A 72,089-nucleotide genomic window follows, 5' to 3' on the forward strand; every position below is an offset into this window, starting at 1 on the left:
CATCAAAAGCTGTTGAAAAAACCAAAAAAAGCTATTGAAAAATAACTGTGTAGCAATAAAGAGGGCCAGGACACTTTCCAGATCACACATTAAAGAATACATGAATCAATTTCAACTTTTGCATAAATATGGGCCATCACAAAAAAAAAAAAAAAAAAAACCAGACATCGGTGTTTTAGGTAAATACGATTGATAAAGACTACACTTTAGTTCTGACTTTTGAGTGATTTCTGGAGTGAGGTTGAGATTCCTCTACAGTTAACTGATGAGTGCAATATGGAGAGCTCGATAGGAAACAACACGGGTGCTCATGAACCTACTGGACAAACATGTATTGACAAGCCACGATGTGTGCTAAGGATACAAACACATGCAAGACTACGTCTCTGGTCTCTGTGGCATACCATCTTCATGGTTGGAATTATGAGCCCAGTCACGAGGTTAGAAAAGCAGATGCCTAACAGGCTGGGAGGAAGCAAGCAAGGCCTCCATGGAGAAGTGGTCCTAAACTCAGACTAAAGGATTTGGGCTGGTATAGTGCTCAGAGGAGGATGGTGTGATAAAAGTTGACTTCAGACAATAACAACAAAAGGCAGACAAGTCAGAGCAAGAGTTTTAGCAAGATCCAATCAAGAAGGCCTTGGCCATTAACACCAGATACCGTCTGACTGTCGTTAAGTTATTTGTAGTTGGCTGAACACATTCTTCACGAACTCTTAGTAAACCATCTTTGTTTCACTGTATAAAGTGGGTACAACCATGAGTGAGCGACTCCCCTAAGTATTATGAGGTCATGACTTCATATCCTGTCCAGAGAAGGCACATAAGAAAAGTAATCCATTTAGCTACAACGTGTTGAAATGCTGCACAAAAGTTAGACATCTGAGAGATATTTGTCAGTCAACTGGAATTTTTATCCATGGTTCCATTGGAAAGAACCCTGAAATCCATATGTACTACATGCAGTATCTGTTGTTGGAATAAATGTTAGGTATCATACAACCAAAGTCTGCTGTTTTTCAAATATATGTAGAAGGTGCTATGACTAATAAGATAGGAGAGATTTTTAAAGCATCACTGAATTAGTCATACATCTATTATTGTGTATTTTCTCCATCCCCAGACACAAATGTACTACTTTCATAAAATTAACATTAAAAATAGGGGTTGTCATATTGTAAGAAATTACAAACTTTTGGTCTACATGATGAAAATGCCATATGGAAAAATGATCAGTTCTGTGTTATTGGTCTTAACTAGCTAATGATTCAGAACAACCAAGTCATTGATCCTCTTGACTACAGTGAATTCCTTCCTTAATGTGACCCCAGAGACTTCTATTTGATTCGGATCAACAAGCCATATATCCAAACTTGAAAATAAAATAATGGAATCAATAGAGTCAGTGTTATTAAGAAGCTCATGCGTTTTCATTTCAGCCTTGATTGAAAACTCCAACCACGTTTTTGGTTTGTTTATTTGCATTCCAAGCACTTGCTATGTGTCTGGCACTTTGATGGTGCCACGGAAGATACAGTAAGTTTTAAATCATGTTCCCTGACTTCAAGGAACTTGCAGTATAATTGGGAGAAAAGATTTATACCTAAATTCCAAGACAAGATAGGAAGAGTTGAGTACCACAAGAAATACGGGCATGCAGAATGGGAACGTTGTCCCAAATACTGGTATCACAGAAGTGTGCTGGAGAACACAGGTGAGTCTGGGAGACTGGGCTTCACAAGGCTCCTGGAACCCTAAGTGGTCTAGATTAGCTAAAACTTCTGGGGACTAAAGGACAAATGGAGACCCAAATTTTAAGACCCGTTGATGGAGGTCAGTGGGGTTTGGGGAGCCTGGATCTACTTTTACTTTTAATAAAATGACTGAGTGGAACTTGTTTTTTAAAAATCCACATAGCAACAAGTCTGGAGGTGGGCAGTCAAGGACTAGTACCACTACCACACCATGCTGTCAATTTCTTCCTTTTTATCCCAACACCCTTTTTTTAAAAATTGTGTAAAAAAAAAAAAAAACAACCCCACATAACATAAGCCATTTTAAGTGTGCAACCAATCTCTAGAACTTTTTCATCTTGCCAATACTATAATACGAAACTGGTATTATAGCTGATGGAGGGTGACTCCCTCCTTTCCTGGTAACCACACTTCTACTTTCTGCTTCCAGGAATTCGACTACTTTAGACACCTCATATAAGTGAGATCATGCAGTATTGGTTTTTTTGTGACTGGCTTATTTCACCTAGCATCGTGTCTTCAAGGCTCATCCATACGGTACCAGGTGTCAGGATTTTCTTCTTTAAGGTGGAAGAATATTTCATTGTCACATATGCCCATTTTCTTTGTTAATGGGGACATATGGGTAGCTTCCTCCCTTTAGCTATTGTGAATAATGCTGCTATTAGCATGGGTGTGCCATCATTCAGTTCTGAAGTGGGGAAAGTGATAACCACATAGATACACAGCCATTGAGATTGAGAATTTTTACTTTGCTCAAGCTTTCATTGCCTGTTAAATAATAACAAGTGAACAGAAGTCAATAAAATGTACAAATGGCTCTTGCCCGGATGCACTTGATTGGAAATACCCTGGAGAACAGCTTGCCAACCAATCTTCCTCCCACTTTCTTCCCACACCCAGTGGACAGAACTTTTCTGACCACGCCTACTAATCAATGCCTACTGATCTCCAGGTCCAGGCTGGCTGGAATCCATGACTTCACCACTCCCTTCTTCAAGGGTGAAACTCAGAGCTTATCTGTTTGTTTGTTTGCTTTGTTTTCTCCAACCCATACTGTCATTGTCCATTACTTAGTTTTGAAATACAAGAAGACATGATTTGTAACTGGGATCCCTGATTATAGACACTTGAGATATTTGGCAAATATAAATGTTGAATTAATAGGACCGTCCCTACTTCCTAGAAAAAGAAACTTCTACCACGAATTGCAAAGGGAAAAAAAAAACATGTTAAATCATCAGCCTATGCTTTTTGGGGGGGTTAATAAAAATAAACTCAGAATTAAGCTTGCAATATCCACAATTTCCTCCACTGCGTTCTTCAGGACTTTGCTCAAATAATACCTGCTCAGCGATGCATTCCTGACCAAACCCTTTAAAATTGTACCGCTCCGACCTCCTAGCACTTCTCTCTCCCCTCCCTGGTTTATTTTGCTTCATAGTCCTTATCACCTTCTAATCTCTCTATTCTATTTACTCATTTATTGTCTTCTGTCTCACCACTCTAGAACGTTCCACGAGGTGGAGAATGGTGTCTGCTCTGTTTTCTCAGTGAATCTCGGTTCTTTTCTGTATCCCCAGTGCCTGGCACATAGTACTAGGTAGATAGTTGTCAAATGAATGAATGAAGGGATACATGGATTATAATCTGAAGATAATCGGAGTAATCATCTTTGCTACAACAACCCCTTTTCTCACAGAACTACCCAGATCCACAGGCTTGTGCCCTGGTGGCCATGTTTGGAGGACACGAATAGTCTGCCATGGTATGGCCACCACTGTGTGGATCAGGAGAAGGCATGACCCTAACTGCACTTATCAGATGGCTTCTCCCAAAATTTACAAAGGGAACCGAAGGATGCTAATCTGAGGCTGTACATGTGGCCACAACTGAAGTGGCCCAAAGCTAGGCCGCAGGGTAGATCCATGAAGAGAGAAGAGGCAAGGAGCACCCACCCTCTGCAAGGGAGTGAGGCGGTTACGGAGAGCAAGGCAGAGATGAGAGACCACAGGACCCCGGAGGGAAAACAAAAGAATCAGCCTTGATTCTGGACAGTTTTCTCAATTCTAATCCTGGCCCCTTGTGTATTCTGTCCAGTACCCCTGTGGTCTTCTAGTAAATTCCCTTACTTGCTTAAGCCAGCTAGGGGTGGGTTTCTATGCCTTACCTCTAAAACAGCCTTCATGGGAGAGTGACATAAAACATCTCTCAGTGCAGTTGATAAATGTGTTTGCATTCATCAAAGTGATATTTCGGTGGGTCTGTGGTCAAATAAGTGCCCTCACCCCTTTTGCACTTTGTCGCTTCATTTGGAGTCACGTGGAGCAGGGTTCACTTTGCTGTGCGAATTCGGGGCTTTTTGTGCGGCTTTTTCATATGATAATGTCGAGTATATTTTCAGCCCAGCCCTCAATCAAATGGGTATCACCTTAAGGAGATAGAATTATTGCAGCTATTCTGCTGGGTCTTAACTGAGGACAAAGCAAACAGTGTGCTAAGAAATTGTATTCAGGGATGACACTCAGGACAACGCAAGGAAGAGGGTCAGCCAGCACAGAGGCACTGTACAACCCATCTGTGACACTTCACCCCCAGAGGAACCCTCCCCTGCCGACCCCCCACACATACTGAAGCTTCACGAGGACTGTTGTGTTTTGTTTTTTTCTTCTTGCGTGGACGGATTGTGGGTGTTTTAACAGGTTGTGGTATTATTAGTGCTGGCATATCCAAGAAATCCAAATAAAGTAAGAAAAAAGAGTATCAATTACCAGTGAATTATATTCAATAACAGCCAGTTAAATCCACTAAAAGCAAACTTAGGTAAAACAATCGCTTTGGGGTTTGCTTTATTTTGTTTGGCTATTTTTTTTTTTTTTAATTCAAGGTTAACCACTCAAATTCACACTGGAAATTAAGATCTTCCCGTGAAGATTCAGTATTTCAGTAACCTTGACCCCCCCCCTTTTTTTGTAGTTTAAAATGGCACAAATGTTTTACATGGTAAAAACAATTAACCACGGTAATGTATTCTCTCTTAATGCCACAATCAGCAAGTGAAACATAATTAGAGAACAGTTGGTTTACAGTCCAATTATTTATCCATCTCTGCTTGATAAGAGAGCAATGGGACTTGGTCCACCCTAAAACTGGACAAGCTGCATTACACATGTTCCGTCATAAAATAATTGTGTTTCAAACTACAGTAAATGTGTTTGAAAAGTGGGGCATAAGAGAAAATAATTTCAAGAAATACAAGAGACGTGTGCCAGTGTAAAGCCTTCTAATTCTCCTCCTTCTTCCTCTTTCTTCTCCCTCCTCCTCCTCCTCCTCTTCCTCCTCCTCCTCCTTCTTCTATTTTTAATTTCAAACATGACCAAAGGTTCACTCACACAATTGGGTTTGTGGGTAAATACAACCAAGCTGTTCTCATTGAAAAGATGCTTTTCCCACTCTTCAGCTAATAATATTTCCTTTTTGTTCCACCTCATTACTTTCAGCTTTTCTCCACTGGTCTAAGTAAGCTAAGTAATTTCTCTCCCTCTTCACTGCCTGCACCTTTACAAATATTTGCAAATGGTTATCATGCCCTACCCTGCTCCTTATCACAAAGTAAAAATCTTCAATGTCTTTGGTACTTAATAACTGGGCCAGTGTCTTAACTATTTTTCTCCCCTGCAATTTCAACTGTCTTACATGTAATGATAATTATCTCATACAGTCCTCTGCACCACGATGTTGAATTCGAAATTCAATTCATGTTGCTTTTTCTCAGCAAATGCTGTCTTGGATGAGACTGCTCTAAGAGGTTATCGGAGACAAAGAGCCACCACTGAGTCCTGAACAGGAGATCTGGGCCATGAGATCTCTCTCCCTACAGTCTTATCTCTGCCACTGTGTGGCTTTGTGGAAATCACTACTTCTGTAGATCTCACTTTGTTTTCCTATACAGTAAGCTTTTCCTATTCAAATAGCTTGTCTGTAAGATGTCTTCTAAATCCCTGATTGGAGGGCTAATCTACATTTCAGGGTCTCCTTTTTAAAACCTAAATCTGATCAAGTCACTCCATTAAGAGCATTCGGTTGCTTCCTATCGTACTTAGAATGAATTCAAACTTCTTTACAAAGCGTGCAAAGCATGGCATGGTCCAGCCTCTGCTACATCTCCAACCTCAGCTTCTACCACCCTGTCCATTGATCTTCAGTTGGGTTCCTCCAAATGAGATGCCGAAATAAGGATATGAGTCCAAGTAGCTTATTTGGAAGGGGAAGGATGAGGGAATGGGGATAGAAGGCATTCAAGGGAAGGAAGCCAATACAAGGTATGTTATCAAGCAACTTACCACAGTGGACTGAGGGTTAATCCCCCTGAGGGCTCCTGAGAGATGGGAGAGCACAGAATATGCCTCCTGGTAATCCTTCCCAAGGGGTGGGAGGCTGGGAACTTCATTTACCAGGTCCCATCTGCCAGAGGTTAAGAACAGTCCTGGGACATCAATCAGTTCCCTGGAATCTCTAGCCCGCCCGGTATATTGACCCAACATGCCCGCAAAAGCCAGGACGACTAGGGAAATGGGTAGTATGCTGCTCTGCTGTTTCCTCAAAGCCAGACTTGCGGGCCTTCTTCCAGTTCCTCAGACTTGTTGCCCTGTCTCCTCTTTCAGGGCCTCTATGTAGACCACCCCCTCTGACTCAGATACTTTGCAAGGTTCCCTCCTTCTCGGTGTGAGCAAAATTTTCTCAGGCACCCCTGAGATCAGTCACCCCTGATCACGCTAATGAAGTTCCCCTCCCACCCTTATTTTGTTAACACTCCATGTTTGTTTCCTTCATAGCATCCTTCATATTGTGTAACGATGTTATTATTTTAGCTTAGTTTACCACCACATACTCTGCTGGAATATACGTTGTCCTTGGGTAGGGACCATATCTACTTTATTCATCAACACAGAGTGAACATCTAGCCCAGTACCTGATAAATGGCTGGTACCCACTAAATTGTTCTCACGCAAGTAAGTTTCTGAAAGCCCATAGTTTGCAAAAACTATCCATTTATGCTCAACAACTGAAAATGTTTTGGTGAGCTAGAGAGAAATGTTTTAATGCCTCATTCTCTTGCACTCTGCAAAGCCCTGATTTTGAAGCAGACCATACCATAAAGTCCCACAGGCACTTTGGCTTTAGTAACTTATATATACACATGAATAGATAGGAACGGGGATTCTGCATACTAAAGCAGTCAGAAGACAAGGTTCCAGTCTCAGCCTCCTAGGCTCATATGCTCCAGGCAATAATTGTGACTTCCTGAGCCTCTGGGGTATTTGCTCTTTGTTTTGGAGTTTTTAATTTTTTTAATTAAAAAAATAATAATGAGGAAACTGGATTATCTCTTAAGTCTCCCCTTAAGCCTCAATATTCTCTCCGTCTGTTAATGAGAAACATAAACATGGCCCTTGCATATTATAGATGTTCAACAAATATTTGTTTTTTAAATGCTTGGAATATGGATAGCTGAACTACAGGTACACTGATGTGAAATTCTCCCAACTGAATCTGTTTCCTTATTTGCAAAAAGTGGCAGTTTTAGATAAGAGTTCAGGATGGCAAATACTTGCTGTATCACTATTACCTAATGCTGTGCTCCTAACAGACATCACTAATTGATTGCCACACTCTTTACCAATGATCCAAAACGTGGCCATGGAAACCCCAGAAACCGGACAGATATGACCTTAACCAAGAGATCAAGGTTAACATTGCCAGCATAAGTCATGTTAGAAGCAGGATAGCATGAGCTGACGGGATGAGAAGGCATTCCACCTCTGTGGTGTTCTTCCCCAAAACCCATAACCCCAGTCTAATCCCGGCAAAACCATTAAGACAAATCCAAATCGAGGGACACTACAAAATACCTGACCAGTACTCCTTCAAACTGTCAAGGTCAGAGTGTCAAGGTCAGATAAACAATGAAAGAGTGAGAAACTGTCACAGACCAGAGGAGACTAGGCAACGCGACAACTAAATGCAATGTGGGGATGGGATCCTGGATCAGAAAAAAAAAAAGGGCGAAAGTACAAAGCTTATTTTTTAAAAAGTCAGTGAGCCAGGTCCCCTCACTACCAATATGTTTACCCTCTTTCTGAGCTTCAATTTTCTCATCAGAGTATCTTTAATCTTTTCAGATATGTTAATGCAGATACAGAAGACTGGAATTAAAAACTGTGAAATAGCTGCAGTTCAAACACCTTGCTTGGGGCGTAGAGTAGGAGATAAATGATCCCACCAAAACCAGTGGTGCTTTTTTCCCACTTCCAGGCAAGTTGAATTGCTATGCAGATGTAGACTTTGCTAAGTTAATGCATTTTTACATCTTTCATTAATGTTTCAAAGCATCTTTTACTTATACCCAAATTTAATTGCCAAGTCTGAGATCTGGGCACAGTGAGAATTTGTTGAATGCTTTTTTTTTTTTAAGATTTTATTTATTTATTTGAGAGCGAGAGAGTGCATGTGTGAGCACAAGGTTGGGGGGAGGTGTAGGGGCAGAGGGAGAAGCAGACTTCTGCTGAGCAGGGAGCTGGAGGATATGGGGCTCGATCCCAGGACCCTGAGATCACGACCTGAGCAGGAGGCAGACGCTTAACCGACTGAACCACCCAGGCGCCCCTTATTTGAACGCTTTTATGCTAAGGAACCACTGCCCCTAATGCTAACAATCAACTAAATTGCTACAAATCTTCTCATAATACCCTCCAGATGACATCAGGACTCCGGCTGGTCTTTGTCCGATTCATACAGCTTTTCCCTTGAAGATACATACCAAGTGCAGGATTCATGCTTTCTATGTACTTATAGATCCCATAATTCATTGTCTAGGTGAAATGGGCTGCTTTTGAAAACTTGGAGACTACAGCCTTCACTTTTCAAATTGTGTAGCTAGCAGATTTCATTTACAGTATATTGCAACAAGTCCCTGGGAGTTTCCACCAAAAGCCATAAATCAGAATCAGTTAAGAAAAATGTTCAAGAGAATTTCCCATTTCTGCAGATAGACAAGGTTGAGAAATATCAGAGGTAGAGTTATATGGTGTGAAATGACACTTTCTAAAGGGCTCTTTTGAGCAATTTATTAAGAATTTGTCAAAGACATGCCAAGTGCTCATCAGTGAATTAGGCGTGTATTATAATGCTTATTGTAGCATTTAAAGATCATGATACTTATCACTTAGACTGTACTTAACAAGCTCAAAACATTTTCAGTTCTAATTAAATATTCTCCCACGTGTATCTATGTAGAGAAATAACCATTTGTAGGAGGGAGAAATACCCAGACTCACAAATAAAAAATCCATCAGAGAAGGCTTGGGAACCTGAGTACAGTATTAAATATGTAGGCAAATGTGTAACATCTTGAGTTTCAGCCAGAAGTCTAAGTTGGTTCCCCAAACAACCATTTGGAGTTCAGTATTCTCATCAAAATGAGTCTTCAGGCTTTTTTCTCTTTTTTTCCTGAAGTTTTAGCTGCCCTAGACAGAGCCTTCCGAGGTTTAGGCTAATTATATGGAGCCAAACAGGGAAACCAAGTGATTCCATTTTCTCAAATGTAGGGTTTGTCTTTACAGAAACCAAGCTCCAAGAATATGGGTTAAACATATTCCAGCTTCATGACCTCCTTTTCCTCATTTTTTCTCAAGATTTATAAAGGACATTACTGTTTCCCAATGGGATCTACATTTCAGTAGAGGGAACACCCAAAAAGAGAGTCTGTCTTCAAAAGTAATAATTTTGCTGTTTGAAAACATGTGGCAAGAATTTTTGCTTAGAGAAGTTTGATATTCAAAATTCAAATTTGGCTACTCAATGAAAAGCTTTAATTTTAGTGTTCAAACCATGAGCCCCAGCAGTAGGCAAGATGGCAGCATTTATCCAAAAGGAACAACGCCTATTCTTTGGTCCAGGGATGGGATTTCTAGGAATCTATCCCAAGGCCATTCCATATATGGAGTTATGTACAAATATGTTTATTGAACACACAAATGTGTTCATAATCGGACAAAGCTGGAACTCTCCAGAATGCCCCTTGATAGTGAAATGTATAGTTTATTCATCTACACCAATACAATCCTAGAGAAGTATAAGTTAGAAGTAGTGTCACATCAACTGGCCATATTCGTATCCTTCTCCTCCATGGAGATCCAGCTACCACAACTTTAACCAGAAGGGGAAAGAAACAAGAGTTAGAGTTTTTCAAAAGCTAAATTATTCTGGGTGCAACAGACTGTTTTCGTTACACATAGGAGCAACAGAGCCAGATGATCTGAGTTCAAATCCCAGCTCTGCCCTTTATGTGACCTTGGTCTAGTTCTAGATAACCATGATCTTTGGTTTCAATACCTATGAAATGTGGACAATATTAACAGTATCCTCTCCGTGGAGGTCTTCTGAGAAGTCAAAGAGACAGCGCAAGTATGGTAGCACAATGCCCATCACACAGGAAGGACTCACTAAATGACACCTACCGTGATAACCGTCAGCTAGAAGGGATCTTGGAGTCCTGCTACTCAAAGGGTAGTTTGCCTAGCAGCAACACCTGGGAGCTCACTGGAATGTGAATCTCGGGCCCCACTCCAGATACACCCAATCAGAATCTGCATTTTTAAGCGCCCCCCCCCGCCCCGCCCCGCCAGGTGATTCATATGCACCTTCTACAAGTCTGGAACAGGGCCTGAGATTCTGCATTTTTCCAACAAGCTGCTTGAGGAGCACCTTAAGTTTGAGAAGTACTGCCTTAAAGATCGCCTGGTCTGCCCCCTCATTTATAGATGAAGGAACTGAATTCTGTTAACTGACTTGTGCAAGTCACACACCAGTCAACAGTAAATCTGAGACTCAGACCTAACATTCCTCACCCTGAACCTTACACTCTGAATAAAGGTTTCCAATTGCAAACGATCAGACCACCCCAGTTCTCCGGGAGCACAGCGGATGGTTTGAAATGGGCTCACGATCCAATTCTGAGAATCTGTATGCATGTCAAGGAAAGTGAGACCCTAAATGGTTGTTATAATGAATTCAACGTTATAATTCACGCAGAGTCACTGTTGTACCTAGCAAATTCATAATTAGAGGTAATTTTGCACCTGCTGTCACGAGAAGATGGCATTTCCTTTAATTTAGCTTGATGCCTTGATTATACTGTGGGAGCGGCAGGAGACAAGGCAATCTCTCACTCGACTCCTGGAGAAAACACACAGTCTTTGGTTTGTGGTTATGATTAATAAAGCCATTTAGCATCCTTGGAATCATCAGCTGCTGTTTCTTGTCGTACTGATGCAGAATCTTCCATGAGGCAGGAGCGCTTGTCACCATCCAACCTGTTGCAGAAACCGCAAGAGGCTACCAGGTTCTTTTTAGGGTGAACCATTCCACGAATCCCAATCAAACCAACTTGGAAACAGAATCATTGAAGTGGCTGTGAATCACAGGCCACTGCATCAGTGTCCTAAGAAACATAATGTTATCTTCCTGTAACTGAATTTTTCTAGTTCAAGACCTTGTGTCAGGAGGTAGGGGAGTCCCCCCCTTTTTTTTGTGGGCTGCTTTAGATTTGGGGAACTTATCTAGAGCCAAGTTGTCAAGGATTGTAATGGTCAACTTGATTGGGCTAAGGGTTTCCCAGCTACCTGGTAAAAGATTATTTCTGGGTGTGTCCATGAGAAGTTTCTGTAAGAATTAGCATTTGACTTGATGAACTGAATAAAGCAGATAGCCCATCATCCCATTGTTGAGGGCCCAGATAGAACAAAAAGGCTGAGCAAGGACAAAGCTGTTCTCTCTGTCTGCTGAAGCTGAGACACTCGTCTCTCTCAAGCCCTTGGACATCAGGGCTCCTGACTCTAGGGCTTTCAGACTCAGATCAGGATTTACACCATCAGCCCTCACTGCCCCCCCCCCCCCCCCCCGCCATTCTCCTGTCTTTGGACTCAGACTGAATTACACCACCAGCTTTCTTGGTCTGCAGCTTGCAGATGACAGATTATAGGATTTCTCAGCCTCCATAACTGGGTGAGCCAATTTCTATAGTAAGCTTCCATGTATGTATATCTGTATCGATACCCTATTGTTTCTCTGGAAAACACTGGCTAATACAAGAGGAGAGCAGCATCCAGACGTGCTGACATCTACTGAGAGGTCCCCATCTGGTACTGATCATTAGTCCCCTGTGGTCGCTGCTATGTCCCATTGCAAGGTTTGCCCTGTCTCTCAGTGGCTCTCAGACCCCCAGGCTTTGTTCTGCTGCTCTGTGCCAGCTGGAAGAGGAGGGGCTAGGTGAAGCTCGCCCTCTAGAGCCACCACAAAGCCACCACATCTGCTCTCCTGTCATGCTGGGAAAGTATGGAGAACTATGGAGTCTTGCCAGCTCAAGATTCAAATCCAGCTTTAGCTAAGGCCAAGTCATGCCTTAACCACTACATTACTGAGCCCCTCATTTTTCCCTGCAGTGTTGATCACAGCAGGAGGAATACCAGGGTCCTGGCTATCTACAGGATACATGAAGCCCACTGGGCATTCTAGGGAGGAAGGAGGACGGTAGGGTTTGGGAGCCAGGAAAGGATACCAGTATGATCTGGCACAAGTCCCTTACTTAACCTGTCTGACTGCCCCTCTTCAGTCCTGACATTCTTCTCAGTGGTTGGGGACAGTCCACCGTGGGCAGGTACCATCCTTCATTGTTCTAATCCCTTGCTGATGAAAAATTAGGTCATTGGCACTTGTTTTCCATTTTACACAGAACTGTAGTGGACATTCTTTATCAGATATCTCTTCCGTCTGTGGTCTGATCACTAGGGTTGGAAACTGAGAGTGAGGTGTCACAACTAAAAAGCTGAAACCATCTGGAACTCAACGTCCTTCCACATTTGTACATCCCATTCCCCATTCCCTCTGGGCTATCTCTTTTGAACGAGTATCCCACAGTGGTTATGAGAGCACACTTCAGAGCTGGAAGACATCACAATTCTTCCACTTTCTTGACCTCTCATGGTCTCAGTGTCCTCACTTATAAAATAAAAATAATGCCTTCTTCACCACGTGGCACAAAGCCTACATGAGATATGGTAAGTAAAATACATACGAAATGTTTAGCACTGTGTTTCACTATTGGGAAACACTCAAAAAATGATTTGCTTACTATTATTTTGACTTGAATGGGGGGGAAAAGGAGATGAACAGGAAACAATTTAGGAAGAATTGATCGGGGGGTGCTGTGCACCTGCTCAAAAGTAGCCACTGAGTAAGACCCATAGCCCCTCAAGAAGAGTGGATGAAACTTCACCTCCCTAGACCAATCCTCAATTCATGCCTCACCTTCAGGAAAAGGGAGTCCATCTGGGGTGACTTGAGAAGACTCTGCAATGCCCCCCAAAAGGCAAATTACTGCTCATGTGTGTTAAATTCACGATAACTTGCTAGTGTAGACACATAAATTCGATGTGAATTCTCAATGAAATGAATGAACTGTACGCTATTTGAGTAAATGGGAGATTTTGCTCTACATGAAAACATTCGTGATGACTTGAAGCCAAACTACATTCTGAAGGAATATATATTGTTTTGGGTTTGGGGTTTGCTTTTTAAGTTCAAGCAGTAATGCAGGATGCAAAACTAGGGGAAACATAATTACAGGGTGGAATTATTTGGGGCAGGTTTTTATTAGTTTCTATTTTTTTTAAAGATTTTCTTATTTTCATTCCATTTGCCTCTCGTGGGATTCAAACTACAGTTGAGACTGGTATTAAAAGACGATCATTACCCCAAGCCTAGAGGATGGGCGATGCAGCGTGTTGCATATGAGCCACTTGATTTCAAGTGGTGTTAAGAGGGTTTTTAATTACTCAGCTTAGGACTCAGGTATCACCTTCCCTGACGAAACAGCAAGAGAGGAGCCGCTTCCTCAGTGGATTAGATAACTTTCCCCACCACCAGTCCCATGACCGGGAGCCACTGTGCCACACAGGAGAAGCTATTTTAACCAAGCTCATTAGAGGGGGCAGGAAGAGGTGCTATTTAGAGTTCCTCAAGGCCTATGGGGAGAAAGGGAAGGGGAAAGTAGACAACTCCCATCAGTAGCCAACATCCCAACATTTCCCCCACCAAAACTCTGCCTCCTTCAAGGACATTACTCAAACTCTGTAGAATACCTCAGAGCAGGGGCTTTGGAGTTGATTAAAAAGACCAGTGTGCCAATCCCAGCATGGGTACCTGCAAGTTTAGACAAGTTGCTCAGGGATTTTAGACTCACTTTCCTAACCTGTGAATATTAATAATTATTAACATTATTTTCCCCAGAGGACTTTTTGTGAGAATTAAAAAAATTTTAGGTACATAAAGGTCTTGGCACAGCGCTTGGTCTCCAGAAGACGTTCACAGGTAGCAACCATACTTAGCGTTATGACAATGGTCCTTCCCATACTCGAACTACCAAACCACCGTCATACAGCAATTTCATTCTTATCATATCCCAAATCATCCTTCAATGGAGCATGTCTTCCTCCTACTCAACTTCACCATTGGCATCTCTGAGAAAGACCCCACATTCACACAATCCCTGATCACTTCGCTTTTCAGCTCTGCCACCTCTTTGCCCACCTCAAGCCCCCGGGGCAGATGTCCCTTCTAACTCTCCCCTCCCTCAAGTACTTATTCCTGGAACACAAAAGGCAGCAGCAAGTCCAAAGGATGGAAAGTCAAGTGGGCGATACATCCCCGAAATCCTGAAAGAGACAAGTTCAAGGTAGGCCCAAGGGTTTGGGCTTGCTTTCATAGGATGGGAAGGGATCGTAGTGACCAGAGAGGAAGGGGTGGCTTTGTGGGCATGCTACCTCTATAGTCACACAGGACCCCACACTTAGAAGGATCCCACACTTGGTTTAATGGTCTATTGTAGCCATCTTGATGTTCTTAATTTTTTAAACAAGGGACCCCACATTTTTATTTTGCACTGGGTCTGACAAATCATATAGCTGGTTCTGCGAAGAAGATAGAAAGTGTAAAGTTGAAGGCTGAGCTGGCTCCCTATATTGGTTCTACTATATTCTAGAAAAATGACCTTGCATGAACTCACCTTTTATTCTATACATATTTTATTGATTGCCTCCTATCTCAGTGTTCTCATTTACAAAGTGGACGTGACGATGATATCTATGTCAGGGGGTGTTTTAAGAAACAAAAGTGTGCCTAAAGGCACTTAGCATTATGGTGCACATAGTAAGTGCCCAATAAATACCAATTATTATATGCACAAGAAAAAAAGTCTAGAGATTGGGGTAGGAAGGAAAAATAGAGCTTCCAGCAGACCCAGAAGGAAAGAGTCCCCTCCATTTTAAATCAGTGTATATACTCTAAGGTACCTGACAGATACAAAACAAAATAAAGAGGGATGTAATGGATACAAATAAAGGGAATGAATGAATCCTTTCTTCTTAAGGGTCACAGGTGTTTCGGGTGAGATCCAAAGGAATCACTTACCACATCATGATACTACAAGTTAGAAAGTGGTAGAACTGTGAGCAAGGTACCAAAACGATGACTGGATAAGGAGGGAGAGAAAGGTTAACCTTTGGAGTAAGTAAGAACTCTTGAGGTTTGAGGAGGAAAGAATGGGTTAGACTTTGAAAGTAGAAAAGGTACAGAGGGCAGCTCTGTGGAGGGAACAGTTTGCACAGAGCCCCAGAGATGGCAGGATGAAAATGGCACTTTGGAAATGGCAAGTGGGCTACATATAATGGGTATACACCTCCCACAAGATGTTGGCATACTAGAAAAATGGTGTTCTCTTCCTTTTCTTTTTTTAAGATTTATTTATTTATTTGAGAGAGAGAGAGAGAGAGCACTCAAGTGTGGGGGTGGGGGGAAGGAACAGAGGGAGACAGAAAGAAACTCAAGCAGACTCCACACTGAGCGCGGAGCCAGATGTTGGGCAGATCTCAAGACCCTGAGATCACAGCCCTAAAATCACGACCTGCGCTGAAACCAAAGGACATTTAACCGACTGTACCACCCAGACACCCCTTTCTTTATTTTCTTTGAATCAACTTAAATATGACTCCAAGACCCCAACCCAGCAGGCCAGTAGGAAAGTCAATTTCAGTCATTACTGGGGCTCTCTCTTCAGCCACCCCAGAGTGTTCCAAAGCCTGGGAAGTTTCCACAACACTTCTGGTCATGGTCCTTGATCTACACTGGTTTCTGCTGAAATACCCCACGCCATCAGGCTCACCGAGGTTTGGGGGTGAGGTCCACGAGATGCATGACCCAGAGAGTGGGGAGAAGCCCATAACACCAAGAAGAGAACAGTTCTTTTATTCACACTTCAAGTGGCCACTGATGTTCAGTCAATCCTGACTTCAACTTAATATATTGAGGGGACTCATGGTATTCCTGAAGCTGACTAGCTGCCCAGGAGACCATTCTGTCCCAGTTTCACTACGTATTAGCTATTGTACTTCGGGTAAGTTACTTCATATTGCTGAGCCTCAGCTTTCTCATCTGAAAAATGGGAATATGAATTATATGACCTTCTTAGGGTTGCTGTTAAGATTACATGAGCTAATACGTGCAAAGAATAAATTGTCTGGCATATGTAAGCAGAAGCGTCTATCATCATGACCATCTCCATCCTGCACCCAGGATAAATACAAACTGTATAATAAAATTCTCTTAAAAGAGACGATATCCTCTTAACTATGATAAAAATTTCTGAACTTAAATGACCTAGATTCAAATCTCAGTTCAGCCACCAGCTAGCTCTGTCATCTTGGGCAACCTACTCATTTATCCTCTCTGGGACTTGGTTTCCTTATCTGCAAATTGAGGTTCATATCAGTACCTACCTTGAAGTTCTGGTCACCAATTCCAATGTGGAGAGGGACCCCCACCACCAAGCAATTCTCTGCAATCCCAGCTGGGTGTCCTACAATTCAACTCTATTCTGACACTATCTATCTGGAGATGATATCAGATTCTGCAGTCCTACAACACCACACTCCACTGAAGACACTAGTCCCAAGGCCAGGTTGGCTTCTAACACATTAGCTATAAATCAGAGGTTCCCATGAGCCCCTCCTTGGGTTCCATTAATTTGCTAAAGCCACTAACAGAACTCAGGAAACTCATTTACTCACTGGATTACCGATTTATTTCAAAGGATATGAATCAATAGGCAGATGAAGAGATATATAGGGCAAGGTCCCAAACAAAGGGGCTTCTGTGATTGCTGAGTTTGGGGCCCAGCCCCCTGGCACCAGGAAGCATTTTTGTTTCTCCAACCTGGAAGTTCTCCGAACGTGTGTGTGCTTTGGGGATTTTTATGGAGGCTTCGTTGCATAGGCATGATTGATTAAATCATGGCCACCGGTGATGGAACTCAATGTTCAGCCCCTCTGCCCTCCCCAGAATGGGGGTGGAGGGAGGTGCTGAAAGTTCCAGCCCTCTGATCACATGATTGGCTCCACTGGCTACCAGCCCCCATCCTTAGGTGTGGTCTAAAAGTCACCTCATTAACATAACAAAAGATACCTTTGCCTCAGTCACTCAGGAAGTTCCAAGGGTTTTAAGAGCTCTGTACCAGAAACAGAACAAACACCAAATAGATATATCTTATTATAAATCACAATATTGCCCTACCTCGTAGGACTGTCAGGAGAACTCAATGAATTTTTTCATGTAAAGCACTCAGAACAGCATTCAGTAGGGGCTGGCTATTTTTGCTTTGTTTTATTGTTCCAAACGTGTGCATTCATTCAATTCTCAGAACCACTCCTGTGAGGAGAGTAGAACATGATTTACTGGTGAAGTTTAGAAAACTGTCTTCCTATCAGAATTCATCTTTCTTCTTTCAAACTTGTATCAAGTAGGAAGTCAAAGTCCCCCTCAATGGTCACCCACCCAGAGGAAGAAACTCTACACAGTTGGTGTGTATCCGTCTAGATGTTTAATAAATGTAAATACATATAAATGGAATCTTCTTTTTTTAAATTTAACAATAGATCATAGACATCCATTGCATCAATACTATTGAATTTACCTTGTCCTTTTCAATGGCTCATTATATTCAATGGCACCCACGTACCATACTCTGTTAAACCAGTTCTCTACCCATGGAAACGTAGCTAGTTTCCAATTATCTGGGATAATGCATTCATCATCATTTTAAATACATTTACACAAATGTATCTGATTATTTAGGCCAAATTTCTAAATATGGAATATCCAGATCAAGGAGTATGAATATTTAAAATTTGGATACCTATTGCCTGAATGCCCACTCCCCAAAATGATTTTTATTGTATTTTATCTATTTTATTTTCCCTTTCTTCTAGCTCTGATCACATTTTACCTTGGGTTATATCTCACTTCCATCTATATTAGTTTGCTAGGATGACAGTAACAAAGTACTACAGACTAGGTTGCTCAAATAACAGAAGTTTATTTTCTAAGACCAAGGTATCAGTAGGTTAGTCCCTTCTGATGCCCGTCTTTTTGGCTTGGAGATATAGCTGTTTTCTCTCTGTGTCTTCATCTAGTCTTTCTTCTGTCTATGTCCTCATTTCCTCTTCTTACAAGGACTCTAGTCATACTGGATTAGGACTCACCCTAATTACCTCATTTTAGCTTAATTATGGCTTCAAAGATACTTTCTCAAAAAAGAGTCATATTCTCAGATACTGGGGGTAGGGACATCAACATATAAATTGGGGGATGGGGCTTCCTCTTTGAATTTCTGGAATATCTAGTACAAAAGGAGGAGGGGGGAGGGGTGGGGGAGGGGAGGAGGAAGGAGGGGGGAAGAAAAGGAGGAGGGAGGGCGGAGAGGGGGAGGAGGGGGTAAGAAGAAGGAGGAGGAGGAGGAGGACTGAGGACTAGAAGGAAGGGGAAGGAGAGGAGGAGAAGGGGAAGTATTTCACCATTTCCTATTAATCAAATGTGTGTATTTGCTCAGCACCATAGTTGTTGCCCATGGTCCACAGTTCTGCCCACAGAACAAGGTAGGCACTAGTTCAGCCCTCTCAGGCGGAATGCCAACTTTGCCAGTCAATTGCTCTGTGACATCAAGCCAGCTGTCTAACCTCTCTGAGCCTGTTTTATCATCTATAGTAATAATAACACTCACTCACTCCAAAGAATTACTAAAGAGCGCAAATGAAAGATCCATGTGAATGTGCTTCGTAGAGAGCAAAGCATGGGGTAAAGACTAGTGGCAGCTGACACCCTGCCTCTTCTCGCCTCTGCTTCTACCACTACCATGTCCATGCATCCCCACCTGCCTTTGCCTCTGCAGAGTTTACTTTCCCCAAGAGGCCTGCTTCCTGTGCAAACAGTATCCAAAGGCAATTAGGGCTCACTCTCCCTCCCCAGGATTTGTGAAACTCTATGCGTTCCATGCTTCTAGGAACATTAACGATGACTTGGTGACAATGTCCCAAAGGGGACCAATTGGCTTTGGGATAGCGGGCGATGACTTCATTGGGAAGGCCATTAATCATAATTATGAAAGAATGAAATGGCTGTCAATTTGCCCATGCCTAATAACACCTAGTTAATAAGAGGGTCTTTTTCTTTCTCACAGTGGAAATGGATGGCAGAGGATACTGTTTCTGGTAGAACATTACACGTCTTGGATGGCTGAAATGCCGTGGCCAGTGGAAGTCACTCGACTTTTTGGCTGGATGCCTCAGCAGCACTCTCTGAGCCGTGCAATAACCTCTCTGAAATGCACTGCTGCTCCTGTCTTATTGCTTAATTAATCCACTTCTAATTGATATGGCTATGCATTACCGTGGCTGCTTCCCTGCTGTGAGAGCCCATAAAAACAGATTTGGCTTTTTTAACAGGACTCTCGAAACAATGTCAAGAACATGAACTTCTCAATGACATCATACTTGGTCAAGAAATGTAAGTCCCATGACTTTGGCCAAATAGGATCCTGACATCTGATAAAAATGTCCAGGTCCACTGAAAGCAGTATTATATTTCAAAGGATTTATATTACAGGGAGGTGGGAGACAGGGGAGGTGGAGGAGGACAAGAACTAATTGGAGAGTGGGGGGCTGATACTGCCTCTCCTGGTGGAAGCCCTGGGGGATTCTTTCCCCCTAATCCTATTGTAATAACACCAAAGCTTCTATCAGGTACTGGAGTGTTAGGCCATGTGAACCACTGTCCTGAAAGATAGGTCATCTGTATCAGTCAATTCTAGATGTTTGTGAGAAGTTCCAAAAATACACTGAGAGTTCAAATCCCAGCTCCATCCCTTCCTAGCTGGATGCCCTTGGACAAGTTACCTAATCTTCCTGGTACCCAATTCTCTCAGACATTAAAAAAAAAAAAAATCACACATGACAGCATGTTAGGCTAGGGCTGGGAACAAAGTCTTTTCAAATTACATATAATCAAAATTATCTTTAGAAAATCCTTTAAACCACAATCGTCTCCATAAATCTATCCACAGCAATCCTCAGGCACATTCAACTTTGAGAGCTCCAAAAGGAAAGCCTAGATGATGGGCTGGCAAATTATGGCCCTGGGAAAAACCCAGCCCATCATCTGTTCTTATAAAGTTTACTGGAGGGGCACCTGGGTGGCTCAGTAGGTTGGGCATCTGACTCTTGGTCTCGGCTCAAGTCACAATCTCAGGGTCATTGTATTAAGCCCCACATCAGGCTCGTGCTCAATGGGGAGTCTGCTTGAGATTCTCTCTCTCCCTCTGCCCCTCCCCAACTCACGTGTGCACACGCACGCTTCCTCTCTCTCAAAAATAAATATTTTAAAAAATATATAAAGTTTTATTGAAACACAGACACATTCATTCATTTACATATTGTCTGTGGCTGCTTTCCAACTGAACCAGCAGGGCTGACTGGTTGAGACGCAGGTTACATGGCCCAGAAAGCCTAAAATACTTACTATCTGGCCTTTCACAGAAGTTTGCTGAGTCCTGGTCCAGGTCCAGATGTGTGTCCAACCCACCCCCTCTGCCTTCAAGATAACTGACCAAATCCGTCTCAGTGCGTGGAGAGAGGTGGAGAACTCTAATGCACACCACTCACCCGTAGGGTAGTCTCCCTGCGGCTGTGACAGTCAACCTCCACCATTCTCAATTTGGGTTAATGCCCTTGTTCACTGACTTAAAAGGAGTCTTGGTGTAGGAATTAGTTCTAGACATCAGAGTTAGTTCTAGACAACCACACTTGGGATTTGATTTCTCTGAACACAGCGCCCCCCTTTCCCAAACAAAGTAAAAGTGCAGGTGAGGGATGTCAGCACAGAAGCAAGGCCTTTGGGGAAAGTTGGGGGGCAGTCTGCATTCCCCTGGGAGCTGGCGGGGTGAGAGACTGAAGAATTCTCGGTGAAAGGGTGAATTGGGACTTCTCATCTACTGGCTTCACAGGAGACTTTGACAGGCTGGCTCTGTCCTCAGTAGAACGCGGGCAGTTCCCAATTTCATGCCCACTGCTTTGCCTGTCTTCTGGACCGAGAGCCTTCCTCAGAGCCCAAGCGGATTCTAGTGCCTTCGCTCCCGCGCGCCGCTGCGAGACACTTCACAGGCGATATTAATCATGCTGATTAGGCATGACCTCCCCTTTTGTAAACTCATGTTGATGGCCTCAAACCAATCAGTACCTGTCGCAATGTTTATGGTCCCTAAATGAGGGTGGAAGACAGTGTGAGGAGAGAGTGCTTTGTGTGGGAATTAGGAGTCCCTTCAGGCCAGGCCTGCTGGTGGCAGCTAATGCTTCTGACAGAAAGTAGTTTCCAGAAATTTCCTCATTGCCGTGGCATCTTCTTTTTGGCTCCCCCCCCCCCAGCTTTTTTGATGTATGATTGACAGATAAAAACTATATATATTTAAGTTGAACAACATGATTTTTTTTTAAGTCCGCTCCATGCCCAGTAGCATGGAGCCCAATGCATGGCTTGAACTCACAACCCTGACATCAAGACCTGAGCTGCAACCAAGAGTCAGGCACTTCACTGACTGACCACCCAGGTGCCCCAACGTGATTTTTTTAAAGCACACAATGTGATGATTTAATATACCTATGCATTGTGAAATGATTAACACAATCAGTGTATTGACACATCCATCCCCTCATGGTTATCTTTTTCGGGGTGCGTGTGGTAAGAACACTTAAGATGTACTCTCTCAGCAAATTTCCCATATACAATACAGTATTATTAACTATCATCACCACCCTGTATATTAGATCTCCAGAACTTATTCATCTCACAGCTCTTTTATGGTCTTCATTCATAAGGCTGCCCCTGTTGGTGAAAGGGAAATCACACTCTATTTAGTAGCTCCTTTTCCTGCGTGTATTGTCTCCCCAGAAAGGTGCTACAGACTAGTGGCAAGAAACCTGCCATCTTGATTCAAACTGCCAGGAAATGAATCCCGTGTGCTTCTTAGTAGCCAGCGACCTTGCAGGAGTGGGAACTGCTTTATACCTTGGTTAAATCATCTGCAAATGGGAAACATTAGTCAAGGCCAGCTTCACTCATAGATGGGGGGCATCTGCAGTTGCACAGAACCCCACACTTAGCGACGCTCACAGCTGGCTTAGCACTCTGTTGTCCCCATCTTGAAATTCTTAGTAATTTTTGAACAAAGAGTCTCACATTTTTCTTTTGCACTGGGCCCTACAAATGTTGTAGTTGTCCTGAAGAGGGTGCTGCCCTCGTAGGGATAACTGCAGTAGATGAATGCATGGAAAGTTCTCGGATCAGTACCTAACGTGTTGTATAATCTCCATAAAGAAACTATTATTATCAGTGGTGTTTATCTGATCACACAACAGCGTTACGAGGCAAACTGAACTGAGGGTATGATTTAGCCAACTATATAATTTTACTTTACAAATGAAAACATTGAGGCTCAGAGACGGGAAATATCTTCTCAAGATCATCTAACTCAGCTTAGATCAATGTATTTTCATTCATTCATTCACTCATTCATTCATCAGAAAATGCTTGCTGGGATCCAACTATGTGCCCATGGGTTTGGGGAGGCTGGTGAGCAAGACAAGCCAGCGTCTGCCCTCATGCAGTGGACCATCCAGCTCTACAAAGCCCCTAGCTGGTCCCTGAGGGAATCAAGTTCTAAAAAACCCAGGGTCGCCACCCTCCAAGATCAGGAGAGCCAGCTCACAGGCCCTCCTGGTCATAGCTAAGGTCAAAACACCTTTGGTCACATCCCAAGGCCTTTGGGAAATTTCTCAGTGCTGTTCTTAGAAGTGTGTCCACTGCCCCATATCTGGCCCTCATGTTAGCCTCCAATGTCATCTGTCAGTCTTAGGCTCTTCTTCTGGAAGTACAGCCCAGGGGATTGTCTGTTGCTTCATTTTAGGTTCCTTGCCCCTGGGGAGGAAGCCTGTGCACAAACGCTGCTCTGCCCGGCCCAGCTGCTCTGGGCTCTCACTCATCTGAGAGGGGGATGAAACAAGGGTCACCTAGGACCTTGTCAGCTGCTTGTCACTCCTGGCAGAGCCACAGCGAGAACAGGGGTCTCACCCATTAGTCCACCTGGCTCCCATTATAAATCAGTCCCTTTCCTATGCCCCCTCCAGTTGTTCCCAGCACCCATCATCACTCAGTTATTCAATCTGTCAATGCCAAGAACTCACAAACTTGCTTCTGCCTCACGCGCCCCCATTACGGGGTCTTTCCATCTATGGAAATAAGATGCGGGGGCACACCAACGTTTCCTCAAACTTTGAGTCATTCAGGCTACTTTCCATGCCCATGTCCACCTATCTACAATGTACTTAATCGTTTTCTTCCAGTTGCCTTCCTAAAAATTTAAATTTTATTTACATTAAATTCCTAAGTTTATTTAAAATGAATTTTTTATTTGACCATTAATCAATAGGCCCACTTGCCTTAAACGAAAAGTTACCGCCACAAACAAAAATATAAAGTAAAAAAGGATCCTGGATTAGACTGTGTGGGTACCACCTACAACCATCTTCCGTACCACCAGGGCCCGTATGGGGAAACTCAGGGTTAAACTAAGTCCCAGCACTGCGTGAACAGCTGACAACACTGAATGTCCTACCTATTTGTAGATATTTGCATTTGCATAGGGGACTCTTGGAAACATAATACTTAACCCATAGAAATCACCTAGGGGTTCTAGGCAACTAATAATAGAGGGAAGATATTTTTGATTAGAGCGGGGCTTTCCGGTAAGGCTGAAATCTTCATTCATGGGCATAAAGTCACCTTACTCATCTGTAAGTAATGCAGGCCCTGGACACTCAAGAGAGGGGTCTGGACTCCCTAGAGAGTAGAGGAAGAAAGGTGACCTGTTTTCCAATGAGCTCCATTTGCTTCCCAAGTAAAACCAGATAAGGAGCTGCTGTCAGGTTCTCCAGTCATTAGAAATGCCTTGCGAAAGTGTGAGTGAAGGAACAAATAATCCAACAGGTATCTACTGAACAGTGCTCAGGCGCTTATGTGCTGATGTCAGGGCTGGCCGGCAGCAAAACTGAGGAGACGGTCCTGTTTGCCAGCCAAGTCTTTCTTTTCTATCTCAGATTCGCCCTGAGGGCTCATGATTCACCTCCACTTCTCAGGGCTCCACCCTCTCACAACGCAGCAGCTTAATTTGACCGCCTTGATCCATTTCCCGTGGGATCTGCCCCAGGTAACACAGTTGGAACATTAATGTCCCTGATGAGCACTGTAACTTTACAGCCTTCATTATTGCCTTGGCATACAAAGCTTTCTCACTTTCTGCCTGAGATTAATCACTTCCCCGGATGATTGACGGTGGGAACATTCATTTCCTTCAGAGAAAAACACTCTTTCCACCCACTGGGTGTCATCTTGTCACCCAGGTCTCAAAAGACAGCCACAAAAGAGCCAGCCATTGGTACATTTCATAAGGTCTGGGCTGTCCAGTCTTATTCATGACAAATTTGTTCTGCTGTGTAGACCCTTCCAGAGACTATAGATGACTATTGTTAAAATGAGATGAGCTCGAGGAGGGAAGACATGAGAATGAGTTCTGGACCAGACAGACGCTGGGGAGAAAGGTAGAAGGACCTGGTACCAGCCAAATTACTTTTCTTTTAGTATCAAACTATAATTGAAACCAAGTCCCCATAAGCTTAGGTTATCTTAAGTCCAGCCTTTCCCTGGGGGTTTCTCTTCAAATATTATGAGGAATCCTCAGCGTTGCTTAACCAACCTGTAAAATCAGCCCCCATGAGGTCACCCACTGCCACCTTCCAGCAGAGAATGACTCTCAAGTGTCACCCTGAAAGCATGACAGCTTCATCCTCTGCTCTTGGCTGCCTAGGAGCACTTTTCCTATCATGGCCACGGTAGCCCTACAGCTAGAACCCCAACAGCTCAAGAAATCCAAAGAAATGCCCTGGAAATTACTTGCCATCGCCAATGCCCTGCTTGTACCCCAACCATGGATAGAGAGCAGGCTCTGCTGATTGACTCAGGCTTTCATGATTTGTCAAGTATAAGAAAGGGTGGTCACACTCAAGGAAGTCCTTTGGCAAAACTGCCCCAAACTGCAAAATGGCTTTGTGTGAAATAAGAGATGAGCTAGATGTTAGACCAAGGTAGGGACATTTTTACAGTATTGCCAGACATTTTGCAAATGAAGGCTATTGCTCCAAAAAAGACGGCATGAGTAAGCTGTGGCTTGTACCTTTTACTAGGTCAAGGCAAGCTCAGGCTTTAGACCTTTTCGTCTGCTAGTGCAACAGCACACTAGGACAGCACTCACCTGGATTACGCAGTTTGATTTGGACCACCTGGTCTACCAGAATGTGTGCTTCCCACTACTGCAGTGGCTCTAGGGTTGATAAACTGAAATTTGTAAATCCACATTGCCTCTGTCTTCCCTGAGGTCTTATTGTAGGGGGGGCGGGGTCACTTATAATAGAGCAGCCAGGGAGTAAAAGTTCCCCAGCCCCCAATATCTATCCCAGACAAAGGAGACATAGATAAAACAAGAGACTTTTAGAGAGTAATTCTGAATGCCTTGAATTCTTAAAAAAACCTCCAAACAAGATTCTCCTAGGAGATGATAGAAAAATACAACTGAAATGAAGTCTTTTGGAAATGAAAAAGAAATAGCACATTTGACAAGGGTCAGCTGGCCAGGCTCCTGTGATGACAGCGTTCTGGGAGTATTAATATGTACCAAGAGCTGTAAATGGTTGCAAAAATGTACATGGATTCCTTGACATAATGTACTAGCTCACACCATCTGCCACTTTCAGCCATCATGGGCTGCATGCTTGAAATCCTTTTTAATCACTTTCACTTAACAAGAAGTTGAGCTCAAAGCTAATTGTTGAAAATCTGCCACTAGAGTGGTTCCTTGGGGTGGTTGCTCTGGTGACCTTTCAGGACATCTAAGATGGGCAGAAGTCTACCAAAGAATGCCAAGAATTTTGAAACTTCATGTGCTTGTCCACACTGGCTTCTAGATTGAGCTTCTTTTATGCTAATGTGGCCATACATCACAGGCAGACCCATGGAATCCCCACATACAAACATGCAGTTTCCACAAAGTCAGCTCAGGGAACAACAAAAAAGTTTTTAATATAATATGATCCTTACAAATAAGCCAACTATTCTTTCTCAAGAAACTCAGGATCTATCCAACTCAAGAAACCACGAGTCCAACACTTCAAGGAGAATATGGGCATTCTGGACTTATTAAGGTCTAATACCATATGCCCCAAACCAGATTTGCTATATGTCCTAGTGAGTTTAAAATATTTTTCAATGAAATTTTTGATTATACACGCTTTTGCCTTATACCTTTAGAGCCTAACCCAAGTCTTAACAGTTAAGCCTTCTTTTGACATTCTTTTCAAGTCATGGAAAGCCAGCCTCTCTTTGGAGACTCGTGGGATGATGTGTAAGGAAAGTCAGAATAACCGTAGCTGCTGGATGTAGTGATCTGTGAGGCAGACTCTCCAATTTATGGTCGGTTTCTTTTGTTTTCCCAGGGAATTGTCCTCTTGGCAACATTTTGCCAAAAAGTCCATTTTAAGACCCAAATAACCAGACTTTCTAAGAGGGAGATAAAGACCTTCTCCATCCTTCAAAAAGAACACAAGAGAGAACAAATCCAAGATCAGGACTATATAAACCCTGTGTACCCTGGAAAGATACAAGCTGGAAAAGTGAGGCTTTTACATATAAGCCACAGGCATTTGTCCCTCCTCCACTGAAACGGCCTTTGGAGTCTCATCGGCCAAATGGACTGATCTCTAACACCAGATTCCATTACTCTCTATTGGCTCCTAGATTTTCTCACCATAGAATGAACCACGCCTCAAATGCATCTCATGACAGTAATCTTATGTCTCAACTCAGCTGGGTCATTGGGTGCCCAGATAGTTGGTCAAACATTTTTTTGAGTGTGTCTGTAAGGGTGTTTTAGGGTGAGATAACATTTGAATTGGTAGATGGAATAAAGCAGATTGCTTTCCCTAATGCAGATGGGCCTCACCCAATCAGCTGAAGGCCTGATAAGAACAAGAAGGCTGAATGAGAGGGACCTTCTCCTGCCTGAGAGCTTGAGCTGAGACATGGCTTTTTTCCTGCCTTTGGACTCAAACTGACAAACTGGCTCTTCTTGGATCTCAAGCCTGCTGGCTTTTAGACCAGAATTTACACCTTTGGCATTCCTGGTGCTCAGGCTTTTGGACTCAAACTGGAACTATATCTTTGGATCTCCTTGGTCTCCAGCTTGCTGGCTGTAGATTTTTGAGACTTCTCAGCCTCCATAATCATGTGAGCCAATTTCTTATAATAAATCTCTTTATACACACACACACACACACACACACACACACACACACACACATCCTATTAATCAGTTTCTCTGGAAAACCATGACTTAGATATACTTCTGTAGCCAGAACAATCCTTGCAGTTTGTGCATCAAACTAGGACTCAGACTGACTACATACATCAGAATAGGCTAGAATATGCTCTAGTAACAAGCAATTCCAAAAGCTCAGGGACTTAGAGCCATAGTGGTCATTCACAATGCACACCCATCCTAGGTCCATAGAGGAGCTCATGTCATCTGTCGCTACAGTCATTCAGGGATGTAGGCAGATGGAGCAGCCACTCCCACATCCCCCAAATCTTGCTGGCCACTGTACTGGGTTCAAAGGAAGCTCTGGACAGTCCTGCACCAGAAATGAGACACCCCAGCCTAGAAAAGACAAACATTACTTTCACTTACACCTCATTGACCTGGACTGGGGCACGGTTGCATCCAAACATTAGAGGAACAGAAAGTATAATCCTACCATGTGCCTGTAAGACAGAGAGCTGGAAATATTTAGAAAGGACTGCTCTATTCATCTAAGACATGACTCTCAATTCTGCTGTTTTCTCTAGGTGTCTTAAAAATCACAAAACAGTCTCTTTGGCCAGATCCTGTGAACTCACTGCTGGAGCAGCAAACGAACAAACATACAAAAACCACCTTGGCTAGGGTTTTCATCGAAATAATCAGGTCAACAAGCAAACACGCACACAAATGCAAAACCCTCAGGGTGATGGCCGGAACTGTTTCTTTGGCTGCACGGTCCTAGAACAGCATTAGGTGGGCACGTATTGCAAGGAGCACTGGGTGTTATACGCAATGAATCATGGAACACTACATCAAAAACTAATGAAGTACTGTATAGTGACTAACATAACATAATAAAAAAATTTTTTTTAATAATTAAAAAAAAAAAGAAAGAAAAGCATTAATGCCCCAAAGGAAGCATTGTTCCTTTCAGGTGTCCTTCTGTCCTCCATCCCACCTTGCGGGCAATCACCTCTCCAGAACTCTTATCTTACAGTCTATTCTTGATTTGAATTCTCTTACATTCCCCCGAACTCCTCTATCTTCCTTCCATTCCAAGAATTGATATTTTATTCAGGTGGGACATACCATTTATCTCAAGAGCATTACTACATAAATCATAGAGCAAGGCAATGGGGAGGGTAGCCTTAAAAATCAGTGAGAATAATTCCTTTAGGATATGAAACCATTTCATGGAGCATTTGAGTGCAGCTGGGTCATACAAGAAAATCACCACTGACTCATTCTTTCAGAAGGTGCAAGGAAAAAACAGGGGTTCCTACAGCATCAAACACACGCTTACTATTGACTTTTCCCCTATGGATAGCATTCTCCCAGAGAGTCATGTTCTTATTTATTCATAAAGAAGAGGGCAGAAATCAAAAGATAAATAGTATCCCTGGCCTTAAACACCCACCTCTTGATAAGTACAAATTGCATTTGAATTTCTCTTTCAGCTCTTTGATATTTGACATATATTTAAAGTAAATATCACTCATATAGAACATCTGCATAATCTTGGAGAGGGTTATAGTCATGCAAATAATATGGCTAGATTAGGGGCTGGGGGGATAAAAGCAGTGTTAACTCTAGGTCTTAATTTGAAAGGCTAAATCTGTCACCTGTCACTCTAATTACACTAGTCCTCTGTCCTCCACAGGTTTCCTGATTACACATACATGTGTGGTGGCTTTCAATGGAAGGGACCAAGCATTTTAGAGAAGCCACAAAAGTGTTCTTGTCAATTACAGCAGCTATTAATACTAATTGTGCTTTAGAATTCTCACCAACAACAGCGTTAGAGACCCCAATTAATATACCACAGTTCATAGAGACACGATGGAACCTGAGGTGTTACCGACACCAGCCTAATAACTAGTCCGGTTGTGGTGTGAACTGGCTCAGAGTTAGAATTTTAAGTACCACACAGAAAAGAAATTAGCATTCTTCAGTCTCCTGTTGTAACAGGGGTGTAAGGAGCTGGCCGACACAGCACAACTGTGGTTGGAGGTACAGAAAGCCCCTGAAAGGGGAGTCGTGCTTTCCAAACCTTTTGAAAAACAGAAGGACCTTACCAGTGTTGTCAATCTGGGTGAACTTGCGCAGTTGGGTTGAACAGAGCAGGGGGCTTCTCCTGGGAATGTTCACCTCTATGGTCAAACACAAAAGAGAAGGAAAGTTACAAGGACTTCCAAAGGTCAGCTTCTACTCATCTAGAAGGTAAGACTTTAGAGCACAGACTTCTAGAAAAGAGGAAGGAAAGAATCTCTCCTTTTGTTTATAGAATTAAGAGCTTGCCTGGGGGTGGGGGTGGGGGTGGAGGTTGTAGCTGTAAATAGGTGCTTATTGTTCATACTTTTGAAACACACACACACACACACACACACACACACACACACCTATTCTCAGCCACTCTCTACAGAGTAACTTTTACAGGATTTTGTCTCCATTCCATTGATAGAGTTCCTCTTTTCACACATCTCAGAGGGCCAAGAGACTGTTCCAGATGGTAAAATAAATTTCCTTCATTTAACTTGAATTGGTATCAAGATTTTTGTGCAATAGATTTGGACACAGAGGTGACTGAGTTAGGGGATTTTGTTTATCTACATGTATTATTTTCAGATCCCTGCTCTTCTTTGGCTTAAACCCACTGCATCCCACTACACACGTCTCCCTGCACAGACATTACAATTAGGGACTTGTCACAGACATCCACAAATGCATGCGATCACACTCTCAGCAGGTATGGTATCACTGATTTCTTCTCTTGAGCAGTGATAAAGCAGAGTCAAGAGGTCAAGCCTAACAGAGTTACCACCCCCAGTGGCATGGACCAGTCGTTTTACTGCTCTGTGCCACTGCTTCCTCAAATGCCCAAAGAGGGTACTCATTACTGCACCAATTCCTCCTAAGGATGTGATAGGGAAGAAAGGATAGGAATGTCTTCAGAAGGGGGAAAGGTATTATACAAAAACTGGATGCTATTAATCAACTAAAGAAGAGGTTTAAAACAGTGGTGGGTGCGCCTTGGGTGGCTCAGTGGGTTGAGCATCCGACTCTTAGTTTGGGTTCAGGTCATGATCTCAGGGCTCTGCACTCAGTGGGAAGACTGCCTGAGATTCTCTCTCTTCATCTACCCCTCCCTCCCACTCCATTATCCCCCTCTCCCTTTCCCTAAAATTAATAAATAAATCTTAAAAAAAACAAAAACAGTGGAGGAGGGAAGAGGAGAGAAAAAGGGAAAAAACGGATAAGCATATTCATCAATAGAGCTACCCACCCTCAGGGGAGCTCTTGGAAAAGGTTGCCTATTCCATGGGATGTTGGTAGGTGTTATGTGATAAAACCAGTCCAGCAATCCCACCCTTGGGCCCATGCAAGAGAGGCCCCTGACCTGGGTCTTAAGGGTCAGAGGCCTACTCTGGCCCTTCCCAAGCTGTGCCCTTTGGGACAAGGGAGTCCGCAGGTCCAAGGGGACATGTCTACTCAGAACATACTCTGCTCCTTCTAGTCCACACTCTGCATACCAAGATAGCTCCCATGCTGGTAGGGGAAGGAACTTGGATGTGGATGCACAACTGGAGTGTTCACACACATGTATCGAGGGCTCCTTGTAGCGTGGGACGTAACCAGGGGTGGGTACGAAGACAAGAGGCCATGAGCTGGTGGCCAAGTTCTCCCCATACAGAAGTCCAAGGTGTCCAAGAATTCTGAATTCAAACCTGGATTTCCAGGTAATTAGTAAGGTCAAAATATTTGTCAAAATAGGAGGATATAGTATATATTACATAACATTTTGTTAATTTAGAATTTAGAATATTAAGATGTTGGTATATAGGCTTCCATTTACACACTTTCAATGCCCTGAAAATATTAGGATTGGGCCCAGATTCCAGGGTCAGTTAAGTTTGGGAAACACTGGGATAAATAGTTAAACAGACTTTTTTTTTTTTAGTGCAGGATATCTCAGAGCCTTAAATATGCATCATGCATTATGCATATCCAAGAAGGGATTATACCATATTTCCTTCATTCCAAAATGCACTTTTTTTCCCACATTTTAACATTTCTGAAATCAAAATGCATCTTACAGTTGTAGTCAGCCAGAAAACAGCTGTGCCTGAACATATGCATTAAAATTTGCAGAGTGGCTGTCAGCGGCTTGGAAGAAAATCCCAGAAACAATAGTGGAGCATGTTTTTAAGAAATGCTGCAGCATCTGAACTCTGGTGACAAAGAAGATACTTTGTAAAAAAACCCCACAAACTTCAATGACTTGGAGTTAAACAAAGATCAGAAGGGTCCAGTTCAACATGGAGTCTAAGCAACTTACTTTGTTTAAATTTTATTCTTTAATACCCAAGAGTGATTATGACAAAATACATATATCTATATAAATATTATAGAACTCTTTCAATAAGTAGAAAATAAAAATTCCAAGTGCTAGGAAAGAGTTATTTCATGGTTTAGTTGACAGCAGTTTGTCTCTCTTGGTTGAGCATAAAGCAATGGTATATCTTTATTTAATGGCATTTTAGATTCTATGAAATACAATAGTAGGCAAAGTTCCCCAAATATCTTTGAATGGGGAGGCCCGTTTTTCCTAAATCATTACATGAGATTCATGTTTTCTGAAGCATGCTTTGAAAAGGCAGACTTAACTCATGGAATACTGAAATAGAGGGGTTGGGTCAGAAGACCCAAATCCCTCATTTTCAAGACAGGAAAAGTGAGGTACTTGCCCAAGATTACACAGCATATAACTGGCAGGTAAGGACAAGAGTCAGCTATCCTGACTCACAACAGACAATTTTGATCCCTAGATGAATTGACTCTTTCTGGTTTTTATCAAACCAGTTGTTTTTGTCCCAACCACAATTAGTGAGTCAATATTCTGTTCTTTTGTGTCTTGGCACAATCAAAATTTGTTTCTGATTTGCCTGTCAATAATCAATAAAAAAACTAAAACTAAAAAAACTGCCAAAGAAAGTTCACCCAGAGGTCCATACACCAACAGATTCCAGAAGTTCAATGAGCCAGAAGCTAAATGCACTTAAAGAGACTGCATCAAAATCCCATCATCAAATTGCTGAAAGCCAATAATTAAAAAAAAAAACCTCAAAAGCAGCCAGAGAAAAGGAATACAGATAAGTTAAAAATAAAAGAATAGGAAAAAGACGACAGGCCAACGCTAATTAAGTAGAAGGTGAAGTGACTTTACTAATATTAGACAAAGTAGACTTCAGAACAGGGAAATTACCCAGAATCTTCTAATGACATTTCTGACATTACAGTATTATAGTATCTAATGTCTAATGACGAAAGGTAAATCATCGAGAAGATCTAACAATCCTAAACAGATATGCCCGATAACAGAGTTTCAAAATATCTGAAGCAAAAGCCAACAGACTGAGAAATAGACAAATCCACAGTATGGCTGGAGATGTCAACAATCCCCTCTCAGTAATTGATAAAGTAGGGAGAAAATCTGTGAGAATACACCCAGATGCACAGCAATGCATGTACACAACTCTTTGGAGAAGCACAATTTGAACCTGGGCTTTGCCACTCAAGAGTAATGACATACGGTCCTGAGATGCTGCTCAGACTAGGGTCTTGTCAAGGGAGGTGGGTGTCACATGCTTCTCAGCTTATGACGAGACTGAAACAATTCATGTGTCGTTGATCATGGGCTCTCCACTTCTGCCCAAAGCATTGAGAAGCTAAGAGGAACCTGTATGGGGAGCTTCTCCTTGATTGACTGAAATGTGTATGGTCTCTTTCTTGGGGACAACAATCCTATGAGGACACTGAGGGTATAAAACATTCATACTCCCTTTTCTGTGTCATTTATCTCTAGAGAATGCTAAATACATGCTAGATAAATCCCCATGTAGTAGATAGATACAGACATGGTCCAGTGAATCGTGCCTCCTTCTATCTATGCCCATGTGTAGGTCATCCCAGTGGGACTGTCGTCTTGGTCATGTGACTTCCTTCGGCCAATAGAATGGTCAGCAAACATATCCTGGGCAGAGGCTCAAAAGGCACTTGCGAATTAGGGTTTACTCTCTCTCTCTCTCTTCCTGCTTTTAGAACCCAGCCACCATATAAAGAAACCTAGGCTAGCCTCCTAGAGGCATGTGACCCCATTGACAGCCAAGCACCAATCACCAGAAACATGAGTTAGGCCATCATAGACACCCAGCTCCAGACAAGCAACCAAAAGTGACCCCAGATGAGATGGGCTAAAGCCCAGCACAGAATGCTGACCCACAGAACTGTGTGCAATAAAATGGTTGTTTTAAGTTTTGGGGTGGTTTACTCGGCAGCAATCGATAACTTGTTATACCCAAAGCGCTGCCCGCCCCTGCACCAAGAAAGGCAGGAGTAGTAACCACTCCTCTGTCTGCTCAAAGGAGAGACAGAAAATGTCTCATTATATTGCCTGGGACTTTGGGCTTAACCTCTCGTGACGCGGTCCCTCTCTCAGCCCAGCTAATCAATGCGAATAAAACACATGTGCTGGAAATCCCCTGATGCCCTTCTAGACAGAACTTTTTGGTTAGGAAAAGAAAAAGAAACTTAATTTGAAGCTTTAATAACCTCCCAATTAGGTTGTTTCTGCTAGCATTAATATTTAATCATGACATTACTGTGACTATTTTAGAATTGAACTGAAATTAAGCATAAATGTTTGATCATAAATAATTTCATTATTAAAGATAATCTCTGTTATATATGTTTCTGTGCCTATCTTTTATTAAGTTTACTTTTCATGTTGACATTTTTAAGGGCATAATTGTATGTTTTCGTTCTTAGTAATATTGTTACCATATATTAATTATGGCATCATGCCAGGAACACTAGTAATGAAATAAGTTGGTTTTTCCCCTCTAAGAGCCAGCAATAGGCTCTCTCTCCTACACAACTAACAAATAGATGGTCAGCTTTGAGCCCTACATTGATTCCCTGAATTATTCTTTCTCTCTCTTTATTTGTGCATAAGCACAATTGCTCTTAATTTATGGGAAAAAATTGGTGTAAATGAGAGCAGGAGGGATGGTTATCTTTGTGCTTTTTTCCAGGGGTTTCTTGGAGGCCACATACAGCACCAAAGGAAGGGTGTATGTGGTAGGCAGAGTAAGTCTCCCATGGATGTCCACATCCTAATCTCCAGAACCTGTGAATATGTCACCTTACATGGCAGAAGAAAGTTTGCAAGTGTGATTAAGGACCTAGAAACGGAGAGATAATCCTGGATTATCTGGGTGTACTCAATGTAATTGCAAGAGTCCTTAAAAGTGGAAGAGAGGCAGAGGAGAAAGTGAGGGAAGTAGAAATGACAATGGACGCAGGGTTGGAGTAACATGTGAGAAGGACTCACCCCACCACTGTGGACCTTGGAGACGGAGGAAGGGGACACCATCAAGGAACGGGGGCAGCTTCTAGAAGTTGGAAAATGGAAGGAAATGAATTCTCCCCTAGAACCTCCGAAAATGAATGTAGTCCTGATTTTAGCCTAGTGAGACCCAGGTCAGATTTTAGAACTGTATGATAACAGATGTGGCTTTGGTTTGGGTTTGTTGGTTTTATTTTTGGTTTTTTTGGTAGCACTAGGGTTTATTAAGCTATGCCTTGGTACAGGTGCTGGGGCTGCCCATGGTGCTCTTGATGTATAAAGCCTGCGTGTTCTGCCAATTCTTCTTGAGCAATGACACCGGGAAATTAACAGCTAAGTGGATGCTGTACACGAGCTCATCATCTGTCATCTTCATGTGGCCAATGGCCACTGCCAGACACAGCACATTCTTCATCTGGAATTTGATCGTGGCCTTCCCTTCATCCACTTTGGCCACCATGTTCTCACTGTGGGTCAGCAAGGAAGGGAACTTGTGGCCTTATTTGAGCCTGAGTCCAAGATTTGTGGGGCCTGCTTGATCAGAGATTCTGAAGCCAAAAAGGCATCATACTTCTTGGCCAGCTTCATAACTCATTTTTTATTCTTGCTGAGTTTCGTCAGGGCCTCAATGTTCATGTGGGGGTATCCACAGCCTTGGCCTCATCACAGCACTGCTGGTCCCCCAAAATGCATATGGAGAACTTGGGGCAGGGAGGGGACTTAAGCCTGACGGTGCCCAAGAAATGTTTGTCCCTCTGAGAGTCATAGTTCTTCAAGCTGATCTGCAGCTCCGCCGTCTCCAAAACCTTCAGGCACTTGTACTGGCTGCCGGGCAAGACTTCCCGCACCGCCTCGTACAGGATGCCGGGGGAGACTGCTGCTCATGGTGCCATGTGCTGCAATTACTGAAAAGAGCTAGATGTGAGTTGTTTTAAGCCACTACATTTGTGGCAATTTGTTACCGCAGCCACAGGAAACTGGTACAGGTGGCATTCCCTGGCAGCACCCCAGTGGGATCTGGGCAGCCCCACTTAAGGGCTGTAGCAGGAGGCAAGTTGTTTAACCTTTGTAAGCTGTCATTTTCTAGTCAATAAAGTGAGGGCAACAGTGGTTACTTCATAAGGTTATGGGGATAATTAAATGAGGTAATTTGCATAAACCTCTTAGCACAGTATCTAGCTCATGTTAAACATTTGTTAAAGGTCAATTATCGCTGCTGCTGTTAAAACCTGCTGTGGCCCACGGTTATTGTTACACTGGGTTGCACCCTGCCCTGGTAGAGGATCCCACTGCCCAACAGGTGACCTGCCCAGCCTTCCTGGAGGCAGTGTTTGCCCTCTACCTCGTTGGGAGGTTTGGATGTGGCACTTCTTTGGCCAGTGGACTGCGAGCAGACTCCAGCCAAGCCACTTCCAAGGGGAAGCTTTGGGGGCATACTTTGGTCCAGCCTCTTGTTCTTTTCTCTTTGTGATGCGAGAGACATTTCCCAGATAAGCGCTGCTCCTTCTACCTGAGTCCTAGCTCAGAAGACATATGGCACAGAGCCACAGCACATGTAAAGTGAGGTGTAAATGTTTATCATCATAAGTCATTGAGATTGGGGGGTTGTTTGTTTTCATAGTAAAGTTGACAAACACACCTCTCATGGATACCGTTTACAGAGTCTGCCAGCTCGCACACACACATGTATACACACGTCCCTCCAGACTGTCTACAAGACCTATATACGGCCTATAACTACTCTGACACTCAAGTTAGTATTCTATAATACTAATACTAGGAACTTCAGAGGCCCTAACCATAGTTAACCCAAGCACAAATGGACACTTGGGCAAATAAAGGCGTTTCCCAAGAAATCTGGAATTGTGACCTGGAGGCAGCTAGAGAGCTTTGCCTAGGTCTATAAATAATAGGGAAGATTTGGGAAGAGGGGGAAATCCTAGAAATTATGGCTTGATCGTCTTGGGCCTTGCAGTTGGAGAAGCAGAGAAAGAATATCTGCAGGTACAGAAAAGTAGAGATGCAAGAGGAGAAGACGTAGTGGCCTGAGTCCCTAGCAGTTTTCTACTCCCTGAACATGGTCTGCCCTGAGGTCCTTGGGCTCCATGGGATAAGCCAGTCTCCTTTCAATAAATCCCCCCGCCTACTTAAGTAATCTCTGGTTGGTTTCTTTAACCTTGAACCAAAAGTATCTTGGCCAAGATGATGTTCTAAGCAAAGGAGGAAAAGTTTCCATCCATGAGAACCCCAAAAGTCCTAAGGAATCAGTCTGCACATAACAGAGGATACCACCTCTCCTCTTCCCTGTCTGACTGAGCCCCATCACTGCAGAGCTCATAACTCCCCAGCCTGCTGTAAAACTGAGCTCTTCTGGGCACAGGAGTCAGAGAGGTAAAAGAAAATGGTTTCAGTACAATTAGTTCACCATTAAACATAAGTATTAGAGCCCTACTCTGTTCTAGACACCAAGACAGCAGGAGAAACAAAGAAGATAGCCCCATCCTGCCATTTGTGAGCGTATAGCTTAGCAGAGGATAAGAGGGAGGAAAGAAGCTCAAAGAAAAGGTTCCAGGTGAGAGGCTGGGTCCCATCTCTGCCACTAACTAGCTGTGTGGCTTCAGGAGTCATTCCACTGCTCTGGCCTTCAACCTCCCATCCACAAAATGAGGGGCTAGAATAAATGATTTTTAAAGGTTTTCCCATGACACCTGGCCCGTGGTCACTATAGCTAAGATCTGATAAGCAAAAAGTAGCCACTGCCCTTGGATTGTCAACAATTTCCACATACAGTGTGAGGCTGGCTTCTTTGGAACCACATGGGGAACAGTCTAAAAATGCAGATTTTTGGAGCCTCAACTCCAGAGTTCCGCATCGGTGGAGTTGGGCATCAGCTTGACTAGTGTTGATTTTAATACATGGTCCAATTTGGGAACCACTATTCCAGGCTATTGTAGATTCTACAGAAATGTCCCAGCCTTCCCGTAAGTACATAAACAACCAGCAGCATGATAAACTGGTAAACTGCACATTAACTGGTAATACTTACATAGAAAGTCTTACCTAGCCTAGCACTGTACTGCGCACTTTATAGGTAGTATTAATTCATTTAATCCTAACAACCCTGTGAGGTAAGTATTTCACTCTCCCCAGAAGGAATTTAATTGCTTTATTCATCTCTTCCCTCCTCAATACAAGCACGGACTTTAATCCGGCTTTCCCTGTAGGAGAGTAATTCGAATAAATAAGTAATTAAAATTAAATAAAACACAAAAGGAAAAGAAATCCTCATTTAAGAGTTAGCTTGTGTGAGCCCGCCTCACACCCACACTCCTTCACGACCTCATGTCATTACCCAACTGCCCCCAGTAAACTTTGAGGAAAACATGGCAAAGAAATGAACAGTACTTCCGAGGGCAGGGTGACCTAATGCAACGGACATTTAGCTGTGGGCTTATTCTGCCACTGACCCAGGTGTCAGGAGAAATCTGTGCATCAGATACGGTAGGAGAAGGGACCCAGATGGATGACCTTAAAATTTTATGATCAGATGTGATATCGGATATTTACATTCTGGTTAAGGTAATAATCTGTGAATATGGAGGAAGTGAGAAAAGGCATGAGGACATAAGCCACTGAGGATTTTATTGGATCTGGGGAGGTTTCTATCTCAAGAAGAAATGATAGCAAGTGACAGTAGTTGATAGTTTAAACAATTACTTCACATATCTAAATTTGGAGCTAGATGTTCCTGTATCGGTTCAGCAGTGCATCTAGGATACATATTATTTTCTTTTCTTTCTTTTTTTTTTTTACTCTTTATTTTTTTAATAGTATTTTTTTATTATATGTTAGTCACCATACAGTACATCCCTAGTTTTTGATGTAAAGTTCCATGATTCATTACTTGTGTATAACACCTTGCAATACATGCAATACATGCCCTCCTTAATACCCATCACCAGCCTATCCCATTCCCCCACCCCCCTCCCCTCTGAAGCCCTCAGTTTGTTTCCCAGAGTCCATAGTCTCTCATGGTTCATTCCCCCTTCTGTTTACCCCCCCTTTCTTCTTCCCTTTCTTCTCCTACCAATCTTCCTACTTCTTATGTTCCATAAATGAGTGAAACCATATGATAATTGTCTTTCTCTGCTTGACTTATTTCGCTTAGCATTATCTCCTCCAGTCCCGTCCATGTTGCAGCAAATGTTGAGAAATCGTTCTTTTTGATGGCTGAGTAATATTCCATTGTATATATGGGATCCATATTATTTTCTACCTTCTGTTCTTTTACTCCACCATCCTCCATGTGTAGATAGTCAGCCTCCAGCTTATTACCTCATGATCACAAGATGGCTGCCATAACCCTGGGTATTATATCCTAATACTAAAGCATCCAAAGCAAGAAGGTAGAGAATAAGCCCTTTCTTCATACATCTCTCTTTGTTGCCACACAGAAAAACTACCTCCCAGAAATAACAGTCCCCTTGCATCTCTGGTTAGAACTGGGTTACCTGGCCACTTGTAAGGGTCAAATTGTCCCTCCCCAAAATTTATGTGTTGAAGCCCTAACCCCCAGTACCTCAGAGTGTGACCTTATTTGAAGATAAAGTCTTTACAGAGGTAATCAAGTTAAGGTGACATCTTGAAGGTGGGTCTTAGCCGCCAGTGTCCTTATATGAAGAGGAAATTTGGACTCAGAGGGAAGATGATGTGAAGACACAGGGAGAAGGAAGACAGCCATCTATAAGCTGAGAGAAGTTTGGAACAAATCCTTCCTTCACAACCCTCAGAAGGAACCAACCCACTGACACCTTGATCTTGGATTTCCAGCCTCTAGAACTGAGGCAATAAAATTCCTGTGGCTTAGGCCACCCAGCTTTCGTACTTTGTTACAGCAGCCGAAGATAACAAATACAGCCTCCTGTACCTAACTTCAAGAGATGCCACAAAGTGAACATATATAATCAGCCTCTGCTGTGAAGGCAGACCCATGAGCATTCAATATAGAGAGGAGAATGTCTGCTGACTAGCAGCCGGCGGCCATCTTCATTCGCAAGTCACATAAATCGATTCTGACTAACTTAGAAAGGAAGCCTTAGAATATGAGGAAGGGATTAGGATTCCGGAATTGGTGGGAAGGCTAGAGAACCAAGCTCGGAAAAATTACAGAAAGCAGGGCGGACTGGGGGTCTGGAAAGCAGGAATGGCATAATCTTCTTGTAGCTCCCCCACTGCAATGAATATGCTCCTAATACATTTTCTGCCATTAAAATGCCAACGATTCTGAGCCCCAGGAGAGCAGGGACCTAGCTTTTGACCAAGGAAGAGGACAGAAAGCTAACCTGATTAAAGTATAACAAAGCTAGCTCATACTGGGCTAGAGACAGATAATTCCCCAAAAGGAAATTATGGAATTACTTCTTAAAGAAAATGAGAAATACAAGCTGGGAGGGGAGAGAATTTAATTTCCACTACACTGATGGAAGAAGGGCAATGGGTACAGAAATTGGAGACAGAAAGGGTTTCCTTACAACTTGTAGCAGGTTGTCCCATACCCTGGAGATGGGTCCTCAGGGCCAAGTTCCAAGTAATGTTTAAGCTGCCCATGGTTTCCATTCTAAAACCACCAACCTCTGAGCATGATAATTAATTACCTCGTATCCATTCCAGATTCATTTTCCAATCTTCTAGGTCCTCCCTATCCCCTTTGGATCGTAAGCCCTCAAAGGACCAAGTTAAGAAGCAAACACAAAAGCAAATGGTTTAAATTCACCAGGATCACCCATTTTCTTCAAATGCAGTACCTTTGTCCATGCAAATAACAAAGACAAAAAAAAAATCACTGAGTCTGTATCGATGAGGCACCAAAACATTTAGTTGATCAGATCAAGTTGGCAAACAGCCTGTCACTCTGGTCGAGGGAGGGGAGATCTGCCAAATTAGATGTTTGACTGAATTGACAGGCTGTCTTGGTCAAAATAAGTCTTTTTTATTAAATGTTGAGAGATCATGGTATATCAAAAAGAAAATCTACGCAAGCCACTTTTCATCTATGTACACAGTAAAATCAAGGTGGCATATTGGAAATCTCTAAATAACACTTTGTCTACATAAAAGGGTGTAATTCTTTGGGTCAGAATAAATTAGGAAAGAAAGCCTCCTTTTTGAGTGGAAAAGGATTGAGAGACTAAATTGCCTGGAGACAGTGTGTCATCTCTATCAATATGATTTCTTACCACCTTTACCATTTCACACTGCTTGCATGGCGCCAGCCCCATAGACTGAGTGAGCATCATGCTGTTTTCCTTTTTTATCTTATCTAATCCAACCAACAATTCTATAAGATGAGGACTGCTATCTTCATTGCAGAAAGAGGAAAACTGTGGTTTACGTGGTGTACGTAGCTTCCCCAACTTTACACAGAAATTACATCAAAGCTGTTGCCTTCCAAGAGTATTCAAGTATTTCTTCCCAGCCACACTGCTGGCATCTTTCTCCCTTGGGCTAACTCAAGAATTCTAGAACCTTCTTTTCCAATTGTTCCAGGTCAAAGAGCACCTCTTTTCATCAGCTCCCATAAATGCAAAAATGCCCCCTCCACAGACATGGCTGCAAAATTCCTTCATCCAACATGCCCTTGTCTTTCATTGAGGCTCAAGGCCACGGAGTCCCATAGGGCTTTATCCTGCCCTTTCGAGCATTCAGTTTTCCATATGCAATGTGGGTTTACCCCTTCTGTTGTACAGTCTGTTCTTGGAGAGGAGAACTTTCACACAATAGTAATGTACACAATAGTTATCTCTTGCCTTCTTTTATTTAACTCAGGCACCAGGGGGCTGCTTCTATGAGCACAATGGTAAGATTTTCATTGCATTGTCATTGACTTTTGTCTTATATTTATGACTATGTCTTCAATTTCTCCTTTAATTTAGAGAACAAGAGCTGCTTGAAAGACACCACAGCTGGCTACTCAGCGGACTGTCTCCTGCCACTTCTTGATCACTTCTTCTCTTTTATTCATCCTGACTTCAATTTTTCTTTTGTGCAATGTGACCATAGCCCAAAGGGAATCACAGGACATGAAGAAATGGTTTCTAGTTGACCCATTCCTTTGGGGACAATAGCTCAAGGGGTATGTAGAACCCTTTACAGCACGTGAACTTCTTTAAATTCTTTGCCAAACTTTAAGGGGTCTGACAGAAACTAGTAAGAAGGTAGGGCGACCTTCCCATGATCCATTTTAGTAAAGCACGAAGTTTTTTTGAACCACTGCTTCAACAGCCTGAATCAATTCCTTTAAATTCTAGACCCCCACACTTATCTCTTTAGACAAGCTATATATACAATTGAGCTCAGGTCCAGGATCAGACCCAGAAGTAAAATAAAGTCATAAGAGAAATGGAAACTTGAGTTCCTTCTTTTAAAATAAAAAGGAAGAAATCTTCACAGGAGTGTCCAAACTTCTTGTCTTTGATCTCACCCATCTCTACTCTTAAAACTTAAAAAGAATATTTCTATTTTCTGTAATTCTTTTCCCCCCCAAATTTATATCCACTTTCCAGGACAAAGAACAGTGGAGAAATAATACATGCCCACAGAGGGACGCCTGGGTGGCTCAGTTGGTTAAGGATCTGCCTTCAGCTCAGGTTACGACCTCAGGACCCTGGGCTGGGGGATCAAGACCCACGTTGGGCTCTCTGCTCAGAGGGGAGTCTGCTTCTCACTCTCACTCTCCCTCTGTGCCCTCTAAGAAATAAATAAAATCTTTAAAAAAAAAAATGCCCAAAGAATCATCTGTCCTGAAAGCTATCCCAGGTGCCCCCCGCCATAGCACTACTCTTAGGTTTGTATCACTTTAGCAAAGTTGAGAGTTTAACTTCTACAAAGAGATCCATTAAATCTAATTTCTTGATTCTAAACAGCAGTTCTTCTCCCTCTTTCCCAAAAAGCTTTTTATTAAGTAGATGATACACCTTATAATCCATGGCAATTTAAAATTAAAAACAAATAATCTTCCTGACTCCCGGTCCAGGAAACTTCTATTAATCTATTATGTAATGTTTAATATATTTTACAGGTATTATTTTGTATGTAAATCATGGGGCATATAATAAAATGAACACCTGTGAGTCCATTACCCAGTATATGCTAACCACTATTGTGTCTCCTCGTAGGCATCTTCTCTATCCCAGCTCACTGCCACCCCTAGAGGCAAGATTTTTCATTGGTTTGTTTTTTTTTTCCTGTTTAGTTTTTATGTGTGTGTCTTCCTAAACATACTGCTTAATTTTGCTAGTCTTTGAACTTTATAAAAATACTATATGATGTCTCCAAAGACCTGCTTTTTCATTAATTTTATGTTTATAAGATTCTTTTATAGTTGATCTACATAACTGCGATTCATTTATTATCTTCGCTATATAATGTTCCATTCTGTAACAATACCCTAGTTGATTTAACTATTCTCACGTGATAGATATTTGGACTGTTTCCCATTTGGATTGCTCCCAAACATTCTTTTACAAGTCTCCTGGTAAATACATCCAAGGATATTTCTGAGACACCTACCAAGGAGTGAAATGCTAAATCAGAGAGCATGCAAATGTTCAATTCTGTAAAACAGTCCCAAATTATTTTCCGAAGTGTTTCTAACAGTTTATACTCCCACCATTTTTTATTGCCACATTTGTTTCAATCTTATAGAAAACCAAGAACAGGACCAAGAGAATGAAACAGAGGATGAACAGTACTTGACAGAAGTTGGGTACAAAAGCAGATCGTGCATGGGGTGCCACCCACACCAGGCTAGCCACACTAGAATCCTCTTCCTGGTCTAACGACTCCGACCCAGCCCTGCCCACAGCCACAGGTGGCCCATAAAGATCCACCATGACTGCCTGTTCCTCAGAACCTTTCCTCACTTTGCTTCACACCTGCTCTCTTGGCAGGGTCTAGCAGGATCTGTCCTTGGTCTTATTCCTGAATATAATCAGCCTACAAGGACTTCTCAAGCACCTGTCAGATGCCAGACACTGGAGGTATAGAAGGGATATGAGAGGTAAGGGGGTGGACATTATATTTCATTGGAGAAAAAAAGACAAACAAAATATGAGTCCAGATTGTGACCATTGTCATTTGTCCTATTTGCTTCCTTTCTAGCAGGTGAAGAGCTTGGGGAAATCATTCCAAGCAGAGAGCAACTGCAGAAGCATTCAAGGTAGATAGGAAAGGTGTACCCAAGGGTCAGCAAAGAAGCCATGTAGCCAAAGCCTTCCAGAAGGGCAGAGTGGTACAAGAGGAGACTGGAGAAACAGTCAAAGCCAGACCATGCAGGGGAGTTTGCAGGCCAAGATAGTGATAAGTAGCATGGGGTCTGCTGGAGAGAAGCAGATAGATCCAAGACAGATCCACCCATAGGGGAAAGAGAGAGAGAGAGAGATGGAGGGGGGGTTGGTATAGGGGAGAAATGGAAGGTGACATCCTGTTTTTTGGCTTCATCGATATATTCCTTTCTTGTCACCACCTTTTGGATGATTAACACTTACTGTATATGTGGCTTTCTGCATTTCCCTGGAACACTGCTTCCAGAGTGGCTGATGGGGAACGAAAAAACAACAAAAACATGGTGTCTTCATCTTTCCACCTTCCCACCCCCAAGTCTGGGTCATCTCTCAGCTGCTGCCAGATGAAACTATCGCATCAAGGAGAGAGCCCTAACATGGGTATTATGACCCCAAACATGTCACTTCTGAACAATGTGACCTATGGACAAGTTGCTTAACCTGAGCCTCAGTTTCTCTAGATGTAAAACGGGATGGAGGAGGGGAGAGACTTTGAGTACCTGGTGCACATCAGGCACTGTACATACTTCATCTCTTTCAGCCCTGAGAGTAACACCACTTTATGGATGACAAAGAGGAGGCTGAGAGATGTTCAAAGGACCCTTCCCAAGGCCATGATGCTAGGATTCTAAACAAGGTTCTCCAAGACTCTACTGAGCACTGCCTCAGGGGCATCTGAGCACAAAGAGAATATATGTGAAAACGTTCATTAGGCTGCAGTGTTCTTTACAAATGGAAGGTATAATTACTATTTTTTAAGAACTCATCTCAAATTGCTCTCCCACGTGCTTTCTGCCCAATGACCTACTTGCCCCTTTCCTGAAGCTTCATACACTTTAATGAAGGCCTTTGCTCTTATAATTCCTCTGGCCTAAATACTCTTCCTTATCTTACCTATTACCTAGAAGGCAATCTTTTACTTCGTTTTCAAAAAGACTTGCTCAGGAATTACTTCCTCTCAAATTTTTCTTACCCTTGTGCTGCAAACAAAATTGATTACCGCTTCTTTCAGATTCTAATGGTAAGTAACACATACAGTGTACATGCACACTATGAGCAACTGGCACAACAACCTATTAATGTCCAACCCAAAACTCTGTGACCTCAAACAACAATAATTTTTCCTTGCTCACAAAGCGGAGAGTTGGCTGGGAGCCGGCTGATCTAGGCTGGGCTCAGCTCCACACTGCATGTTGAGTCTAAATCTGCTCCATGTAAGCACTGCTTGGAGCGACTCCACAGAAGTAACTCCTTCTCCAGTGGAAAGAGATGTAGAGTCAAATGGCAAAGAACGTAGAATCGGGGATGGGTGAAAATCTGAGGTCAATGACTCAATCTGTCACACATAACTATTAAAATGTGCATAGAGCCACTGACTTGGTCCTTTCTTACTGAGCACCTACTATGTCCACCAAGCACTCCTCTAAGCTTTGCAGATATAGCAGGAAGCAAAATCAGAGAAGGTGCCTATCTGTACAGAGCTGAAATTCTGGTGGAAGAACAGAGGCAAATAGACAAGGTAGATCATTTCACATTGTGCTCAGGACTGTAAAGAGAATAAAACCCAGGCATATAAGAGGGTAATGTCAGCAACAGTGACAGCAAGGGGAGTAGTCACCTTCGGTGGAGTGGTCAGGAATAGCCTTTCTGAAGAGTTGATTTTTAACTGAAATGAATAACGAAGCAGAGCTGGTCTTACAAATCGCATGGAGATCAGGGTAAGAGCATTTCAGCCAGAAGGACATTAACAGTCTGAGGAAGAGAAAGATGCCAGTGTCATGTCAAAATCACCTAGAAGACTTGTTAAAAGACAGACTGCTGGGCCTCAACCCCCAGAGTTTCTTTTTGAGTCAGTCTGGTGTGGGCCCAAGATTTGCATCTCTAACAAGCTCTCAATGATCCTAACAGTGCAGGGACCACACTTCTGAAACTCGTGTACCTGTGTGATCAAGAGAGTGTGGCACAGGATAAGGCCTTTTGGGCCACGGTAAAGAGTTTGCATGTTATGGTGTGTGCAATGGGAAGCCCCTGGAGCACATGAGCAGGGGAGTGCTGTGACCTGATTTAGGTTTAAGAGAGCACTCTGGCTTCTACATGGAGAGAGGGTCACAAGGGAACAGAAGTGGAAGAAGGAAGTTGAAATACTTGTTGTATTCAATCATCAGCTCCCCAAGGTTCCTACTTGGGATGATGGGACATGTGCTGCGGCCACGAACAGAATGGTGAGTCACAGTGGAGAGAAGTTTTGGAAGGGAGTGGGGCCAATTTTGAACTCAATTTGAGGCCCCTTTGGGACATTCAAGACCATCATGTTGCATAACTCCAGGGGTACCCTGCACACTCGGTGTGAATCACAGTCCTGTAGCACAGAAGCGCAATATGACAGCGTGAAGAGCACCTGCTGGAATTGTGTAACTGTCAGTCCTGGAATATTCTCCCTCCTCCAAGCTTACACTCTAGTGACAGGAGGCAGACAATAGGCAAGCAAGATACTTTCAAATGGCATTCCGTGCTATAAAGAAAATAAACTCCCAACTCAGTAGATCTAGACCACTCATATTGCCATTGACTCGCCATGGACTCCTCCCTGACGATATGGCTGGGGCATCCTGTGGCTGCATTCCTAGAAGCTCCTTGGTTAAAGAACACATAGAATCGTAACTTGCAGGTAATAATTGTAGCTAATGTGCCAAGTACAATACACTCTTTTCAGGTCTTAGTTCACACAATAATCCTATTAGATGTGTACAAGGATTATCCCCATTTTACAAGTGGGAAAGTTGAGGCACAGAGTGGTTTAGTAACTTGCCAGAGGATACACAGCTAGGAAGGGACAAAGCTGGGATTCAAGACTAGGGAGGCTCATTGGAGAGCTGGCTCTCTTACCCACTTCGCTACACTGGTTCTCAGTTAATTGCTGACAGAATCTGTCTGAAGGGGTCTACATCACCCTTATCCACTGGCCAGGTTCCAATATTACCAAAGAGAAAAACCCAGCCCTGCCAAGGCCTATCTTCTTTGCCAATAAGTAGCTAGAACTGTCAGGGTGTCTTCAGCCTTAAGGAAACTCCACGCCTGAATCTGTGTGCCAGACCTTTTACACAGAGAAAATATGGACATTTTCTTTTAATAATGCTACAGAGAAATAATGAAATGGTACCATTACAAAAACATAATTAGGTCTTCAAAAAAAATCTCCACTGGAGTCCTATAAAAAGACCACAGGTGTTCGTCATTACTTTTTATTTAGCAGACAGTTTTAGCCATTGTTTGTTTTTTCCCCCATTTATTAAGTTCTGGTATTTTAAGATGATTTGTGTATAATAATAACAATAATTTCCTGTTTGCCTGTCAGTTGTGAGCCGCTTTAATTACAGATATTCATTTTCACAAGTTAACTTGGTAAACATGCTCATTTGTTATGTTGCCTGTTCATTAAATCAGTTAGCACAGCTAGTAACTATGTTAAGTATCTTGCTGTCGGGTTGAAGCAATGGATCTTCATCGGTTTCCAGTACTATTTCTCACAGAGACAGACAAAGACTTCCTGAGAGTCCCTTCCCCTTGGTGTGTAGGCGCTAAGTCTTCCACCCCTACAAGGTCAGGTGTGTTAGGCCCAATGGAGGCATCCAGTTGAGGTTTTATGTATCACAGTTAAAGAGTTCAGTACTGGGAAACCAGAGGCAAGATATGGGATAAAGGAAGAGGGATGCCCTGATGAGGGAGGTTTTGAGTACACACGTTTGGAGCATCCTTGACCGCAACCCTCCCCTTGGATACCTCCCACCCTCTCAACCAGTCCTGCAGACAAGGAGGGCCTATGGGACCACAGTTGCACCAAATGACTCTGAGATCACCAGTTGTCTCATTCAAGCATCTGAAGGAGAGATGTCAAGCCACACACAAGCTTACTGTTAGGAAAGGTATGAAGAGATCAATGAGGCAGACCCTCCTAGCAACGAAAGAACATGCAACCAGAAAGAAAAAGCAGATGGAGAGAAGGTCACTTGAAGACCTAGCAGTTCCCAAGAAGCCCAGTTCTTTGTTTTTTTGAGACTTCTGTGCATCTTTACAATAAAGCCGTTACTTGGCCGATTTACTTGGTGTCTTATTACTTACAACCAAATGCCCTCTGATCAATACATTCTTCATCATAATGACTGGAATGACCATGGTTCCACAAAGGTCTCATATCTGGTAAATTCCAATTTCTCTAGGAAGGAGCCATGGATACCAGTGCCTAGGTCATCAGTCACCTGCAGATTGAATGTTTCATTAAAAATTTTCCTTTAAGCAAGTGGGGACTACTAAGAAGCTGACATGCCAAACCGAGATGAAGGGGAAAGAAAAGATCATAAGCTACTCCCAGTAGCTGAGTCATGGGCTCAAGAGGAAGTAGTTCATCTGGGGTGTGAGTCAGGATGGAGGAACTCTTGTCAAGGTGCTTGAGAGTAAATATTCAAAACAGAATAAAAGGTCCATGAGATGACTGTGGTAGACTCTTTTTAATTACTCTGTTTCTTTTGTGGCCTTGCTGAGCTTTCCAAAGAGGAAGAAAGGTCCATTGGTTGTAGTTGGAGAAGCAATGATGAGAAACTGGATGAGAAAAAGGTTTGGTGTAAGTATGGGGCAACTAGGGAAGATGATATGTAGTCATACTAAGTTTAAGGTGGGCCATCTAGGTGGAGGCATCAGACCCTAAGGGGCACCACCAATCATCACAGGACATAAGCCACCACATCTAATGAATCCAAATCAATCTGGTAAGCCTTCTTCAAAAGGCCCTGGAACTAGTCCCATACTATTTTCTCCATGATACATGACATTACTCTGCATTTCTTTCCCTAGTTGGCAATTTTAATCCCTCCTTGCTTGACTTTTCCATCTGACCATCACATGCCCATATTTTGGTTTCTCTCCTACATCTCAGTTATCCCTGGATTCTCCTTTTCTTGAGAGAGAAATCCCTAGGTCAATGCTGGAAGTAGACACTAGAATTTAGGAGTGATCTGAGAGTCTCGTGCTCTACCCTGGTGGTAAAAAATGGACCACCAACCACATCACAGGGTCATGGGGATGTGGGGTAAAGAAAGAATTTTTGTAGCAAGGCCCCCATAGGAGGTGGATGATGGTAGGACCTGGAGTGTATAGGAAGAGTCACAGTCTTAGAAAAGAAACACTTGAAAGGGAGGAGAAATGTTCAGGCAAAGCGGGGGAGTCATAAAGGTTTTCCCTTTAGACATCTGCATCCTCCCTGTAAAGTCGAAGTGTGCTGGGAGTACGGGACTCAGAGATACAATTACAGGCATGAACTGAGTGGTAAATATTGGGAGAAGGCAATCCCTGTGTACTTATGAGACTTGCTTTCGTGAGCAAATAGTCATTTGTGTCCTGGAGCTCTGTAGGTTTTGCCTAATGTGCATCCATTCCCCCTCATCTGATAATAGCACCTGGTTTTGATTTGGAACCCTCAATGGATACAGTCTTATTGGGACTGTCAATCAAAGTGACCCATCCGCCCCCACATATTAAGGCATGGGTAGCTGACCTAAGCTAGATCCATCAGATGTCCCTTCCTGGCATCTGAATCATGAGTGCATTAACACAAAGCCTGAACACTCTTGGGGCTGAATGATTCTGATGGTGGCTCCCAGAAGGCACTGCCTCTTCATTTCTGCCCTCCAAAGGCAAGGAGCCACTGTGAGGCCAGCCGTTCTAGAGATCTGGTTCTTCAAGTCTTCCTTTATTTTTGTGAACCCCGCCATATCCTTCCAAGATGTTCCTTTTTGCTTAAATTTGGTCAGAACCAGGTTCTGTTGCTTATAACCTGAAAACCCCAACCAAGGCAGAAGTAGGATTACCAGTGTTGAATAAAAAGTAAGACATGGCAGAAAAGAATTAAGAATTCCAAAACCAGGGTTCCACTCCCAACATTGCCACTGACACTAAGACCCTGGGCAAGTTGGAACAAGTCCCTCAAGCTCACCCAACTTTACTTGTCACGTCTAAAGCAGAGGTTGACCAAAGCCTACATAGAAATAGTTTTTCCCACATCTCAAGTACTTTAAACAGTCCTTAGTCCTTATCCCTGAAGTCCCTAGAGAATATGTCCAAGAGGGCTATAATCACATACCTAGCACCAAGCAGGAGTCACATATAAAGTAGGAGCTTAATAAATACCTGTTGATTAATACTGTTATATAGACTAAAACTTTAAAAATTCAGAATGATGAAAAGGAAATGAGTATTTATTTTGCAACTACTATGAATTTCTAATATGCAGAAGATTAATACAGGTTTCAATTCTTCAGATGTTGAATCAGTCACAGGGTGTTTATTTGAGTTTCAAACAAGAATATTCCTAACTTGAGGAAAAAAGACTTCCAGAGTCAACTATGTTTAAAATAGATTTTTCTTCCTGCGAAAGGAGAAGATCGCATCTATGGTAAGTGAGGATAAACCTGAACCTGACATGCCAAAACATAACTCCACCCCAAAACTTCGCTCTGTCCCTTAGAGGCTTATGTGATGGAAGCTGACAGGCAGCAGCATTAAGCAAATGAAATTGTTAGAGCCTCCAGCCCCTCTCCAGGCCTGTCAACACTTAGAGGTCTGAGTAACACAGGGGACTCGTGTTTCAAGAGGCCAAGTTCACCCTGAAGATTACAATCCATTAGGGAGTAACAAGAGCCTTCTGGCTCGGCCAAGTGGACGAGACTTGGGAAAATCTGAGCAGTGAATGCAGTAAAATTAAAATGCAATGGGGGTGACCTGCCGTGGCAGCAAGCATAACCTTCTTGGTGTCTTTAGCAGCGTTAATGGATCTACTTATGGCCCAGATGGTGGTTTTCAGAAAAGTCATTTTTTCTCTAACAAATTCATGACTAAACGAAAAAGACCACTATCAACTTCATTATGCTTTCCAATTGACTTGCTTTAAGGGTTATTCTTTTATTATAGCTCTTAAGCTCCCATTTCTTTTTTAAAGTACTTCTTTTAATACCAATTTTCACAGCACTAAGAAATTTAACACTCTTCAGTGGTTATATTATTGGCAAGTAACTGTTGCAGGCTGGAGAGAAGCATGAAAGATAGTGCTGGTGGACTGGTCATTTGTTATCTCCTCTACCACCAGTTAGGGACCCGCACCCTAGGGGGTGACAATCAGTTTGCCACTGGGGAGAGTGGGAATAAGAGAAAGCAGGTGCCATACCTCCCCCAGGGAGGCAGTCTTTCCTCCCTACAACATGAGGGTTATGGTACACGGCGTATTCCACGTTCCTTTTCAAACAAGATTCTACTATGAGCCTCTCCAATCCAACTGTACTCAGTCAGCTCTTTCAAGTGACCGGCAGATCTAATTTGGGGTTGATGGCGCAAACAAATCTGTAAGCATTTTACAAACATCACCGCAAGTTAACTATAAACACGAAGATAAAGCAAAGCTTGTATGCCATGGGATCAGCCAGAGTTCTGGATGATGAGCCAACCAAACAATTTTATTTTTTCAAAGTGGGATTGATTTGGAGGGAGACCAGCTTTCACAGGAATGAAGATATTTATTATAATATTATTTGTAAGAGTAAAAATTGGAAGGAATTTCCCAGCAATGGGAAATAATGAAATATATTTGCTCAGCTCTTAAAAGGGAGATGGGGAAGAAAATGCACAAAGACAAATAAGGAAGATCATTACAATGCTAAGAGTAAACCTGAGATATAAAATACCTAGACACAAGAGCATACAACTATATAAAACAGCTGATGTTTAGAAGTACTAGTAGAAATACATTATGATGCCACCAATAGTTGTTCTCTGGTGGTGAAATTGCACTGGTGTGCTCACACACTTTCTTTTTTCTATTTTCCAGGCTTGTTTGCAATGCATCTACTTAAATTCATAATGAGGAAATTTTAATACCGTTATCTCATCGAAGGCTCCCTTCCTTATGGCTTTAGAGCTGTTTATAGCATGACACTGAGAAATCGCATTTAGTATCAACACTGGTCAAGGTAAGGGTCCCATGCTCCAACCCTTCTACTTCACGGGCGGACAAACTGAGGTTCCGAAGTTCATCACCTGAGGCCAAGAAAGACACTCCTTTCTTGGACTTCCTCATCTCTCAACCATATAATTCCTTTCAAGGCAAATCCTCACTCATGGTAGAAATCTGCAAAACTCTCGAAGGAAAAAAAAAATTAAAATCTTGACTTCACTTCATCGGGCGTAATCAAATTTTTTCACTATCTCTTGCCATTGGTTTCCCAGAGAATCTCAAACTCAGCTGCGAGATTAGCTTTAAGGAGACAATGTTTCATAATTCTTCATTTATAAGAGAACTAACAAGGCCTCCAAAGCCCTTTTATTTTGAGGCCCACTCCTGGTCTAAGGGCTGTGTGATGGTATGTGAGCATTTGTATGTATCCCCGTTTGGCTGAGAAAACTCTGGAATCTGCGTTTGCCACATCTCATCGTGACGTGGCCTGTGCACATTCCAGGCAGATGGAAAAACACAGAACAGTCTGCCTTATCTGGAGAACAAGGTCTTGAGTGAAACACTCTAAATTTTGTGTTTGCTTCAACTCATCTCATCCTGTGGGGGGAATAACAGGTTGGGATAGCTGAGGAAAAATAAAGTGCTTTTCAATGAAAGGTTGAATTTTTTTGAGAAAGTTTTCTTCCCTCTTTTTCCTCAGAGACATTTCCCCTTTGGAAATGGAGAGCAATTATTTTTTATTCAACTTGTCTTTAATTTTTATCTCATGTGAAGAAAGAACAGTGATCACTCACAAAGAGGTTTTAATGACAGTAAAATGGTTTCGTGATTGATCATTTCGTATCGTGCCTTCCCCCCCGGAGCGCCTGCAGATCACCAGCATGGGAGAGCCTCTTCAGTGCAAGCCAGGGGCAGGCCTCAAGGGCTTGGCATATGGGGGGTACTCCTTGAACAAAAAACACAGGGGAAAAAAAGGGCCACAATTAGAGAGGCACCTTTAGAAATGGGGAGAAATAAAGACTCAGAATGTGAAATATTTGAGCACTTTTGAATGTACTTTAAACTTTCAAGCTCTCCTATCATTTCTCATATCCTGATTTTTAATGAGGAACACTGCAGATAGATATAAAAAAAGAAAAAAAACTGAATGAACAATCAGGAGAGTCCTTAAAAATCAGAGACATTTGAAAGAAGTTACAGATATTTATAATTCAACCTTTTACTTAACACAATGTTGAACTACAAGAAGAAAACTGTTCTTTGTCTCAGCACGCAAAGTTTCTTACTAAGTAGGACAAATGCAATATTTATTTCATTTCAATTTCGACTTCCCAGTACAGTTTTCTCTGTAGCTGCGTCTGAGATAGAATGGAACATTATGTATACCCTCTCAGAAGGTTTTACCTTCCTTCCATGGACTTCCAGTTTGGCATGGGGGTTAACTGATATTCATACTCCAAACCTCCCAGTAAAATGCCCACAAAGATACGCAAAAGGCCTAGAGGGTCTATAACACTGGAAACCAAAGACTGGGGGGCAGAGACTACAGACCCAAAGACAGAGGGAACGGACTCGTGCTGTATCATTAAGTGTGACTGATTCAGAAATACATACATATTCTCTGAATCGAAAGAGGATAGTTAGCTCCAAAGAAGCTATGAAAAATAAATTCTCCTTTACTATCTATGGCCCAACTGCATAACCCAAGGGTTGAACCGACAGAAAAGCAATCGTCCATTTTTCCACCCCACAACTCCTAAACTAGAGCTCTAACCTTGTCTTTGTCACCTTCCCTCTTCCCATCCACAGACACTGAAAACCAACATATAAGACAGCATGACAGATGTCTTCACAACAATAGCATCAGACACAGGTATGGAAAGCAAAGAGGGCTGGGAGCCATGGAAGGTGTTAGAGAGAGGGTAATTTTGGCTTCATACACTACTCAAAATATTGAAAATGATCTGCAACTCTTGTAATTTTTTAATCAAACTGCAAAACAATTTGTAAAACAGACAGAAATAGTATATAGGCCAAGATATAAAAATTTATGTAACATACATGCAAGAAGATATCTGCATGTGTGTATGCACGCACACACACACACACACAAACACACACACACACACACCCACACCCCTCTTCCTACCAAATTTTTTTCACAATGATGGTAAGGGCAAAGTCCCAGCTATAGAAGCATGAGATAGGATGTTGGATTCTTGGGAAATACAAAAGCTGAAAGAAACAGCAAAAGCATCAGTCAGAACTCACTGCTTAGAGATGATTTGAAACATTCCTCTCATCTGAACTGATAAAAATTAAATCCTGGATAGCGTTGGGGGATTTCAGTTCTTAGCATTAAATTGTTTAGTGACTTACTTTGGCTACCTCAACAACTGTTTCCCAAAAGTGACAAACTGGTCTTAACGATCAGCTCTCCGTTTGGCTCCACTTCCTCATCTTAAGACAGGAATGGGATTATGACATTCCTTGAAAGACTACAATAAAGAGAAGACATTAAAATGGCTCAGATGGTCTGCCTGGAACACTCTCTAAGACTAAGAGGAAGTCATATGGATTTATTGTACAGCCAAAGTGGCTAATTTGAGAGGGGTTAGGGATGGGTCCTGTTCAATGAACCCTTTCACTTCTACAATATTAACATTTTTCTATATGACCTAAACAAACTCTCAGGCTTGGGGAAGAAGTCCTCCCTCAGATCTCATTTTGCAGGTAAACATCTAAAGGAAGGCAAGCTAATGTGTATTCCTAGGTACTGTGGAGTCTCAAATGCCTGATATTTCTGACTCTGTGCCTTTAAAACCTAAGAGTATAGAAGTTCTCAGGAGGAGCATTGCCTTGATAAGCCTTTAAGAAACCCAAGTCACTTTATTCTCTGAGAGACTTTTACATAGAGCTAACTTAGTGATACACGTTCTAGAATAGCCACTGTTACAACTATAACCCAGGGAGATACGTTTTCCAGAGCAGAAGCTGCTCCTAGAATTTCAAAGATACAAAGTAGGTATTTTACTGAGACATCTTGTCTACCCACTGTCCAGAACTTTCCTGCTACAAGAAAAGTCCTAATTCTGAAGGGAAGATTCATCAAAATACATTCGACCAAGATTTATGAAGCCCCTTATTAAGAATTCAAGGGAATGAGTTCTGCAGCTTCAGGGGACACATGTGGAAATCCTGTTTCATAAGGTTCCAAAAGGCAGCTCACAAGAAAAGAATCTGTGATCTTGGAGAATCTAATCATCACAATAATAACCTCAGGAATCGAACGTCTGCTAGAAATGGCACCAGGGAGTCGTAGGATCCAATGCTCGCTCGCTCTCTGCAGCTTCTCTACCTTCAGAGGCATCTGACATGGTTCATCACGCCCACCGTGTTGCAAACCTTCTCTTGGCTCCAATGGCACCACATTTGGCTGATGTGTCTCCAAACTTAATGGCTACTCTTTCCAATTTTTCCTCAAGGCCATCTCTAAACATTGGTGCCTTGTGGATTTTAAGCCTTGAGGCTTTCTGTTCTCCACCCACAAACTCTTCATAGGTGATTCTCCCTGCCCAGTCCCACGGCGTTAAGGACTCTCTATATGCAGAGAAGTCCTGACATCTCGCCTGAGCTGCATACACAGGTCCATCTACCCATTTGGTACTGTGGCAGGTGCTGCTCATATTCGTAACGTGACACACGGCCAGCCAAGGGGACTTGTTCAGGCTGGTAACTTGCTTGGCCATGTGTCCCCAGTTGGCTGCCTTCCCCTCTTGCCTCACCCCCCTCCTCCTGCACCAGTGTTTCCTGGGATCACCTCCACGATAATCGAATGATGCTCCAGTCCTTAGCTCAGAGCTTCTTTTCATCTGCCTCCCTACTTTTTCCATTTCCTTCTCTAGTCCTACCACCCATCACGTTTGTCCCATCTATGGTAATAGCCTTCCAACTGGCCTCCCCACTTCTCCTCCCCACCCAGGGTTCTATTCTCCACAAGGCATCCACAGTGGTCTTATGAAACCTTAGATCAGATCCAGCCACTCCCTTGCTTAAGATGTTACACTGGTCTCCTATCTCAGGATGGCTCAAATATTAAGATGGTTTTCCCAGCTTCCAGGCCCTTTACCATCCAGGCCCTACCACAATTCACTGCTTACCACTCCCTTGGTCAGTACACACCACATGCCCTCCTCCAGAGATGTCAAGCTCACGCCTAAGGATCTTGGACTGGCGTTCCCTCTGCCCACAGATATTTCAGGGACAGACCCTTGGTCATTCAGGACTCTGCTCCAATGTCCCCTTTTCAGAGAGACATTCCTGGATCGTCAGTCTCAGAAGTCATCCCCAATCCCCACCGCCTGGAATCCTTATTTCTTGACTTGCTTTTGTCTGCCTTCCTCCATCAGAACATAAGCTTTTGTCCGCCAGGGCACCACGGTAACCTCGGCCTCTGGAACAGTGCCAGGCACAAAGCAGATGCTCAAAATACTTCCTGAATGAGTGCACACTACACGCGAAGCATCATGCTAGGTCTTTGCAGCATTGCTTTTGACTTTTTCTGACCTTCAATTTCCCATCTATGAAGTCGCTTGCCGAAGATCACTTAGCTAATTAGTGGGGATAGCAGCTACTCAGGGATGTGGAAGAGTCAGGAATAAGGACTTGTGGCTAATTGTTTCAGTTGAAACAGCTCAAGTCATGAACAGCTGCCACATCCAGAAACTCAAATAATTAGGTCACACATTTGGCCTAAATTTCCTACCTTCCTATATTCACCTTCAAAGCTACTAAACTTGGGGACAGCAGGACCTTGGTTGATAAAAAGGCATCTCACACAGAACTGTGAATGGAAGCATTCTTATTGAAATCCTAAAAATGCAAACATATTGTCCTTATGTTATAGAGACAAACTTCATCAGAGATGATGAAAAATGAGATTTCATTAATGTGGAAGATACCAAATTACAGCAGGGTGTTATGACAGTGGTTTTATCAGAAGTCACACTTCAGAACCTCTTTGTGGATGAGACTATTTTTAGCATCCTTTTGATAGGTTAGGCTTGCTGGATGTTCAAGGCCCAGTAGGAGGCATGCGCGCATATATATATATATATATATATATATATATATATATATATATATATAAATTCTATATTGCTTTTAGCATGTTTTACTATGATAAAGTGCACATTTATCAAACCCTCAAAGGACTTTCAGAATTTAGAATTCCAGGCACAGTCCACCTAAAGCCATCGTACTGTTTCCTATTTAATAAGGGAATTACTTGAACTCAAAAATTGTTTGGATATCTAATCATAGTTTGGTTACAGGAGATTCGATTTTGATTATGGATGTACTTCTTGGCCAGACCAATGCTCTGTGGGAATGTTTGGGGATGACAAAGATTACCTCAAAAGAAGCAACATCAAAACTCAGGGGGGAGAAAGAAGGCTTTTAACAAATTCGTAGCACTAATTTGTGCGGATCTTACCCAGCATGTATTCTATTAATAAGAGTTAGAGGAGAAAAAAAGGGGAAAGAGACTATGTCCCTATAACTATCAGGCATATTAGAGCTAAAAGCTGGGACTTGAACCAGATATCTGAACATTCCCTGGTAACTGTGTCTTTTGACCATTGTAATCCAGCCCTTCAGTAGAAGGATAGGAATCCATGGATAAATATGCCTCACCTCCCATCCTTTGGGTGGACTATTCTGGGAGGTCCTGGTGGAAGCAAACCCCCACTGGCCAGGCAGCAACCTCAATGACGCACGTATGTTGACTTTTCCTCCTTCTATGTTGCCCTACCCCCACCTTCCTGGGAGAACATGTCCCTAGAGCTTTATCTCGGTCCCTCACAGTAACCCAATCTAGACACCATTCACTGGGGTTTACCTACAGGATTTAAAATGATCACCTCTTCTATTTTATATAATACTTGACTCCTCCCAATTTCCAAAGAAATATCACAAACTCACCTCATTTGGATCGCTCCAAAACCCTCAGGGTTGTTAATGGAGAGAAGGTTATTTTCGTCAGGTGGGCATTTGAGGAAGTTGAAATTCAGAGGTAGAAAGAGGATTGGCCAAGATTACAGGGGTCATAAATGGCATGTTTCGACAGCATCACCAACCTGGGGCTAGCGCCAAGTTCTCAGCCCCACCCAGTGCAACTGGATTTTCCTCAGATTGACTGCAACAACATTCCCTTCCTTGTCTGCCCAGGACGCTCCTCCTATTTGTCCTGCAAGAGTTGGTTCCAGCTTCATCCACTCCAGGAAGCCTGCCCTGAGCTCTTACAAGGAAGATACCAAGTCTTACTACTCTTAGTATCCTGTTACTACCACAACCTCAGTGCCTAGCTCATAATCAGTATTATGTATCTGTTCCTTAATGAACATTCTATCAGTCAATGAGCTAACAACTCACTCTTTCAGGGCATTCTCATCCTGCTCTGAAGAACTGCTTACCTGTCGGCCACGACCCCCCATTTTTCTGTGGGCCCCTCAAAAAACCACATTAGTCATCTTCAAAACTCTGTGCCTGGAACAGTGTCACATACAAGTTGGTACTTGGTAGCATTTCCTGAATGAATGAGTAGAACTTCATTTTCCTGGGAATACTCTGGCACTTAGGCATAGGATAAACTGGTTAAAGAGTCATCTTGAAGAAAATTCTAGAATGAAGTTACAGATGAATCAAAATCCACAGAAAAACAAAACTCTAGCCCAAGCTTTTACTGGGCAATTATTGGTTATCTTACTTCAATAACTGAAATCTAATAAGTACACTGTAATTGCTGATAACAATGTATGCCTAGTAGTTGCCACATGATGATGGGTTTTTCACAGAAAGTATATAATCATAGACAGGTTTCATAGCACTTGTGTGCCTTGAGTTTCTCAACAACAATAACAACAACAACAACAACATAATAGCTTCATCTATCAAGAACTGACTTTGTGCCAGAGCTGCTACATTGCACTGTAGTCTGTGTGACCAGCACCCCTGGAGTTGTACAGTCTACAACCTGCATGGCTGTATTTGGCAGCCCTACATTGTGTTAAGCACTCCATGTGTGTTATCTCATTTAATCCCCTCCCAAAGATTCTAAAGAATATAGAATTACTGGTTTCATATCACAAATAAAGAAACAGGTTTGGAGGTGTTAAGTGATTTTCCCAATGTCACACAGCCATGAGCTATGAAAACAGGATTTGCACCTGTGGAGTCTGGCTCTGAGACTCCCAGTATTAACCTCATGTAACACTTTGCACTATTATTGCAAAGTTATTTAAAAAAAAAAACACTCATAGGTAAGAAGGAAACACTTTTGCAGAGGGTAAAGCCAGGATATCTTTTAAAATCATTTTTTTATCCTTACTTTTCTTGATGGTCAACCCCTAACGGTCAAAACCTGAGAGGTTTTATAAATAACCTGCAAAAATTTCAAAGCTGTCTATACAAATTCATATTTTATGATGTGAACATAAACTATATCTGAGAGAAAAATAGAATAAATCCCAGCCATTATTGATGTTCCTTATCAATAATGATAAATATAGAATGATTCAGAGCAAAGAGGAGAAAGAGCTAGAATCTGTTGAATGGCGAGTCACAGAATTTCCTTCCTTTAAAAAGGTCCCGGAGAATGTACTGGAAAAAATCCTTCAAAGGCATCAACTCAGCAGCAGGCTGACTGCTGAGAGTGATGTATTCCCAGGGTCCCAAGCTGGAAACAACCAATTTCCCCCCAAGTTTAGCAAGAGTGGTCCAAGATATTCTTTTTTTCCTAGGAGAACACTGTTTTCAGCCATCGGCACGAATTGTGAGTACATAAAGTACATCTGATCATTCCACATAGATTGCTTTAAAAATGGGGGTTATGTAGATTTTGAATGTTCTCATAAGCCCCACAGAGACTCTGTTCAAAGCTCCATGTAGAAAGTTGGTTCTGTTAGCTAGTCTCAAGTTTAAAGAGCAAAAGATAAAAAAATACAGCAGCACTATTTTTAATTTTTTGAAGATCCTTCATATATCTTCCATAGTGCCTGGACCAATTTATAATCCCACCAACTGTGCAGAAGGGTGGCCTCTTCTCCACATCCCCACGAGCATTTGTTAGCTTTTGTCTTTCTGATGACAGTCATTCTAACAGGCTGTGGCTTTCATTTGCATTTCCCTAATGACTAGAGACGTTGTGCATCTTTTCCTGTACTTGGTAGCCTTTGGTGCATCTTCTTTGGAGAAATGCCTATTCAGTTCCTTTGCCCACTTTTTAAAAAAAATTGGGTTATTTGTTTTACTGCTATTGGATTGTAGGAGTTACTTGTATATTTTGGATATTAACCCAAAATATAGGATTATAGGATATAAGATTACCATATGACCCAGCAATTCTACTTCTGGGACTATATCCAAAGAAATTGAAAACAGTAACTCAAAAAGGTATCTGTATTCCCATGTTCATAGCAGCGTTATTTTCAAGAGCCAAGACATGGAAATAACCCAAGTGCCCATCAATGGATGGATGAATAAAGAAGTTGTGAGATATATATAGTGGAATATTATTCGGCCATGATGAATGCAGATATCCTACTATTTGTGACAACACGGATGAACCCTGAAGGCATTATGCTAAGTGAAATAAATCAGAGAAGGATAAATACTGTATGATCTCACTTCTTTGTGAAATCTACAATAAAACAACAACAAAAAAAAAAAAACTCAGGAAAAGAGATAGACCCGTGGTAACCACAGGCAGAGGGTGGGGAGAGGGGGTATTGGAGGAAGGTGGTCACAAGTACAAACTTGTAGTTATACGATAAATAAGTACTAAAGATGTAAGGTACCGCATGATGACCATAGCTAACACAGCTGTATGATACATAGGAAAGTTGTTAAGGGCATAGATCCCAAGAGTTTCCATCACAAAGAAGAATCATTTTCCTTTTTTCTTTATTTTTACTGTATCTATATGAGAAGATGAACATTAGCTGAACCTACTGTGTTCATCATTTCCCAGTATGTGTACATCAAGCCATCACGCTGCGTGCCTTAAACCTATACAATGCTGTAGGTCAATGCTTTCTCAATAAAACTGGGAAGAAAAATTCGGTAGCACTTCAAGAGCCACAGATTTCAGAAAATGAAGAATAATATAAGAGTTTTTTCAGATACCTGACGCTTACCACCTTACGTTCCAAAATTCCTTTTTTATGTTCACCTGTTTGGGGTAGCACTCTCAAATATGTCCCCTAATTCTCTTTGTAATCAGAATATACAGAAAACAGTGTAATCATTTCTCGAGGATGTGGGGTCATCACTGCGAATCTCAGTTATCACATCTGAAATCACATCATCAATCATGTTGTTATGCTCTCAGAACCCTTTCTCCCCACATGGAAGGGCCCTGGATGGATGCACTTTCCATAAGGTCCTGTCTGCCTTGAAGGGATTGTTTTACCCTTGCTTCTGTTCAATAGCTATTCCTTCCCACTATCCTCCCTCTCCCCTGTTACTTGTAATCAGCTGCTGTATTTTAGACCGGGGGTGGGCGAACTACTGCGCATGGGCCAAATCCAAAGCACTTGTTTTGTAAATCAGTTTTGCTGGGAAACAGCCAAGCTCATCCCTTTCTGCATTGTCTATAGCTGCTTTCACTCTATAACAGGCCAAGTTAAGTACTTGTGATTTGAGACCACATAGCCTGCAAACCTAAAATATTTATGATCTGCTTTTTGCAAAGAAAAAAAAAAAAAGCTTGCCAGCCCGTTTTAGATTCATGGATAAGTCGGTGTCTTTTGGAAAAATCTCACCCTCTCTTTCTCGATAAAATGCTGTGCTTGCCAACAACTGTGTTCTTAGCAGCTGAAAGACCTTTTTCCTTACAACCATGTTTCCAGATGTGCCCTGGGTGGCTGAGGAGCCCCCCGCCAAAAAAAAAAAAAAAAAAACACTTGACCTTCAAATACACAAGCAGTTCCCAGACTTTCAAAAGTTATAAAATTTTGGGGCGCCTGGGTGGCACAGCGGTTAAGTGTCTGCCTTCGGCTCAGGGCATGATCCCGGCGTTCTGGGATCAAGTCCCACATCAGGCTCCTCTGCTATGAGCCTGCTTCTTCGTCTCCCACTCCCCCTGCTTGTGTTCCCTCTCTCGCTGGCTGTCTCTAACTCTGTCGAATAAATAAAATCTTGAAAAAAAAGTTATAGAATTTTTGTTTATACATACATAATATATATATTTAATACACACACACACATACACACACCACATTATGTCTGATGGTAGCTTACAATGTCCCAAAAACAGCATTTGTGTATAACAGAGGTATATCTCTAGGCTTCAAGCCAGGTATATAAACATGACTGTCATTCGGAGTTCTGATTCCTTCAAGGAACTGGACCCTCAAAGCACAGCTGAACTCACTGACTTTAATAATAACAGAAACATGAGGTGGAAAAGAGAGAATCAGGAAGTCACCTAATTAAAAAAAAAATAAAATTATAAGGAACAACGACATCAAACTTCCCCCAGAGATTTAGAAGAGAAATCAACATGGTTGATTTAAAAGACATGGTTTAAAAACCAACATGGCATTGTAACCCAGAGCAGCTTTCCAGCTAGAGGAACTCCAGCATATGGCATTTCACACACAAAAGGTAATTAAGAACTGCCTTGGAAAAGAGCATTTGTAGCCCCCTCATCAGTGACCTAGCAGGCTGGTTTGTATCAGTTCCTATTCATTACTGTCAGGAAGAACAAAACAGGGTATGATTAATGCAGTCCAGTGCAATGAATTGCAACAGAGGATGACACCTCAAAAAAAATGTCAGAAAAAAAAAAAAAAACACACCATTTACTAAGACTGGGGATTCTATTTGTATTTTGTACCGAAAGTATTATTATAATTAGTATTATTACTAACAAAGTAATGAGCACTTAAACATTGCCTAATACTAGTCTATGTGTGATGCGTGCATTAGCTTGTTGAGCCCTCGAGAAATTTAATGAAACAGATGTCAACATTATCCCTCATCTGTAGGTAAAGAGACAGCCTTCAAGAGGTCAAGTAAGTTGCCCAGTTAGAAGGTCCTAGAGCCAGAATACACACCCAAACCTGAGCGACTCCTGAGGCCATGCCCTGAATTCTGGCTCTATGCTTCTCCACCATGCATTTTGCTTAGGTTTTGAATTTTGCAGCTAGACATCCAGTCCACTCCGACACAGCCTGTATCAGTGCTGTCCAGTAGAAATATAGGTCAAACCATATACTGTGACTTTTTTTTTTTTTAAGATTTATTAATTTGACAGAGAGTGCAGAGCAGGGGGAGGGGCAGAGGGAGAGCGAGAATCTCACGCAGACTTCCGCTGAGTGGGGAGCCTGATGTGGGTCTCCATCCCATGAATCATGACCTGAGCCGAAATCAATACCCTCATGGTTAACTGACTGAGCCACCCAGGCACACCGTGACTTTGCATTTTCTAAGTAGCCCTATCCAAAAAGGAGAAGAGAGATAGGTGAAATTAATTTTAACAATATAGTTTTACTTAAGCCAATATATCCATATTATGGGTTCAACACATACCTAATATGAAAATATTACTGAGATACCTTACACTCTCTTGTCATGCCACATCTTCTAAATCATATGAGTATTTTACCCTTAGAGCCCATCTCATTCAGACACTAAGATTTCATCAAAAAATGCACAATCTATATTTAGTATCATAAAATTTATAGTTGGAAAAAGCAGGTTCATATGCCCCAGTTATTTCAGACATGCTTAAGAGGTTTCCAATACTTAAACTGAGTATTAAAATTTTGCTTTAAATTAATTAAAATTAAATAAATTGCTATTTCAGTTCCTTAGCTGCCATAGCCACATTTCAAGTGTTGAATAGCTGCATGTGGCTAGTAACTACTGTATATTGACAACACAAGTCTACAGCCTACCTTTCATATCCTAGGTATTGGAGTAATTTGAGCCAGTGCCAGTGATCAATGGCAAAAGGAAAAAAAGTGACTAGGCCCCAAGTCTGATTTCGAATGCTCAAAACTGTATGGTCTTGGGCAGGACATTTAACTTCTCTAGACTACTCTCACTCTCTGGGTAAAAATCATTCTTCCATCTTCCTCCTGCAGTTTTTGCTAGAGTTAAGTAAGATGGAATCTTTGAAAGGAGTCAAGCTTTCAAATGCTGTGTCAATGTAAGATCCTATGATCATGCTATCTATTGTTCATGCTTTGCTCTGAGGGTGCATGTGTCAGCCCAAGCCAGATCAGCAGAAATGCTCACGAAGGTTAGAATAAGGCCAGAAGAACAATCATTGGCGACTGCAAGTTGAATTCACATATGGATCTCTGTATTCTTATCTCCTTAAGGTCGGGAGTTATCACAAAGTAGCGACTCAATAAACATTTGTTGAGTTCATGAATAAATAATGGAATGCATGAATAGATAGTTAAACCAATCTGCCTGGTTTAAATATCAGGTTTATCTTAATTTGGTTGCCTAGCAATCTAAATGTGTCTAAAATACTTGCATTTTTCCTGCCAGATACATTATGTCTATTTCACAGATGGCTCCCCATGGATGGTCCTTTACAATATGGCAGTACATAAACATCTCCAAGGGCACCATGATTGGAGGTGGCCCCAGCCTGATCACCTGAAACATGAGAGCATTACTTCCTTCCTAGAGCAGAAGCTGGCAAAGTAAGTTCCTAGTAGACTAACAGGTGTTAGCCAAAAAACCAATACCATGGCCAAGTAAGTGTTGGAGAAGCAAAGCTAGTCAAATTTCTTAACTTCAGAAATTGTGAGAGATGTTAATGTGCTAAAATGCATTGAGAATCACCAAGTGTAAGGATCTAGTCCAGAGAATTTAGCAAATTCATTTGACCACAGAAACACTTTTTCTTCAAGCAATCTTACAGGACTACGAACCTGAGAAGTGCACACTGGAAAATGTTGTTATGGAGAAAGACGAGTGCATCAAAATGGGGGGGAGGGGGAATACTATAAACTTATCAACACAAACCAGTGGTGCCAAGGGAGAAACCCGGGAGATTTACTCTTATCGGGAATGGATCTCTGGTTTCAAGCACAGCTGAGTTGTGGAGCTGAAACACGGAGATCAGGATTCAGTTCCTTTCATGTCTGCACATTTCCAACCACCGCATGGGCTGCATTCCCAGGCTTCACACGGTGGCCCTCACCACTCTAGAGCCACATCCTTCTGGTTCAAAACCAGGGAAGTGAGTGCCTCTTCTCACTTGCTCAAGCAAAACCCCCAAGATGTCTCTGATTGAGCCTAATCAGCTTGGCTTGAGTGTACCCACCCACCCCTCTCCCCTGACCCAATCATTGTGGCCGAAGGACCAAGATTCTCTGAGTGGCTAGGCCAAGTCAAGCACCCTACCTACCACTGCAATCCAGCATAGAATGAATATTTTCCAAAGCACAGGGCTGAGACTGGAGTTCAAGGTGAGTATCGAGGGGGAATTTGGGGAACTTTTATTAGCAGGGAAAATGGATGTTGGGAGGCTGAAGTGATAGGTCCCCAGGACAAAGAGGAATTCCCCAGGATTTCTAAGATGCAAGTAGCTTTCTGACTGATTTGGGTAATGTCCCCTCATATTAGCAGTTGACTAAAAATCCTGAGGTAACACAGAACCTGGAGAGGAGATAAAGCCTCCAGAATCTGATCCTTGCAATTTGTTGCTGTTTGTCATTTCTGTGGCTATAGTCTTATCAAAAAGGACAGCAGAATGCCATCGACCTCCTATTTCTCTTCTAAATGTTAATCCTTCTTCCCCAAAAGAATTACCAGTCTCAGAAAGCCAAATATATACCCATTCCCCCCCTTTTTTTTTAAGATTTTATTTATTTATTCGACAGAGATAGAGACAGCCAGCAAGAGAGGGAACACAAGCAGGGGGAGTGGGAGAGGAAGAAGCAGGCTCATAGCGGAAGAGCCTGATGTGGGGCTCGATCCCATAACGTTGGGATCACGCCCTGAGCTGAAGGCAGACGCTTAACTGCTGTGCCACCCAGGCACCCCTATACCCATTCCCTTCTTGACAAATTCCCAGCCAAAGTGTCCCGGTCCTGTAATCTACAATGAAGACTGACTTCACCACAGTGATTTCCCTCTTGTTCATGATTATACATTTTAGCACTACGTTGCAAAAACCGTTCAAAATAACAGGTTATCATGTTCTTTTTTCAAAAGACTTATTTATTTGAGAGAGAGAGAACAGGGGGAGGGGCAGAGGGAGACAGAGAATCTCCAGCAGAGACCCCACTGAACGGGGAGCCCAATGCAGGCCTTGATCTCATGAGCCCAAGACCATGATCTCAGCCAAAATCAAGAGTTGAAACGCTCACCCGACTGAGCCACCCAGGGCCTCAGGTTAGCCTATTCTTAACCTGCATAAAAGCTAAATCTCCATCTGCCATAATAGAAAACCTCTAGGCCAGGGCTTTCAGTGTGACCTCCAGCCACATGTGGGCTGTGAAGCACTTGAAATGTGGCCAGTGAGAACTGAGAAATGCTCTAGGAGTAAAACACATGAGAGATTCCAAAGACTTAATAGAAAGCTCGTAAAAATGTCTCATTAACAATTTGGATATTGATGACACGTTGAAACGACAGTATTTGGGATATACTGGGTTAAACAAAAGACATTATTAAAATACGTCAAATACATTAATTTCACCTGTTTCTTTTTACTTTTTGACAATATGGCTACTAGAAAAGTTAAATTACATACATAGGCTTCATTATATTTCTACTGGATAGCATCGATCTAGGTCACCTCTGTGCATGCAAGTAAATAACAGTATGAGTACTTTACAGATATGGGGACAAATACCAGAAGAAATGGTTGAAAGTTACACATGAGTGCCTCTAGAAGCAGGGATGACAGTTTTCATGTTAAGCCTTTTCAGTACAATCTAAATTTTAACTATGTTCATTCATCACTTGAATTTTTAAAATCTAGGAGACAGCAAAGTAATAATCAAGCATGCCAGGGAGACTTCATTGAGACATTTTAGAGATGGAGCTGTTTACAATCGCTGCTTCTTTGTTCCCCCCAATTTAGTGCCAGTGCTTCTTAACTAGGACGATGCTTCAGAACCACCTGTGAAGCTTTAGTAAAAATGCTTAAGCCCAGGAACCAGCCTAGATGTGTTAAGCATGTTATTTTTTCCCCAAAGAGCCAAAACGATTTATTGAGAAAAATCTTGGCCCAACCTATAGGTATCCTATGTAAGATGTCCACTTTCCCTTGGAACAGGCGCCATCTTAAAATCAGGCATGTCCTTATTAAACTACTCAGCTTTGCCCGTGAGAATTCATGACTGTTACACATATTATGGCTTAGTACTTGCCATTTCCACAGCACAGCTATGAAGCCAGTCTTTGTCATGTTGTTACCTCAAATGTACCATCACTCAGCACATATCTAAATCCCAATTCAGGGAAATATTTATGGACGATTTCCTGAGAGATACAGAATCTGGCCCTTTCTCTAAACCAGTGCTTCTCAAAATATGGTCCAGAGGCTACCTGCATTGGAGAAGAGCTGGGGTTCCCATACAAAATACAGATTCTCTTCTTCCAGGCCTCAGGTGGGGTGCATTTTCCTGTCTCCTTTGAAGTTTAGCATGACCAGGTGACTTGCTTTGACGATGAAATGGGCTTGGGCAGTAACATGCCTGTCTTCCAGGTAGAAGCTTTAGAAGCAAATATGCAATTTGTCCCAATCTCTTTTCTGCCTTGGCAATCGTGGAGGCATGAAGATGGAGCCTCCCTTAGCCTGGATCCCTGGTGCAGAAGCCATAGAGCAGAGACGCCCCCACCTCATCCCCCACCCACTTCCCCAGCTGACCCACAGCAGTTATGAAGCATGAGCAAGAAATACATCTTCGTTGTTGTAAGCCCCTGAGATATTGGAGCTATTTGTCTCTGCAGCATTACCTGGCTTATCCTCACATATGGTGGAAGTGGGAAAGCCTGACAGCTTTGACTCTCAACAAACTGTTGGGTGAATCTTATGCACGGTGAAGTTGTGCACTGCACAACCACTGAATTGGGTGCGCTATCATCTCTTCTTGGCTTAGGCGAGGGGGCAAGGGAGAACTGCCTAGGCTACACATTTGGCTTCCTTAGAAATGCTTTTTCTAACCGATGCTGTGCCATTGGCCCTCAGGGGGGGTACAAGTATAAGGAAAAGCCCAACTAATTGTATTTCTTAAGGATGTTGCCAAAGACCTTTGTCCCTTGGTTATAGTGTCCTCTTGCTGAGGACCCAGAGGGGAAATGCTCTCTGGTGTCATTACCAAGCACAGTTTGGTCTCTCCTGAGTCATTAATGTGTCTCTAATGTAATGGCTACTGGGAAGTATGGCATTAATCCTACAAGGAGCCTCCAAGGCAAATGCATGGCCCTCCTCTTACCATGTGCCCGACCTCAAAGCATTCGCTCATGGGTCAACCTCAGGCCCTCATTTAGTCTTCGAAAACGATCTCCCCCTTCCCACCAATTTTTCTGACTCATTTACTTATATTTTATTTTGAATTATGTATTTTTGCAAGCTGCCTTAATTCTTTTCAGGAGAAAGGTAGCACGTGAATAAAAATATATATGACACGCAAGCATGCATGCATAAATAACAGGCCCTTATTTCCAGAGCTACAATAATGAACCTCAACTTGCTTTTTAATGATGCAAGGACAGGAGGAAAGGAAAAAGAGGGAAGAGAAGGGAGAGGGGGTTGGGAGGGATGTAATACCATGAACACTCCACAGTCTTCCAATTCTGGCTCCTAGTTAATAGGCAACAGAGGAAGGGAACTTTATCTTCAAGATAAATGTTATAAATTGCATGTAATGAAATAAGGTCTTATTTTCCCACCTTTTGGTTTCTTATTTTTAAGATATACAGTCCTGTGTCAACCAAAATATCTAGACTTATAGCACACAATTCTATTCAGCTTGTAGAACAAATTCACTGGCACAGTCGATTTTTATTTTAATTATTTGTATAGAGTGGAAAAGAATGGCCTGATTTATTACTGAGTTGGACTCCAATGGCAATATTATTATAGTTGCAACAGATGAATAAACCAATATATTTCTTAAAGCCATAAAACAACCAGCTACATGTCAGAGAAAATTGTTCTCCAAAACAACTGCAAAAAAAATAAAAATAAAAAATAAAGGGAAATAGTGGCCTCCTTAGCCTCCCAAAGCCATTCCAAAGAAAACAGGACTCCTGCAGACCAAGGAAAACTCATTTCAACAAACTTACTTTCCATCTACCCACTGAAATTAAAAGTTCACTGATATAATGTATAATATTGTCTCTGGCATTGATGTGTTTATTCCATTCGAATGTGCTCTTAAAAAAAAAAAAAATTGGTAGCCACAGAAGATCATTGTTCTTCCATAACCCAAAGTTTGACATGCTGATGCAGCCTTCGGCAGCAAGCTGCAGGATTAAGTTCATCAGAACTCTGTGCTATGATGACATTTTAATACCTGATCAGAACAGAACTGTTCTCTGCAATTTGCTTTGAAGGGGGAATGAGGAAGGAGGGGGCAGGAACGGGAGGAGGGTTTTTACATTCCATCTTCGCTTATCTACAGCAAGCATGCCATCCCTGCATGGGCTGAGGACAATGAGAAGTGACTGCACAGGGTGGGTGGAAGTCAAGTCCAGCCCCGGAACGCCTCTCCTGCAAGGCTCCGTTGGATTAGGTGAACTCAGCCCATGCTGATTGCCAGGCTATGGAGTAACCAGAGCTTCTCCATGTTCCAATGTCCACTGAGAGGCTGATGGTGATTTTCTGGTGTATTTTTCCACTTGTATCTTTTTCAAGGAATGCCACACACCTCAAAACATGTAGAACTACCCCATGAATGTGCAATGTGTGTTTCCAGAAATGTGTAGTAGTAAGATCTTGGGCTCCAGAATCAGAAAAATTTGAATGGCCATCTGGTTCCATGTGTATCTTGTGGTGTGTCCTTGGACAGGTACACTGAGCTCTTTGAGCCATGGCTTTCCTCACCTGCTAAGTGGGGACAGTCAAGCCTCCCACATACCATCACTGAGGGGATCAAATGCAATATACTTGGCCCAGTGCCTGGTTCACACTAACAATAGCAGAAGCTCCCAGGGGTTATTTCCTACAAATACAAAAGTTTTTTAACTGTCACCTGCCACTTGCTAATCCAATGGCCAGTTCCAAGTGGTCTCATCGGGTCTGGGTCTTGGTTATAAGAGAATTCTCTGCAGATACCCAGACTTCCTGAGAATGTCCTACTTGAAAGTATGTCTTTTGAAGTGAGCACCACAGTATCTTGACTCATAGACAATAAAACACTCAGTGAGGAAACACAGAATGTAAATGTTCTAAGACCTAAATATACAAGCATGCCCCCAAGGGCTTGGCAAAACATCAAGGCTTTTTGTCTTATGGGCAGCAATAAAACAACAACCACTAGTTGTTAGTAACATTTATAAGGCACTCACGTGTACCAGGCACTGTACTGAGGCTTTTCCATGAGGCAGCTCAGCTAATCACCAGAACGTTCTTATACAGCCATTATTAGCTGCATCCCCATTTTACAGATAAAGAAACCAGCTCAGGGAGGTCAAGCAACCTGCTCAAACGAGGAGGTGACTGAGCACAAATTCAAAGCCAAGTCAGTTTCATTCCACAGCCCAAGGTTTTAAGCAGTCGTTAGGGAAAATCTAAGATGGTGGTCCCCACATTCTTTCCTTTCCTGTAGGTCCTTGTTGCTCCTACTAGTGGTGGGGAGTTAATGCAGGTGACACTCTCTCTCACCACACCAGATGGCACAATTCCCCTTTTAAGGAGCCCATTTGAAAGGCACTATCATTATGAGTAGGAATGACTCCAAGGATGGGGACTTCCGGCTTTGGAGGAACACACTCTCTTCTCCAACACCAAGAATTCAACACACGTGGTTCAGGCATTGTGGTGAGAAACTAAGTTATTAAAATGCTGGTCTCTGCTTTCAAGGAGTTCCCATTTTAAAACAAATGCACAAATGAAAAAGTCCCCCATTTACAAAGCCCCTCCCCCCACTTAGAGGGAAACCTACCACCAGGATCCAAGTGAAGAAGACCTCTTTTTCCTGAATGCTAATCTTCCTTTGGCACAAGTAATTAATCTTATAGCTAGAAAACCTCCAACCTATCCAGACTGAAGACCTCGTCTCTAGCTCAAACTAGACAACAACCAAGGGATAATCAAAAGATCAAAAATCTATGATTTAAACCTCTCTTCACTGTGAAAGAAGAACATTCACGTTTATTTATTCCTTATTTAAAAAAAAAAACAGGATTTCATTTCTAACTCTAAAAGAATTCATAGTTTCTTGAGGCCATTGTTCTGATTTGGAGCAATTCATCATGGAGCGATAACACACTGATGATGTGTTACACTAATACATCCTTACATTGGTAATGCTCTAATGATCTGGCAGCTCCTAAATCACCAGAGAGCTGTCACTCCTGTGATGTGTTACTCAGAGATACAGCTCTGATCGCAGAAAGGCATCCAGGAACTCAACAATGGGAGAATTATATTTTTTGACTCCAGAATTTCTTGACTATAAATAATAACCTCTTTCATAAAGAATAGAAA

The 72,089-nt window shown here is 42.4% G+C and overlaps 1 pseudogene; it reads right to left on the reverse strand.

The window, feature by feature from the left end:
• Positions 1–35,291: 35,291 nt before the first annotated feature.
• Positions 35,292–56,148, reverse strand: LOC113251724 (60S ribosomal protein L10a-like; annotated as a pseudogene).
• Between the last annotated feature and the right edge of the window lie 15,941 nt (positions 56,149–72,089).

This window comes from Ursus arctos, unplaced genomic scaffold (genome assembly GCF_023065955.2).
Source record: "Ursus arctos isolate Adak ecotype North America unplaced genomic scaffold, UrsArc2.0 scaffold_19, whole genome shotgun sequence".
In the NCBI taxonomy this organism is placed as follows: Eukaryota; Metazoa; Chordata; class Mammalia; order Carnivora; family Ursidae; genus Ursus; species Ursus arctos.